The sequence below is a fragment of the Anser brachyrhynchus genome, assembly GCF_964034855.1.
Source record: "Anser brachyrhynchus genome assembly, chromosome: 1".
NCBI classification, from domain to species: Eukaryota; Metazoa; Chordata; class Aves; order Anseriformes; family Anatidae; genus Anser; species Anser brachyrhynchus.
The window spans coordinates 111,895,443-111,962,843 of NC_137694.1; the positions used below are offsets into that span (position 1 = coordinate 111,895,443).

Here is a 67,401-nt window from a genome sequence, read left to right on the forward strand (position 1 = left end):
CCAGGAATTTTGGTCTGAATCATGGGAGTTTTGTTTGTAAGTTTTTGCTATAGAGTATTAAGAAAACAAACAACCCTGCTTTATTAACAGTTTCTGTGATATTCCAGATGTCAGAAATTCATTCTTCAAAATCTGCTGAAACGTTAAAAGCTCTGTTTGATGAAATATTGGGGTCAGCGCTAACTTGTTCCTACAGCCTCGAACAACAAGTGAAAAAAGCTCTCAGAGCTGATCTGCAGCGTGACTCATCATGCCTTGACATTTCCCCAGCCGCTGGAAGCAAAAGCAGAGCGCAGGCTCATTCTTCAAGAGAGAAACTCAGCACATCGCTTTGGGAAGGCTGATGACCGGTTCTTTCTAGTGATTTTTTGTGCTGATACCGTGATCCGGGTTATTCTCGTCAGCCAGCAGCCAGGGTCGGGTGGGAGAGCGAGAGCAGAGCTGCTCCAGGTTACAGAGTAAACAGAGGGTAAGCAGAGGGCTGACCACTCTGCCTCGCCGCCGGAGCCAGGCTGATTGCTGAAAACATTAGAGCAGCAGCCCTGGCAGCAGGCGGCTCTTCAGCCTCCAGGCCACCATAAAACAGGAGCTCCTTTTTTCCACAAGAAGAAAAGACCAGTGTCTCTACAGCAAGCACTTTACCACATGGTTCTTCTGGTGGAGAGAAAAAAGCCTGACACTGTAACTCAGAAAGGCGGGGGGGGGGAGGAGAGAAAAAAAAAAAAAAAAGCTGCTCTTTTTCTGTGCTTGTGTACAGCTTCCTTATTTGTTAGGGAAACAAATACAGGCAATATAAACAATACAACACAAACACATCAGACATGATTTATTAGTATTATATACTTGCTTTTCTGAGTTCTTCGTCACTGCTTTTTCTGCACAGCTGTGACACCAAACTAACTTAAGGACTCTACTGCATGAAGGTGCTACCTTTTCCAGCCCCAGATCTCAATGCATTTCATACAGAAAAGGCAGACTGCAAGTAAGGCTGGGCTGTTTCTCCACCACATGATACATGGGTACACCCAGCCTTCACCAAAGCCTCGCAGCTTTTTCTAACACGTTCATTAACATGCTGCTAATGATAAGCATCAACTCCATTTTACCTAAAGGGAAAGTGAGTCAGGAAGAGCTGGGCTGGTCAGTCTAAAGATAGAGATGGACCCAGCAATCTCTCAAGGTCCATTTTGGAGTGTGTTACACCTCTTACTGTGGCAGGTCCATGTTCGCTGTAAGAGGACTTACTGAAACATGAAGATACTTTAAGATATCCAAACAGAGTGACCTATAATATATACTGCCATCATGCAGTGATTGCAACCTATATTTACACAGCTAACGGTTTACTCTTCTTTTTTTTTTTTTTTTTAATTTTATTTCTGCTGTAACTGATAAAAAAAAGGACACAGAGTCTGTGGTTATCATCAGATAGCTGTTTCAGAATAATTCAAAAGAACTGGAATCCTTTTCCTCTATTTTTAATTTTTTTTTATATTTTCAAAATTATTTACTCTTTAAAATCTTAAATTCTCCATCTACAACATACCTGATTCTAGCAGAAGTGTCTTAATGTTGCTATGGTTCTCAACCATATTTCCGCTGACATAACTGGAAATAGTGATATCGTAGTAGCAAACCACTTGAGCACTAAATGTCTGCCAGTGATTCCTACCTCCCCTTAATGTTGCAAACTCTGCAATGTTGTAAACTGATTTAAAAAAAAAAAAAAATTCTTTCTATCTAGAACATCTTCCTACATGCTCACAAACTGCCTTCAGCAGCTCTAAACATGCAAACTGAGATCTGTGCCTCTAAAAGCACACACCACTGCTTGAAGTAAATGTTTAGCTCCATTAGCTTCAAGAAGGAGAATATTTATACCTCAGTAAATGTTCACATCCCAAAAGGCAAGTGATCACAAAGTGAGCTAGACTATCTGGACTTGAGGTCTGCCTTAATATGTTGTGTTTTGATTTCTCATGATGTGACAGAGATTGTGTCAGGCAGAGTAGTTAGTTACAAAAGCCTTTTCTAGGTCCATCATGTGAGGAACTGATGAGAGCTTTTGGGAGCTTAGGCCCTGGCTGCCCTCAAATTACAATGGTTACCACCCTGAGTTACGCATGTCCCCATGGACGTATGTAACTTGGGTTAAAAAATGCTCCTGCCAGAAGTATAGCTATAGCTGGAGCATCTAGTGGGGATGCACACAACAGTTCAGCAGCTGATGAACCACCCTCTCCATCACTCATTCATGTTTTAAATTACTAACAGCATTTACCTCCTTTCTGGCAGTTTAATTCTCATATTCCAAGGTGCTTTCAAAAAGTCAGTATTCCTATCTATAATGAGTTTATGGGAAGCGTTTTCTTAAAGTTCACAAACAGGGTTTACAGCAGAACTAGGAACCTGCTTTAGGTCTTCCAAATAAATGATGAGTGCTTTAACTGCTATTATAAAATCTTACTGTATTTAACCAGCCCAGTAACACATGGTCTGGCTCTCCTCTGCAGACACAGCTTAAAATATACACCAAGGAAGCAATGGGGATTTGAATGGAGTTTGCAAAAGACTTATCAGGAAATATTTTGAAATTCAGATTTTCCTTCATACTCTTCAAAGAATTATGTTCACTAATCTTACAGTGAAGCCAGACAGAGATTCAAGCTGGAGCAGCCAAAGCAGACATTTGGATAACAATGTTTTCATCAGTGTTTTGTACAGGTTTTGATAGATATTATCTCTCCCATGCTGGTTGATTGCTTGCTCCAATCCCTCCTACACATCTCTCAATTTCTTCATTCCCCCATACCCAGCAAAACACTAAAATGAAATTGCTATCATTGTGCTCGTAGGTAATATTTCTTCTCTTTGCTTTCTGTCCCATCTATTTAAAATCATAATCTCTTCAAGACAGAGGCTGTCTGTTTTTTTTGTGTGTTTGTAAATTATGTGACATAGGATACCTAAACTGAAGACAGGCCTTCAGGCACTAACAGATGAACTTTGGCACTTCTTGATGAAGTGATTAAATGCACCTACCTCACATTTCTGCCAGAGGTCACTGTCATCCTGGAGCAAAGGGAGATACGTGCTTGCTCTTCAGCCATCTCACTTCACTGCTCAGGCTATTATATTATACACTTACAACTGTCTATACGAGTTTCAGTGCCAAGCTGTGAATTGCAACAATTGAGAAAAACAATTAAACTGTTCATCCATCCATATCTCATAAAAGATTTTCCTCAACTAAAGATCCATATATCTCAGAATAAAAATATTGTGACAGTGTGAGCATGTTTAGCACTTCAGAAGAAGAATTTACACAGAATAAGTTGTACAGCTCCTTAGTAAAGAAGTTTCCATCCTTCTGTAAGATCATTTTTAAAGGAGCTGCTGTAGAAACAGCAGAAATTTCTCTAAGGCTACAAGAGAGCTTGTATTGTATCCCTAATTCTACTGTCTCAACGACATAAATAATTGATTAAGTCACAAACATTTATAGATATTTCTTCAGTGGCCTAAAGCACATTTAGGCAAATTCAATTCCTGTGAGTTTGAGAGAGCTGGATTTCTAGCTGCGATATAAACACCTCTCATATAGCCTGTGATATCACACCTGTGATATATACACCTCTCACTCCAAAATACAACAAAAGAAATTTTTGACGTCAATTAAATAAGTAGGTAATATCACTTTTATTTATGTTCTCAGGGAGTTTAACAGTTAAATATTTCACAGTAGATCAGGAATAAGACTTGGGGCACCTTTTTTGGCTTCTCAGGAACAGCAGACAGCTATTTCTTCCCTGGCTGCCACAGGCACTGGCCTGGCCCTGGCATCTAACTGAGACTAGGGCTGCTGGGCTTGCCTCTCACCCATACATCCACACTGTCCTGTGAACTGGACAAGAGAAAAGCAGCCCTGCCTACCATTATCCTTCATCACAAGTAGTTTCCAAAGTTTCTATCCTTGTGTCTTCCTCCCTAAATTATCCAGTCCAAGAAGAGAAAGTGTTTTTGCCAAGGGGGCAAAAAGGCTACCCAGAGCACAAGCAGCAGAGAAGGATCATACATTTGCATCCAGCATTCTTCCCTGAGCAAGAGCTGTGGTGTCACTGCAGAAGAGGTCATGGAGAGAAACCCAGAGATGAGTTTGGTCCACCAAGAGCTCTTGCCTTCTCCTCTCAGAGGCCCATTGTAAAAAAGGAAATGGGATCACAGAGATCAGAGGTTTCAGATCCAAGCAGCCCATAAAGATAAGTAATGTTCTCAATTCTCCCTTCATTCATTCACAAAGGCATGATAACCAGACAGAGCTGCACCACTGACACATGAGGGAAAAGGAAATTAGTAGGGAAATCCTGTGGCAACAATTAGAAAAGGAGGTAAGGGAAAGCAAAACAAAATAAGACAAACTTTTATTTCTGCTCAACCCCTCTTCTTTCTACCACACAGTTTCTACCGAGTTATATCCTTCCTATTGAATTTACCAAGAATTATTCTCTGCTTCCTATCTGCCCCTCTTAGTAGGCAATGAATTCCCCAGCCTCAAATCAGCTGTGAAGGTGACTCAAACTCAAACCATATAGTTGTATCCTACTAGGCCACGTTTATCCCCCAGATGTATCCACTGCCCATTTTACCTCTCAGTACAAGTCTATACACAGCTCCAGGCCTGCACCTTGTGCAGTCCTTCTCTTCCTCTGAAGCCAAAAAGGGTTTATAAGTTTTGCTGAGTATCAGTTCATAGGTTCTGCCTGTGGGATACAAGTTGAACAGCCCTGGATTTTGCTACTGAAAAGGACCGATACAGAAAATCAGTCTGAAGATTTTCTCTTTTTTGTTGTTGTTGCTGTTTGTGTAGTTCAGGATATCCCTTTATAAATTGTTCCCTCTATAAATCTGTAAGGGCATAGACCATGCACATGTGTTTCCAATGTGATTTAAGAACACCTGTTTTATCACTGAAATAATATGGAAGGGTAAGCTTATCTATTCCATATTTTTAATTTGTTTTGGAAGCAAGGACTCATTTAATCACACTAGAACTTTCTGCTTGCTTAATCTCTCTCTCTTTTTCCCTCAACATTTCCCAATCCACATTCCTCTGAAAGTGGAAAGGGCCCTAAGCAATGATATGTTTGAAGTTTACCTGGCAAGAAAGAAACTCTTGGACTGAAATGTGTGTCCACAGATAAGGTGGGAAATGAACAGTGTTATGTGTTACGAAATTCACAATTTTTACTACAGGACAGCTAGACTGCGTTATTTCAAATATTGGCTGAACAGTATTTACTGATTGCTCTTAGATACAGCAAAAATATGTCACAGTTTGGAGTTGCTTTTTGTTTGCTTTACGTCAGTGAAATCTTCTTCCTCAACAAAAGAGTGTAGAAAAGTGTGCTCGTTATAATAAAAAGTAGAAAGACTTGAAAAGCAAGGTATGAAAAGCTCTGAAACAAAGGCAAACTCAATATTTTTGACTTTTTGTTAACAACTTAGTTTTGGTAACTTCCACCAAACCTGAAATCATATATGAAGTGGTCATTATATCAAAAAAAAAAAAAAAAGGATTTTTAATTCCAAAGATGGCAGATACGTTTTGATCTGCTGTAATACTAAAAAGTACATATAAGAAAAGGAGGTATGACACTTAATCATTTGCAACTGGTTTATACTTACTAAAACGTTTTAAAAGTGAATATATTATGAATGATTATAAAGTTGAGCAAATTTGAAGATTAATGAAATATTCCAAACGTTACATTTCTTTGTAAAAGACTACATCATAATATCTCTTCTGTCAGTGTCTAGGTTATCTTCCATTTATGGTTTCATCCTATCTAGGCAGTCCCTTCCTGTCCCGCTTTTTGGCTCAGGATACTCCACTCCCTTTTGTTTGACCAGTAGGAAATTCACAGTTCCAACAGGAAGGCCCCACCTTCACAAGAAATATCAGATGTTTTTTTTTATGATTCATTTTTTATGGATAACCTTGATTATATGACATGCATTTGATTTTTGTTTTAAAGAGATTTAGCTGAGTTTTGACGATTACTCTTTTCTTCTCTTAATTTGCATGTATACGTAGTACAGTTTCTCTTTCCTTCATTACATGAGTAACTTCAATTTCTCAGAGTTAGTAAAGAATGAAAAATTGTTTGATCTTTTTTCTCAGTCTTTTAATACAACAGTGTTTTCTGAGGGAAATTTCAGTTTTTCATGTACCTAATAGTTGATGCACATCTTGTTATCTGCTGGTTGAAAATCAGTGGGGATATGGAACTTCAGTCGGTTGCATACATGTAGACTTATAGACACAGAGCTTATGTTTCTAGCATAAGTCAAGAGTCTGCAGATAAAACACAGAAACTACAGAAGATTTTTCAGCCCTTATGAAGTAACATTTGAAAGCCAGGTGGAATACAGTACCATATTTCAAAAAGATACACAATGCCTATCATGAGGCAACTAAATTAGCCTGTATCCAGACTGACACACAAATGATGTAAACTGCAGCCTAGAATTGCTCAAATTTGGTGAGTCCACTTGCTCATTCCATCACCTCAGGCTATAAAAATGTGCTGTGTTTCCCCTTTGGTTTAAGAATTCACCCAGCAACAGTAATTAACATTATACAATTAAAAGTGTTTTAGTTATACCAAAAAAAAAAAAAAAGGAAACTTCACAGGAACCGCATGCAGTTTGGGATCCCAAATCCAGTCTTGATTGCATGTTGGTAAACATTCAAGAGAAAATGATACAGGCTTATCTTTCAATTTTAATTTATTAAAGCGAAAGTGGGAAAGCTCTTTATAGCTTTCACTGTGATACCTGAGATAAGAAAAGAACTTCAGAGATCAAATCCAGACCAAAACTGTGTGTGAGAAAGAAAAGAAAAAAAAAAAAGAAAAAAAAAAGAAGGAAAAAAAAGATAGATTTTCAAAGTAGAAGTTAATATATGCCAACTTCTGGAAGCCTTACCTTCATTTTAAGGTTTTAATGGTAAAAGGAGATCATGCCTAAGATCAACTCATGTCTGCTGCAGCATAAATGCTACTGTATTAAAAATTTAAATGGTTTTAGACTATATACATAGTACATCAAGTCAACCTTTGATTGGGGAAAGAGTCTAAGGTTCTAAGGGGGGCACTGATTATCTCCAGGATTCTTCCTTGGCAGGAGTAGGGCTCACTCCCTGTTCCTCCATGCACCAGGAAAAACTCGTGCCAGCTTTTTAGATGGCTCAGCCTTGCTTTTACTTGCCTTGGCTTGTTTTCTCAGAGGGACTGCTTGTCCTGCCAGGGAAATTCCAGCTTCAGCTCCTGAAGAAGATGGCTGTCTCCCAAAAAGGCATGAAGCTCCAGCTTCTTGGTCTCACTAGAAGCAGGGTTAAGATTTATGCCTGGGATTTCATAGGTTATGCAGCTTCCTTTCTGTGCAGAGGGCTTCTTTTTAATGGTTGTCTTGATGGTAAAGATGACACCTGTGGACACCTTGGGGAATGGCTCCAGAAGAAGGGCATGGCCTACTGCCCTGGGGCAGAGATAAAAAACACTTCTTCTGTTCTATCTGTGGAAGTCAAGATTATTTTGGAATTTCGTGCTACAATGGCCAGGGCAGTGGGTGAGACCTAGGGATTTTTTGGCAGGAATCACCTGGCTCTTTTTTTTTTTTTTCTTTCTCCTGCAGTCCTCACTGAGGCAATAGGGAACAGGCAGGGCAGAGATGCAGGAGGAGGAAGGAACCCCCTGCACATTCTTTGCCTGTCAGGGAGGGCAGAAACCTTTATTTGGCAGTCACATATCCTTAGGTCTGCACTTGTGAACAGTACAGGCTCTCCATATATCCTGACATACAGTGAGTAAGAGAAGAAGACACAGATGTCCTTGTGAAGCTTTTTGGCCAATATTTACTCTAGACTGGGGGGAAGAGGAGATGTGGAAAGACTCTATATGTGGCTTGTCAATTAGTCAATAATTATGAAAACTACTTAATTCACAAATTGGACTAAAGAACCTCTGGAGGTTTATTCCAACCTAAATTATTCTATGTAACTCTGAATCTATGATATTTATTTTCAGGTAGGTTTTCCAAAAAGCTATTCCAGTTACATTGCCTGAGTGATATCTGAAAGTTAGATTTTTCACATTCTCTCAAATATGGTTACAGTATACCAAGCTTGGCTTTACATCATTGCTTTATTACTCCTGGACCATCATCCTTGCCAGGAAATGATGAGACGAACTCTACTTTCAAGTTATGCAATGACATAAATTCATGGCATTTAGCTATATGTTTCTGTTGTTCATCCCCTGGTAATGAACCCCTTTTATAAATGTTCTTTGCATTTGCCTGTCCTGTACATAACACATTCACTGACATGCAATCTTAGTCATCCTGTTATCCTAAGACGATCACACTGGAGCTGGAAGGAGAAAATCTCCATGCAGAAAACTAATCCTGTGACATTTTCAATGTGACAAGAACCAGGACATGCTGTAATTCTAACCAGACAGTCTGTTATTGAAAGATACATGGTCCAATTTCTTGTCTAAATCTCCAGCATTTAATAGGGACCAGGACTTTTGGGTGCTAATCTAAGCCAAATTAAACTTTGCATACTTTGAGGCTTAACTATCATTACCATATTATGTACTTCTTCAATATTGTGTAACTCTTTCACTTCTTCCTGTTTGTCGTGTAATTTCTTCATTGCTGCTTTTTGATGAAAAACAATGCAAATGTTGTGTTTTTTTTTTTTTTTTTAAAAGTAGAAGCAATGAATATTAGGCATCAGTTACACTTTAATATTTTAAATTTATCTTTTTTTATTGTTATAAGACTACTTCAGAAGAAAAAAATATATATATATAAATCTTCTGCCTGAAATCTATGGAAGGAGAAAAAATCTCATGTAGGGAACTCAGGGGGAACAGGAGACCACTGAAGAAGAAGAATAGTGCTAATGTCCAAGAATAAAAACAACTGACTAGCAGGGTAAATTTGCACAGTCCTCTGGTAACTTTGGAGACATTTATGTTTTAAAAAAACACTATTAAATTTTGAAATTAGAAGTTACAGTCAATAGGAAAAAAATAATTTTTTTAAAGGCATGATTGACCTGTCTGTGTTCAGCACGTTGGAACAAGGTCACTTTAATATAACAATAACAATAACAATAACAATAACAATAACAATAACAATAACAATAACAATAACAACAATAACAATAATAATAAAAGAAATCTATTAATTTATGCCAGTCTGCCAGAAAAGTTGCCATTGATCTGTATATATTATACAGACCAAAGTCTCAGTAATACTGTTTCCTAACTATCTCCATCTGGATTACTGAGTTCTGAAATATATAGCAAAGCTTTTCCCATTTGGATCATGATTTTAACCAGAGCATAGATCATTATAAACCCCAGAATCTTTGAGCCAAGGGATTTTGCATATTGCAAGAGTCCCACGGGTTATATTACTGAAGGTGTAAATCACAGATTGCTGTTTACCAAGAAATGCCATGGGTTACACTGACTAATACCAAATATTTAGGAAATAAAATGCTTTTGTGCATCCTCAATTCACATTTATAACAGCATTATTAGTGGAGTAGAATTTCCTCCTGAGAACAACTGAAAGGGTCCTTTTAACATGACCTCAGTGCTTGTCACTCTTACATTCATTGAGCACAAACAGCTAAAAGCAAATCTTATTCATCTCTCCAAGTTTGTTTCATTAAGATGCCACAGCACTGACAGCACCCTGAATACCTCCAAACACCCAAGACTTGGCTTTCTGGGCTCAGGGTTGAACCTAGAGACAATGCAGATTGGGGCCTTGAAATGGAGACGCAGAAGCTGCTTCAGCATGGGACTGCCCCTTCTTCACACAGGGCTTCTGGAATTGACCTGCCCTTGCCCGTTAGGAATGAGGTCCTGGCTGGGCCCATGGCCTGCAGTAATGCCTTGTGATAGCTGACCATAGTCATCATCCCTATCCCACCCCACCCCATTCCACCTTGTGGGGGCTGAGGGATGGGTCTGGTCAGGGAGGGAGAGCATAGCTCTGTGGGCCCCTCTCCAGCCTTCAGTCCAAGGACTGCACAGTCCAAGACAAACACATTTAACTGAGCATTAAACAGATAAATTAAAAGTCATTGAATAAAGCAGTAATGATTTAATCTCTCCCTGAAGTGTGTCATCTCCTATCAAGCAGCACTTAACTCCAGCTCTAACCAGGACCCAAGGAAAACAGATTGCAAAACTGCATTCAGACGAGAAATCCCTGTCAGCCATGTTGAAGTTGCAAGCTGATAGTGACAATTAACGTTTTCCAGCCAAACACAAATACAATGGTGGAACATAAAAGAGGTTTATGAGAAGTACCAGGCTGGCCCTGCTGGAAGCTCCATTCTTCAATTTTTCCACAGGCTCGGTACAACATGGACAGCAGAAAGTAATTGGTGTTCTCGCTTCCCGCCCTATGTGTTTTAAGCAACTGCTACATGGGGTGGAAAGTTTAGCTCTGTCTCGGTGCCCATTCTATGTTTGGTGTTTTGGCTGAGGCTGCCGAGGAGCAGGTTGTGTGAGGTTACTTTATATAATATGTATTGGCATCCACTAGCAGCTGGCATCTGACCACCAAGTCCTATCACACGTGTGCCCACCAGCCCCCCAGACACACAGGTAGCAGGCAGTACTGACTTGCAGTCACTACCAGCTTGGTCCAGATTTGATTAAGTGGCTTGAACTCTATCCACTACAAATCCCTGAGTCACCCTGTTCTGCAATTAAAAAAAAATTCCAAGACGGAGATCCTTTTTGCTTGCCCGTCTGCTGAAGACTTGGACCTATGGATGAAAAATTAAACAAATAGAATGCTGTATGTGTCACAATATTCATTTAATACATGCACACTACATAATTCATTTCATGTTGCCTCCTCTCCAGGTTTCAAGGAATTCCAGACTGAATTTATCTGCTCATCTGACATACATCTGAGCATTCAGCTTTGCAGTTCAATCCCTCTTCATGCACATAAGAAACCTCTTAAAAGACCTAAACATCTTTTTGACATTAATTTTCATATTATGCACCTCAGTTTTAAATGTCGCTATATTTGTATTTATTCATCAGGCCACTGAATCTTATGTGTAATAATTTCCAAGAAGCACAGAAACACATTAGGCTTTTTTTTTTTTCCAAACTGAGAGACATAAGACAGATATAGTACTACCAGAAACAACAAAACTTCCTGTTTAAGAAAACTATAATACAGACACAAATAATCACAAAGCAAGGTTTTATATTTACATCATATGCTGTCATTTCTTGTAATCACTTTAAAGAGGCCACAACCTTTTTTCAGCCCTTAATCATTGTCTGTTAGACACCTAAGTCACAAGATCCACAGTCAACAGAAACTCATTTCCCCTCTCACTGGTTTCAGACAAGCTAGTACTTCAGGACAGTGCTACCTACTGTATATGCAATTCTTATAAAACCATCTCTTTTAATTTTCTTTCTGTTTGGGGATCTAAGACGTGTGTGCTCGGAACAACAGTGACATTAATAAAAAGGTCAAATAAAAGTGCTTATATTGGGCCAACAAAGCTGGGATCAGAGCCAGACTTTTATAGGCTAGCTTTGGCATTAAAGTAGACATTCCACTATCCTGAAAGCCAGATGTACTTAGTTGCTCTCCTCATCACTACAATCAGAATTCTTTGATGATTCTGAAGCTAGAAAATTACTATTTAACCAGTTGTTCAGTTCCTCCCTTATATCTATCCCAGGAATTGGAGAATGGTCTTCTTCTGTCCTTAGTTTTATTTCAGATCTGCATAAGCACTCATTTCTTCTAGCTCTGGAAGAGGAATAAAGTACTTTGCATACAAAGTCCTCCAACCTCTGAAAAAGAGCAGATGAGAAAATAACTTTGGCACCATGACTGATTTAGTAGTCTAAAAGAGGCTGTTGAGGCAAGTCAGGTCTAGGATAGGAGGAGTTCCAAATGCTGAGTAGTCAGTGGAATCAGCAGATTGACCACAATAGTAACAAAAATATTGCTGCATCAATTCCTTCTCTATGGTTTTGACATTTTCTTGAACAAAGCCTGGCATTAATCTTTCTACATATTTTTTTACTCCACTGCTGATCTATTGATTTTGGTGGAAGGGTACCTATAGAATAAGGTATTACTTTGACTAAGTAACAACATTGAATCTCTTTGTGAGAAGTTAAACCTGAACTGAGAATTAATGAGAAAGTGAAGTCAGTAACATGATGTCCAGAAAAAGACAAAGAATGAAACTTCAGCTCAAAGTGCCAAGATTCAGGGCCATACTAATGAAGCAGTTAGTTCCTTGCAGATAGTTTTGATAATAAAATCTAGATGAATATTTTCTGGTCTTCTTATAGTCCACATAAATTCATACTCATGTTGTCATTGGAATACCTTCTCCCTTCCTGAGAGATTTTCCAGGAGAAAGCAATGCGGTCCATAATTCAGGTTTTAAAGGACCAAACTACTGTATGCATAAAATAGCTGGAGCTTTGTCAATTTCATCCTCACAGCTTGCTCTCCAGAGCCGAGCTGGCAACAGAAGTGGAAGGAGGTGTCAGAACCATTTGCTGCCTTTGGGACAAAAATGGTGATTCTAAGCATGTGGGTTTCTTCTGTGTTTTCTGTCTTCTTGAGAGAAAAAAAAAAAAAAGTGTTATTATTTCACACTTGGATGCTACTAGTCACAAAAATTTAGGCATTATAGAGGTAATACCTAAGATAATTTGAAGAAAAGATATATACTTTACCTACACCTACCATAAGATATCAAAGTTATAGTGAAAAAAATACCCATTCATTGTAGTGCTTTTGTTTTCTTTTGTTTCCCCGTGAATTATACATTTCTCAATATTTATTTAAAAAAAAGAAAAAAAAAGAAAAAAAAAAGAAAGAAAAAAGCTCCAAATTTAAGTTTTCTTTATACAAGTTTAAAATTAAGCTGCTATATTGTTGTCAATGGAGCTGTATAGTATGACTCATTTAAGAAGTGGCCAATCTGCTTTAGAGATTATTTTAAATGAAGTTTCATTATTTTCGGATATTAAACTTAAATCTAACTGAAGGTGGAAAAGCTGTTTAATGTAAGTACTTTTTAAAAATTCTCTTTTTTTTCCAAAAATGAAATATTACCACTATCCTAGTAACACCACTCAGCCTTGCTGAATATTGCCAGCGTGAATATTTCCATCAACTTCAATATTGTTTCTTGCAGTCTTATGCAGTATTGAGCCATAGGGAACTTTCCTTTTATTTTTTTTACAAATGGGATGTATCTTGGAAAACACTTGGGGAACTTCTAGGATAAAGAACACTCTTTCTCTAGAATTTGGATTTTAACCACCCAGAGAGAAGACAGAATTTCATTATGAGCTTTGATGAACTCAGGGCTTTTAGACTTTTCACTGGAGCCTTAATATCAAGCTAATTAGAGTGTGATATCTTCCCAATACTCTCAAGTCTTGAAGCTCCCATCCTGAAGCTCCAAACCTCCTATCTCAGCTTGACTTCTGGGGCTTCTAGGTTCTTCTGTCTCTGTCATACAGACTGGTGAAGAGCTGGAAGCCACCAAGCTTTCTCCATTTTTTTTTTTTCCTCTGGATTTATTTGCTTGAAAAATTACTCCTTTTGTTCTAATACAGAGTGAATACTTTTTTTTTTTTTTTTTGGTGTGTCAGATTTCCCAAAGAGTATTTCCAGCAAGTAAAGTCCCATATCTGTTAATCCCTTTACTGTCAGCAACTAGCTCTTAATCTGATTAAGGAGAAAAAAATAATAATAATTAAAAAAAATTCCTCATAAACTAACTTCCAGGGGAAAGAAAGGATCCACAGCTTGATCCGTATTATACAGCTCCACTTTTGAAGAGTGCCATCCTGTATGCATTTAGGTCTGGACTAAAAGATTTCAGAGATGAAGCCCCTATTAAAATAAATAAATAAATAAACTTTTGATTTGCAAGTTCACATAACAGATCTCCATTGGAATTCTTTTTAAATATGAAGTCATATCTGGGTTATGACTCCTTAAAGCTGTCAGAACCAAAGACAATTTAATTCAATTACAATCATGTTATAAGAAGCCTAAAATCAGTCTCACTGTCAGTGATTCATAGAATCACAGAATGGTTTGTGTTGGATGAGACCTTAAGGACCATATAATACATGCTCCTCCCTCCCCCCCCTCCGCCCCCCCAGCTCCCCCAGCATGGGCAGGAATACCTCCCACTAGACCAGGTTGCTCAAAGCCCCATCCAACCTGGCCTTGAACACTTCCAAGGATGGGCATCCACAACTTCTCTGGTCAACCTGTTCCAGTGCCTCACCAGCCTCATAGTGAAGAACTTCTTCATAATGTCTAATCTAAATCTATGCTTTTTTAGTTTAAAACCATTCCCCCTACTCTCCCTGACAAAGAGTCCCTCTCCAACTTTCCTGTAGTCCCCTTTTAGGTATTGGAAAGTCTCCCCAGTCTCCCCAGAGCCTTCTCCAGGCTGAATAAACCCAACTCCTTTACCCTGTCTTTATAGGAGAGGTGCCCCATCTCTTTGACCATCTTTGTGGCCTTCCTCTAAACTCATTCTAATAGGTCCGTGTTCTTGTGCTGGGAGACCCAGATCTGAATGCAGAACTCCAGGGGGGTCTCACAAGAGTAAAAGAGGAGAATCACCTGCCTCAACCTGCTGGCCATGCTTCATTTGATGCAGCCCAAGATATGGTTGCCCTTCTGGGCTGCAAGCGCACATTGCTGGCTCATGTGCTTCTCATCCATCAACACCACCAATTCCTTCTCATCTGGATTGCTCTCAACCCAATCTCCGCCCAGCCTGTATTTGTGCTTGGAATTGCCCTGGCCCAGGTTCAGAACCTTACGTTTGGTCTTGTTGAACTTCATGAAGTTCTCACAGGTACACCTCTCAACACTGTCAAGGTCAATTCTTTATATTTATATTACATATATTCTTTATATTATATATGATTATATTATATATTATATATAATATATAATATATAATATATAATATATAATATATAATATATTATATATTATATATTATATATTATATATTATATATTATATATTATATATTATATATTATTGTATATTTAATTATTAAACTATTAATATTGTTCTTTATATATAACCTATAAAAACTGGAAAGATTAAGTTTGTGGTGGAAATGCTGATAGAATAGTATTTTAGTATAACTATTTATTTTTCTACAATTTGGCAGTTTCATAAAAATCGGTGTTATGTTTTTTTCTGAGCTCACACATACACTTTAAATGTCATCCTGTAATTTTCTGCTTTCCTTTTTGTGTGTGTGTGTGTGTGTGTGAAATACAGTCCTTTTTATGTTACAGTTCTCCAGAAACAAAATATATTTGTTACTGAATAAAATAGCATCACTTTAAAAATAACAACTATGTTTTAAACTTATGTAGTTTAGGCAGTCTGGATATAAACTAATGTAATCTTATTTACAGACACAGACTCTTTTCTACAAAACACAAAGCTACTAGTAAAATATGTGACTATGCATTTATTTCTATGAATTAGCAATGAATTATCAAAGTTGGTCCCCGCTTTTTACCTTATGGCAAAAGCCAATTTGAAAAATCTGCAAAATCTTTCTCAAAGCCACTGAAGATAAATAGTCAAGGAGAAGAAAGCTAACTGAGCTTAGTAAACTATAAGAAAGAATTGTTATGGGTCTTCTTTATATCCTGTAAAAGATGTCTTTATTTTGAATGAAGAGGTTGGCTGGGCATCATCAGAAGCAAGTAAGAGTCTAGTTAAACTAAAACACAGCTTCTCCATCTTTCAACCAGCTGGACATTTACACAAGATTTTTCTCAGGCTATTCCTTTTCTAAGGGATAGCCTTATGAATGAACCAATAAATACTAGACAAACAAGTATGTGAGGATGTTGACGTCTCCAGGTTTTGAAACGGGAGATACCTGAACACTGGGATACAATACCTTGTAACACTTAATGATTAAATTAACTTAAGGAGAACAAAACAGATCCACTCAGAGCATGAGTAAGTCCTTCGTATGCCAAAACATTTCAGTTAACACATACAACATTATCACAGAAATAAATAGAAACTAAAAATAAATATTTGTAAAGTTTGCTTTTGCAAAATACAATGTATTTGTTTTTCATTTTGACATCAAAGAATAAATCATAATTTAAAATAGTCACATTCACTTTTGAAGTCCTTATTAAAATCAGACATTGTCCCAACATGGATATCCTAGTTATGTAAGGATTTTATTTATTTATTTTTCTCTTGTAGCTATAAAAAGAATTCTTTCCACATTTTAGATAAAATTCCTTTTCTGAGGTTAACAGGTTGAAGGAGTTGAACATCAAAAGAAAATAAAAATGTTTTCTTTGTGACTTAGTCCAGTCAGTTTCTTTATTTGAATACTAAAGCTTTACTGGGCTTTCAGTACGACTATCGCTGGTCTGACAATAGTTAATCACAAAACTAAAAAAGTTAGAAGGAGGAGCAAATGCACTTAAAAGAGTATGCAGATGTTCCCAGAATCCTTTACATAGGTTGCTTTGGTGTCTCCTTTAAAAAAAACTGCTTTTCTTATGGAAAGGTGTCAGAGTGTTTTTGTGTTTGGCAGCTACCTGCTTTGTCAGGATTTCTATCCTTCCAGGAACCTTGGAAGAAATAAAGTATTGTGTGTTGGAGGCAATGGTTGCCTGAGTCCAGTGAGGTGAGTGGGAGATTTGGTTGTGATGCAGCAGCTCTAAAGTTCCTCTGAATTCCTGCTTCTACTAATCTCAAATAAATCATAAGTTTGGCAAAAGGACTGGAATGTGAATGAAATAATTTGAAGGCAGGAATTTCTTCCAGCAAATGTGAAATATTTCAGTATTCTCCAAGAAAGAGCTCTCTCACCGAAGGGAAGTCTGTACCAAGCAAGAGAACTCTGAGTGCTCCACGTGATATCTTGCTTGAAATAAGTCAAACAGAAAACAGTACTTGTTACAGAAATGTTATGTGCCATTTGATATTACAGCAGAAAGTTGCATCTTGTGATGCTCCTCCCATCAGGCAGGCCGAAAAGCAGAGGTAAAATCATTCTCTACTGACGTCAATGGGAGTCCTGCCACTGTCTGAGATCAGGGCCAAGAGTTCACTCCAGGATTTTTTTTCAGGTGATTTACCTTTTTTTTTTTTTTTTTAACTTCACAACTTCACAGTTGAGAACCAACTTTGTTTTTTTTATATGTTGTATCAGAATATATTTCTGCTGTTTATGAATGTTTGAACATATGTCACAGTAAGATTTAAAACATAAAGGTGGGTGTTGAAATCATACTACTGTGTGCTCTCTAGTATGTTATTTGCCCTTCTAATTGTGGTTACTTCTATTTGTATTAGAGGGTGTCCTGTGGATTTGCTGGAGATTTGGCTCTTCATTTTGTGGTTCCTGGTCATCACCGACCTTTGAGTAAGAAATCCTCCCGTTCACGCAGAGGTAATTTTTGGAGCCAAGGATAATGCTACTTCTGTTTGTTGAATCATAATGATATAGTTCAATTTCTATTTCTGAGAGCATAGGCTTTACTAGCCATAGTAAGGTACCAACAATAACAAGTTTAGCATGGACTTCTAGATGTCCTACCTAAATGTCAAGGAACAAAAATACTCTTTCTCTTTACTTAATATACAAATAACTCATTTATACATTCTTTGGAGAAAGAATCAAATTACTAATAAAAGTCTGAGATCATCTGACGTGAATGCATCCTTTTTTGTTTGTCACACCACGTTAATCTTATTAATTTGTAGACAGCTCATTGCATTATGGTATTTCATAAATATTTCAAAGTAAATGAATGAGTATTCCAGTAGAGTCTTCAGCTATCTAACAAACTGACTATAGTTTAGTGAAAGAATGTAATGTAGGAATAAACATGTTTCAGTGATGTGCTACAGTTCCTGGATTTCAGAAGTTCTCTTTTTTATTCAACTTTTGCTTTCAACTGAAATAGAAGAATTGTGCACATGAATTCAAGGAGTTGGACTGAAAGTCCTCCTAGAATACCTATATTCATTGTTTTCCCCTTGGAAGGGTAAAAATGCATCATTTGGGATGTCTTCAATACATCCCACATACATAATAGGCAAATTCAAATAACAAACAGGTTATTTTTAGAAAATATTATTTTGGATATTAAAGGAGTAGTATTCAACCTGATTGGTTAAAAAGGGAAATAAAGCAGACTGGGCATTACTTACTGTATAACCTTTCTTTCCATCCAGAAACTGAAGAGCTAGGAAATGCTAGCAGAATATGAAAAACATGTCTTGTTCTGTTGAGTTAACATTGGCTTCACACCAGTGTTCTGCATAAAACAAGGGCAGTTGTCATTACTTCTTGGCTTAAGGCAATTTTGTCAGCCCAGCTCAACTGGGTTGAAGAACAAAGCTCTTTCTGAACATCAATATCTTTATATATATATGTATATAGAAGAACTGATATCTATATTTTATACTCAGTTCAATATCCAAGAACTGGACAGGAAGCTTCATATATGAAAGGCAAATAGAACACAAAGACATTCCTCATACTTCTAGCAAAGGTCAGTTTACCAGTCTAATGAAAGATGTTTCATGCGATCCTGCACTGAGATAAATGTTAAATTTTCATTGTTTTAAATTATTTAGCAATGGTTAGGAGAGATTCTGCTAAAGAAACTACTTTTTTTTTTCTTTTTTTTTTCTTTTAATAATGTAAAAAAGCACTTATTTTATTATGCTAATGTTAAAAACGTTCCAGAGGTCTAAGAAAATCTTAATGAGAAACTTTAAAGTCAGTTAAATATCTTATGAAGTATCATGTTGCTATGTTCTTTCATTTCTGGATAAAAATGAGAAAGGGATACCAACAGTATTGCAAAACAGATTATTCTCATAATTTTAAAAAGCCTAAAGGTAGCACAAGTAACTTAAAAGAAAAAGCATTTAAAAAGATTCTAATCAGTTGCCAGTGCTTACATGCTTAATTGCAGCTAGCATATGCTAGCACTTCATCAACTATAATTCAACAACTTGATATAAAGTACAATTAGTCAATGAAACAAACATAGGGTTTATTTTAGTGGATAAAGCATGTGGAATTTTATAATACATTTCTACCTATATCTGGCTTCCCAGAGATATTTTTAAAGTGACATAAAAACATTCTGCTGTTCATGCAGGTAGAGAGTTACATTTAGGGAAGACAAGACAAAATATTCTCATAAATCCAAATTAATATTTTCATGAATACTGCAATAATCTAGCGGTTTCCAGTGTAAAGCCACCAAATAAAACTGTTTGACTTCAAAAAATGAATTAAGACTGTACATCAGGAAGACAATAACTTGCTGTTCTTCACACTGCCATTGTTGAGTCCTTTCCACAATAAGGTATTGAATTGCAAAAACAGCCATTAGGACAGATGTTAAGATACCTCAGAAAAGTGATATATGTGTTTTTGAGATGGTTGGAAACTAGCTAAGAGACACCGTATACAGCGAAAAGGATGGTAGGGTTCAATATGGGGGTGATATTATTTTCATTCCATAAACAGGTTTCTGAAAAGCATTGGTATTACTTTCAAACGAGGACAGGGAATATTTTGAGATTCTGCAATTGTTTCCATATGATAAATATGGCTTCCTTCCTTCTAGGGATGCTCATACATGGTATGTGGAAGTACTTTCCGAAGCGCACTTGATTTATAAGAATACAAAAACTATCGAAACACTTACAGGGATCTCAGAGATTGTGAAATCACCAGATTTGAGCACTCCCCACCCCAAATAAAATTAAACAAAAACAAATCAAAACAAAACAAAACAAAATAAATAAATAAAATAAAATAAAATAAAATAAAATAAAATAAAATAAAATAAAATACCAGAAAATACAAGAAAATACCAGAAAATACCAGAAAAATCAAGAAAATGCAAGAAACGGCATACAGGGGATGACAAATAATGCATATACAGTTTATAATTGCAGATAGAAATACTGCCTGAATTCACTGTTAGAGCTGTACATATCTATATTTCTATGGATAAAAAGACAAATGGATTAGATGAGTTAGTATCAGATTTCCAGATCTGAATCAATCAGTGGTCTTAGTAAATGAGTTCTGTTTTGGATTAGGCACAACAAAATGAAGACTATCTTATGATTCCAAAAACAAATACAGAAGTTCATCCCAATTCATGGTACAATGACCAAAACTTAAAATGAATCTAAACTCACAATAATACAGAAAAAAGACAGCAGTTCAAAAGAGCAATTATTAAATTCTTAACTGCAAGATACTCACATACTACAGAAACTTGATTCTCTCTTTTTTTTTCTTAGTTATCTGTATTTCTTTTTCCCATTGAAAACTAACATAGTCCACTTGTATTCTAAATAAATGATTTCCAAAAATAACTCCAAAGATTATTTAAAACTAAATGAAGGGTATTCTAAAACATCTTGTATAGCATACAGTACACAGTACACTCAGCAAAGAGATGTTTTACATATATTTTTTTTGTGAAATTTGGCTTTTTTGGTACAAATAAAATTGGAAAATGAGAGCTGGGCAGGGGAAACTGGAATTATGATTAAAATGGCACAAACTAATAACTGATATCAAAAATATTTTTCCAGAATTTAATTTAAGGTTAGTTATTATATTACTGATTTTTTTTTTCTTTCTTCTTCCGCTGGGGTGCTTTAAAAATGAAGCTTAATGCATTGACAAGTTGTATGTTATATATGCACTAAATAATTATGAAGTGAATTAAACTGTTAAGTTTCCATCTTTGACAAAATATTATACACTGCCATCTCCATACTGACTTGGATCTAGTCCTCAAAATGTCCTTGGCTTGAGAATGGCTTACAATAAAGTCTTGAGCCAAAACAGGCATTTTCTTGGCATCAGGTAGGACTGCCTCTGCCCATCCCAGCGAAAGTGTTGCAATAAACAGGGCTCAGTTCAACATTTATTTATAATTTTATACAATAAAAGCATTAGCTATTTACTCAATACTTTGTAAAAAGAAAAGAAAAGGTTAGTGTCTGATAGAAGAACTATCGAGGCCAGTGTGAAGGGGTGGTTTAAAAGACAGGTTGTGGGTGAAAGGAAGCAGTGATTGTGACTTCTGCTTAAAATACTAAGATTGTTCTGAGATAAAAATGTTGATAATTTTTGTCCTCTAATCAGACGCCAAGACAAAACAAAACAAAACAGTGAACTTGAATTCTGTCAAAATAAAGATACGTTATTTCTCTAGCTTAATTTATCCATTAAATAGCCATGCACTAAATAATGCCACAAATGTTTTCTGCCAGTTTCCAAGCAGACACAAAGTCTTGAGTTTTTTCAGTGTATTCATTTCTTGTTGAGATAGAAATAAGTGAATTGCCTTTTGTCTTATCAGGGAGCTACAGGCAATTATTTTTTATCTAGGTCTTCAGACAAAAATAAAATAATAGTAATAAAAATGTCTCTGTCAAAAAGCTTAATTACTTTAAAAATGTGGAGGAATCCTGGAGTTTCTACTGACACACAAAATGACTAAGGCACTGGATCAGTTTATAAACAGCAGTATTCTATATATGTTTCCTATTATAAAAAACTTTAAACAGTTCAGAACTCTTTACTGCAGGAAAAAATAAATGAAAGGCAAGAAACAAAGGCAAAAATGCATCACTTTGAAGTGAACTCAGCTTGGACTATTTCTGTAGTATTACATCACTGCTGGGAAACTACTGTTTCTAGTGGTCATTTACTGGAAAACTAAATGCATAGAATATGGAAGACATAAAAATTTAATAAACTGAATGTAAAAGCAGTGAGCTATGTTAAAGTTCTGAAGCATTTCAATTAAACTCAACTAATTTATATACAGAAACCAAAAGTGGTCTTGAGAAATATCTTTCTTGTCATGGTTACAGACGGGTTAAATACTTCCAAGAACTATCATTTACAGTTATTTGATTTACTCAATCTTTCATTTAATGTCATTAACATATGGTTAACCTCAAATATATTTAACACCAATTTTACAGCTTAAAATATATCTAGTGTTCCAACTCCGTTTATTTGTTTCAAAGCCCAAGCTGTGGGCCAAGAAATGGTTCCAGTGTGCTATTAAAATCAATGAGAATCTTCTGTTGATTGCAGACAATATTGACTCAAGCCACCCACCCAGAGCCCCAGGTCTCAGGCAACCCAACTTAATTCTTGTGCATTAGACAGTCAGCGACTGGGCTCCCTGATAGGGCCTCATTTCTGTCCCCTGTAGAAAAGCATAATGTCAGAACAGACGGTCTTTCCTGTCCTCAGTTTTGTAGGAAGACTGAGTGGGCACATATGGCTAAAAATTGCAATCATTAATGACAGCTGTGCAGTGAAATGCAACACAGAAGAAAAAAAAAAAAAGAAAGAAAAAAAAAAGAAAGAAAAAAAAAAGGCTTGTCATGAATAAACGCTGGTTTCAAGCCAGTAGTCTCCATACCACAAACTTCTTCTGATCTTGTTTATTCCAGAAATACAGAAATAGAGGAAAGGGATAAACGGTCTTCCATATTACAGGTACTATATATATATATGTATATATATATAAATACTAACAAAAATGTATGTTCATTAGTACACTTTAAAATTTTTGCTTGAAGTCTATGATCTCTCATAGAACTTTTGGCCTATCATTCTTCTGATTTAGAATTGGCAGAGTGCTTAATGTCGTGTCTTCTCTCAGCTTGTTGCAGTGATGTGTGCTTTTGTTTCAAAATTATTTAGTGAGTGCAGTCAAATAAGAAGTGTCAGCACCTGCTTAAACCTCCATTAGCTGCACAATTTCCTGAACAGTCATTTCAGCCTATTGAGGGGTGACATGAAACCAGCAGTATAATATAAATGGTGTGAGAAAAGGATGGTGCTCACTACTCCTAGCATCACGATGGAGTAGTTCTGACAAGTTCCAAAGGCAACTGCTACTGGGCATGATCTAAGAGATTCAAATGACAGAAAAATGCTTATTCCAAGTAGGTATCCTTGATTTCATCCGATATTACTGTGTTGTAGAAATGTATGTTCATTCATGGAAACAAAGGTTATTGCACTGTTGAGTCCTAACATCATTTAGAAATCAGATTTTTTTCAGGTAAATGAAAGTGTAGTCATATTCTGCATAAACATAATTAAAAAAATAATATATTTTCTTGTTTGTGCTTGCTTGTCTCACACACACACATATTTAAAACACATGTAGTGTTTGTATCCTTTTAAAATATATGTATATAAAATTTCCACATATAAATTTGTATCAGAAAGTTCAACACCTTATTCCAGCCAGTGGACTTTCTCACTGATGGGCATTTTCAGCAGTTTGCTGTATGTAGTTGTTGGAGAGAAGAAATATCTCTTCAGCAAATAATGCAGGCCTAGCCAGCAAGGCATACCTCTGCCACAGCTATTTTCTCCCTTCTTCTCATTCACTGCGTAGACTTCTCTCCACAAACCACTTTTGGTATGAACCATTCTTTCAGTCACTGGTGTTCGACTATAGGGATTATAGGGGGTGGTTAGAGGGGAATTATTGCTAAAAAAAAAAAAAAAAGGCAAAAAAAAAAAAAAGCATTTTTTATTATCTAGATGGACCCACTGTACAACTAATTTAAGCAAAATTAGACTCTTTCGTTGCAACTTTCCATCCTTATAGCTCCATTCACTGTGAACAAACTGTTTTTTTTTTTTTTTTTCTATTATAGTTGTTAACAATTTATAACCATTTCTGTATTATGATAGCTATTGGGTAGTTACTTAGGAGTTTCTCAGGAATAATAACCATCAGTGTCATGAGTGCAATTTTTATAGTTTTTTCTATCAGATCTTCTATTCCATACACACAACAAAGGCAGGGAATATCTTTGAAGGTTTAACAAGGAACACTAAGTGGGTATGTTATCAGCATAGAATTTTCCTGAACCTCTAAGTTTAGACTAACTACAGCAGGTTATTTTACTGCTTGTGTGATTAATTATTTGGGAGTTAGCTCTTCCCCTGTAGAACGTACTAATGAGGTAATATAATACATGTCCCAATATGGTACGCTTTCACACACGTCAACGAATGTCTATTCTTCTGTAAAATACAAACTCCCATACTTACAACTTTATTAACTTGGAACGAGGTACAAGGCTTCCCTTCCCTAGTCTATGCAACAGATCCCAATGCTAAAAAGCCCCAACTCAGCTAAGATTTAGAAATGAGGAACCAGAAGAAATTATCACTGGCAACAAGTCAAGCACCAGGAATAACTACCAACCATGCAACCCATCTGGAAGGTCACACGGTACATCTTTTCCAGCCACCAGCTGTCAGAAAATATCCAATAAACTTATGATTTGTAATGGAAAAGCAAAACCCAAAGCTACCCTGGGCTACAGAAAGACAGTAGGAAAGATTAAGGCCATTATCACCGATTGTTATGCTATGATTTACACTAGAAAATAACTATACATAGTACAAAGACATATTATTATGTACATTTTCAGCAAGAACATTTTTGTCTTTCTAGGGAACAGCCTCACTTATTTTGAAGGGAAATGACTCAAGAAAATGATATAAACTGTTCATAGCTACATCTTCCTGCCAAGTATACTGTTCTGCAGAGACCTGGATAGCTACTATATGCATTGTAGTTTAAAGCTGTTGTTAGTTTTCATACTTTTCCTGTGTATAAAGCAATTCTGACATTCCTTGTTCTGGACTAAATTCTTCATATTTTAAAATATTCTTTTAAAATCCTACAGATCTGGAGAAAAGCTGGAGATGTTCATCTGGAAGGCCTAGATATCAGAAAATCAAAACCTCAAGAAGTTTTAAGTATCATGGGAACGTTTTAGCCAATCTCATGATTTTGAAGGACTTGAGTAAATGCTATAATAGTATAAGATAAAAGGACAAAAAAAAAACTAAAATAATAATAAAAAAGAACAAAAACCAGGCCAAAACACCAGCACTTTCGAGTTTTAGTATAAATAAAAGATCGTGAAATACAATGTAAAAACATGCCTGATTTCTTACGTTGAATCTGCCTGTAAGGCATATAATATTTGCTTCTGAACTGTGTGTAGGTCTTCTCTGCACAATTAGGTCGGTCTAACCTCAGAACTTACTCCTAGGAGACTGCCAAATGTCACTGAAGGGTGCTCTCATTTTACTGGTCATTTATTAAAACTGAAACATTTTACAGAACAATTTAGCAATCTATCTCTGGAACTGCAGGTACAGAGTTAATAAACCCCCATGCTGGCTCTGAACAAAGAGTCTTTTTCAGCAGGGTCTCTTTCAACAGTACCTGGGAACAGGTGCTCAGGAAAATCATGTAAGGAAGGAAAGAGTTGGACCTGAGTAAGACCTCCCTTGTTCTGACAGTCTGCATCTCTGTTCACAGGAGACCCAAAGTAGCGTGCTTTTTTTGTGATCCACTCTTTACTTTAAGCATCCTCAACATTCATAAACTAATTACTTGCTGTGTAAAAATGTACTTCTTTTGCTTGTTTTAATACTTCTGTCTATCACTTGTTTTTATGTTATAAGCAATAGTGAATGCTTGTTCCTGACCCACCATCTCAATGTCTTTGATTCCTTATACCTTTACATATTCTTCTCAGTTATGTTTTCCCCGGGCAGGAGACCTTTAATCAATTACACCCTTGTCTGACAGAAACCATTGTACAAATTAATTTATTTAACCCTATCTAATATTTTAGACAGTTCTACTAATACACCTTGTAAAGATTTCACAATCTATTTTATCTGTGATTTTTCTGGAGAGGATTATTTTTTTAGTCATTTTTTCCATTTTCTACTCCTTTGTTTCTCAAAGAGAAATGCCAAGTTATACTCAAAAGCAGATTGGCATTTCTATTGTTGCTTGCTCTTAGTCTGCTTTTCTGAAAAAAAATACTTTGTTTCTGGTCACTCCTTCGTATGTGTATCATTTAGTAGTTTTTCAGTCCTGCTCAAATGACACTTCGATCTGAGACAATCCCTTCAGTTCATCCATACAGCATGTGAATCACCATAATTTACTCCATTCAGAAATATTTGTGACTATATTCATCCAGCTTATTTTCTACTCTCTTTTTTTCCTTGAATTCCTACTTATGCTTAGAACTAGAATAGTAAGCACAGGGTAAATCATGAGATCTGTGAAAGGCTTCTGCACACAATGAATTTCACAATTAAATAAGACGCCAGGTTTAAATCTGCAGAACCCAAGTTCAGTGCCTAACCTCCAAGATCACTCCTCCTTACCTATACTAAAGAATCTAAATAGTACACATGTATACTCCTTTGAGGTGAAATCTATTGCTAGCATTTCAATAGGTAAGATTCAAACATATGAATTCACTGTCACTATGGTGATTTTTTTCTTTACCCAGTAAAATGCAGAACAAACCTCTGTCCACCATTAGACCCTGAAGTCTTTGCATAGCATTCACTTTTGCTTAAACCTCACTGATGACTGGGGAGTTAGTCCAGAAATATGTATGACGTCTTGCAACTTAACATCTTGCAACTACGCATGTGAAAAAGTATAATGTAAGAAATCCTGAAGATAAGAAAATCTCATGAATCCGTTAGTGTTCATAATACACTTGACAAAAAGCAGCTCCAGCCCACATCAAACAATAAAATAGAATATTAGATTTTCAATGTGTTTATATAAAATTTTGTTTAAACCTGTACGGTCTTATTTACTATGACAATGTTTTAAAAATGAATATTTGGTATAAATGATGGAATTGGAAATCTGGTGTTAAACAGGTAAGGATTTATTATTATTATTATTATTATTATTATTATTATTATTATTATTTTAAAGTACCAAATTTTTTCCAAACACTAAATAGGTGTTTTTCCCATTTTGTGATTGAGCAGGCTTATCCCTTCCAGAAGATCAATGGTACATTTAACATTAGGTAGCAAGCAATGGTTTCCCACTAGCTATCAGATTTGTAAGCTACTCATACTCCATAATCCTTTTTGGTCTGTAAAAGCTGACAATTTTTGTGGATGTACCTATTATGTGGCAACATAAATTAATGTTTGATAATATATATTTTTTTCCTTAGCGTATTTTTAGCCATATTAGAGTTCACAGAAGTAATCTAAATGCATATCCCTAAGCATCTGAATGGCTTCTTTCAATTCATTCTGTCCCATGAGGGTATTCTAAGTACTACTTTTTTTTTTTTTCTACTGCAAATGTAAACATTTTTTACTTTGTTCAGCCACCTCTGAAGAAATAAAATTGACCCAAGGTGTCAAGTCTTCTCTCTTCCTTTTCCTGTTCTCTCTCCCTCTCCCATAAATTAAAGCAATGTTAAATAAATACTTTTCTGTGAATCATATTAGTATGGGTAGACCTCTGTCAACATTTCCTTATGCCTTCTTATACAAGGTTTAAACATATACAAGAAAAGTCTACAAAAAATATCTTTGTCACTGTTTCTATGAATTTATTGTTAGCTTCATTATTAGTTATGTTAATAGGTTATAACCAGAGTTCTAATCATATTTTTATTTTCCTAACCAGCCTCTCAATCTACTCAGTCAGTTAATCTATATGGTGTTCAGCCTTCTAAATCTGAATGTGAAAATCTATATTCATCCTTATTTACAATTCAGCCTTATAATAATATAACCTTATAATATAGCTGAATATAGCTTTATTATAATAAGGCTGAATATAGCCTTATTGACTTGAGAAGAACAACATTCCTTTTAATTGCAATATGATGAAATAACAACTCAACGTTCTTTCTGTTGGAGTATTTTCAGCTAATTCCCCAGTGATTTGATATTAATCACAAAGACAAGAAAATACTGAATATGCAAACAGTAGTGATTTTATTTGTGTATACATACATACTCTTCACAAGGGAAACCATCAAACCACTTGTGCAAAAGAAATGAAAAGGAAAGGCAATACAAAATGGCAATGCAAAATAAAAAGAACCAATAAATATGCCTGATTATTTTTCCTAATTTTAGGCTAAGACCATGTGAAAATCAGGCTTCTGGCTGTTCATTTTTCTGTTTGCTCACATTGTTTAAATTGATGAATCATGTTTTCCTCAGCTCTTTTCTGTCTCTTCACAGTAGCGTTCTCCAGATTGTTCTGGCACCCCTTTTTTTCAGAGTAGAGAACTTGCCAGAGAAATATTTTCCATTCTATCCTGAATTATGGAGGTCTCATACATGTTGCAGAAGGCATAGTGTTTTGTTGTTTGCTTGCTTGCTTGCTTGCTTTACTGTTTGCTTTTTATAGAAGATGTATTTCATCCACAAAATAGTTTATACATTCTTCATGGTATCATGTTGTTCAATATCTGGAAGTTCATTTATCTAATTGAATAACACTTTAGGAAGCGACTGCCTGATTCAAAGGTACTGCAGGTAGCATAAAGGACCTTCTGAGAGCAGCACCACTAGAATTTAATCATTCCTATAAAATAGGAAGACTGTGGTGAACCTCAATCCTGAAGCTGCTGGAGAAGTAGTTTATTAACTAAACGACTATTTTGTTACCATCATTAGCTGATTGTGGTGATAGGAGGGGAGGGGAGGGGAGGGGAGGGGAGGGGAGGGGAGGGGAGGGAAGGGAAGGGAAGGGAAGGGAAGGGAAGGGAAGGGAAGGGAAGGGAAGGGAAGGGAAGGGAAGGGAAGGGAAGGGAAGGGAAGGGAAGGGAAGGGAAGGGAAGGGAAGGGAAGGGAAGGGAAGGGAAGGGAAGGGAAGGGAAGGGAAGGGAAGGGAAGGGAAGGGAAGGGAAGGGAAGGGAAGGGAAGGGAAGGGAAGGGAAGGGAAGGGAAGGGAAGGGAAGGGAAGGGAAGGGAAGGGAAGGGAAGGGAAGGGAAGGGAAGGGAAGGGAAGGGAAGGGAAGGGAAGGGAAGGGAAGGGAAGGGAAGGGAAGGGACCCTGCTTGAGCAGGGGTGTTGGACTAGGTCTCTGGAGGTCCCTTCCAACCTCAACCATTCTGTGAAGATAGGCAAGAAAGACCTCTAGATGCCTAAAACAAAGCAGCTTGTAGACTAAAAGCCAGTGTTCTCTTATCATGATTGACTCCCACAGTAAGTAAAATGCCATGATTTATCCATGTTGGATCTCACCAAACTTTCCAGTGACTGTTCCTTTCGCCAATCAGTCCACCATGGCTCAAACAAGCACTGCTCATAGCTAGCTGACGTTGCAGACATTGCTCACTGCTCACATGGGCATATTGCACATTACAGTTCCTGGCTGGATCCTTTACAGATCTTGCAGAGAGAACTTTGTCCCTTGCACGGATGCCATGTTGCAGACAAATTTCAAACTTTTGCTCTTAGCACTGGACTGAAGTTTCCAAACACAGGTTAATAGAATTCTATTAACTTCAGAAAATATTTTATTTTCCATTGTGATTTTCACAGAAATAGTTGGGTGTTTTCACTGAATTTTTTCTCCAGAAAGCAGATGGATCATTTCAAATAGTCTGGCCAAACAGAAAGTAAATGCAAACAGTTTATTAGAAGAAAGTATTTGGAAACCTGGATGACAGCAAAGACTAACATTATCACCTACCTCATAATGGATGTAAAGGCAGCGTATATTGTTTCATTAAGAGTGTTCTAAGGTGTTTTTTTTTTCATGTTTTATTGCATATTTTTGATTATTGAAGAAAACTGACCAACATCTCTGAAAGGAGTAAGAAGTATTTTGTAATGTCATGTTTATCTGCAAGTGCAATTCATTTAATAACAAACGTGCATCTTCTGCTTGGTACCAGAAGAAATACTTTTTATGTAATGGTATAACTACATAGAAATTCTTTTAAAACCAGCTTGTTGAGCAAGACACTTCTGCTCTTTCAGAAGATATATACTTTTGTTGTAATCCTACATTGCATAAACCAAGGGGTACCTGCAAGAATAATGACAAGTTATCAAGATATAGCTGCAACTAGCAGAACATGCTTATTTATTTTTGGAGGTAAGCAAGGGATTCATTCTTAGGAATCAGAGTTAAAACCAGTCCTCAAAAACCTTCAGAATGTTCTGATTTAAAAAATAAAAAATAATAAAAAAAATGTTAAGAGAAGTAGTAAATTATCCTATGGGAAAATAAAGTTTGTGTAATGTATGGTTAATTAACTTGGAAATTATATTTCCTAATAAAAGACTCTGTACATTTGTTCAGTAAAGGGTTGGCTTTCCAACTCTGGAACTTTTTGAGAAAGCAAAGTGTCAATACCTTCAGCAATTAGAAGGAAAGGCCTGCAATATTTTGAGTAACAGTATAATTGAGACTCAACAATCAAGTTTGTAGTATTGTCAGCTTGGTGCATTCTGATTATCTGCTGGGGTTTACACGGTTCCAGGATTTCCCTTTCCAGAAGGGCCAATCGTGTTTTCCAAAAGAACAAGAATATCAAGGAGCAGAAACTTGCAACACCTTTTTTATTTGCACCTTCTCTGTCTATAGTATTTAATCAGCAAGTAAAACACCCTTTCTTTGTACAACCAGATACTTTCATTACAAAATGTAATTATGCTACTTCTCCTGTGGACACAGACAAATCTGTAGACATAATACATAACAGCAGATAAAGGCGTTTTAGCAATATATGGACAACGAGTAACTCTCAGAGAGTAGCTCTGCACAGCACCCCATTGCTTGCTCTGATATGCATCTCCTGCACCCATTGACAGGTCTGAAAAGCAATTTACCACTGAGAGAGAGCTGAGAATTTTCTTTACTGCTTCACGTTGCAAAACACAAGCTATTTCATTCCTGAAATAGTTAAGCTCTTCATTTCTGTACTACTGCATATTATGATTTCAGGCTTGTAGAACACCAGCAAAGTGAATTGTGTGAAATCCCCCCAAAGTTCAGGTGTTAGTTAGCAGTCAGATATTTTGCAGGGACTCCCAGTGGAGACCTATAAAACTGCCCAGAGTGCTCCCTCTTCATAATAACTTCTTTTCAGAGCAAAGTCATGAAGGCTTCCTCACTACTCATCAAAGGTGTGTTAGTGTTTACATTGGCACTGCTGTCTGGGACAAAGACCAGCTGACTGCTTCAACTCAGTGTGCAATGTGCTATGAAAACAGAGTTCAGAGTGTGAGGCCCAAATGTGCTGTATAGATGAGTATTTTAGCCACAATGAGTGGAAAGCTGGGATTGTCAGGTTGGGCCTGGGCTGTGGTGTCAGAGCTATATTAGCCACGATGAATCATTTTATACCAAGCAGAGCCTGCCATGGTCTCATGGAAGCTCACCTCTCATCTTAAAACATTATTTCACACCACACCAGGATGATGTAGTAGGAGGTGCAGTGAGGTACCCAGGAACAAGTGCCACAGCACAGTCTGTCTAGATTTGTCTTCAGAAAAGCTGAGACTGAAAAAATCCTTGGTGGAAAATCTGCAAAAATATGGTACTGTGACCTTGCATTCTTGGTATCTGCCAGTTCAATGGGTAGCCTAATCTCACTCATGCCACTTTATTTCAACACCAAGTTGTGGAAAGTTGTGGAGAAGATAAATCTGCTCATTGTCATTAGATTTATCACCTTTCCTAATGACAACCAAAACAAACACTGAAAAATCCTAATATTTTCAACTCCTGTAGTTCAAGTTAGTCTATTCTTTAAGACCATCTACCCTTAAATTTTGTGAAATAAATAAACAGTTCTATTATGCTTTGGCAACCTACAGTATATATTTTACTGTCTTTTGTTGAGCAGGTTTCTGTATGTGTCTCTGTCATACCGTAGGTCAATTACGAACTCTTTCTTATATTCTTAATTTAAAAATCCCCTTAGCATTGAAGTCCTGTTCCCCTGCTTTTGTCAGCCCACGAAGAGAAGATTTTGTAATTATGTGGCAATTGAAAACATTTTGAAAGTTCAAGTTAACTCCCCGGAAGCCTGAAGCTCACTGCAGCTTTTGCAAAGAAACAATTTTTTTTATTATTATTATTATTTCTTACTAGAATTACAAGGTTTGATGGCCTGTGTGTGTTTTTCCTTTCCTTTTTCATTCCATTCTTTTATTTAATAGTGACAACATGGAAAGAGGGGGAAAAAAAAGGAGAAAGAAATGGGAAAGAAGAAATAAGTGAGACCTAGAAGTAGTAGCTGTTTTTTAGTAGAAGTTAAAAATAAATAAATTTAAAATATATTCTGGCTTTAATCAGCTATATGAGTAGCTTAAACAACATAATACTTTGACTTAATTCTCTTCATTACACAAAACCGGAGAACATTTACTGTAGCTGTCTCATGGGGTGTTAGCACTGAGTATAGAATGGAGAAGAGACAAAGGGAAACAAGTAATGAGACACAGTATCTCTTATGTGCTATCCCAATGTAGTGACACATTCTAGAAACACTAGTTTTCTCAGTTTGTTTTTATAAAAAATTGTAAACTCTGTGTTTGAATGAGAATACTTGGTTGAATAAGACCCAAGACTCACAGTGAAGCATAATGAAGACTGCCAAAATTTTAAGTAGTTGTAAATCAAGCCCATTAAGTATTCCTGCTATCGCCACCTAAAACAATAGATTGGCCAGGTTTTCTTGAAATGTGACCAAACTGTCTCAAAATCTGGCCCAAGCTGAAAATCAGTAATAATCTAAAATTAAATAGACCTTTGTCTGGACTTACTGCAAAATTTTTACAGTTCTGATGAATGGAATTGACTGCACAACAGAAAAATAAGCAGTGAAGGTTTACTGCCCTCTAAGCATATGTTTCCCATTTTTTCATTTTCCATTCATAATTTATCTCTACATTATTATATGAAATATTTTACAGCTACACGTCTAGTGGAAGTTGGAAACTATATTTCTTTCAAAACCATCATGGGTCCTTACCTCCATTTACTCAGTCTGAAGCTTGCAGGCTGACTGAAATCAAGAAAGATGCTGATAATCCCTGCTAGTTCACTCTACTTTCTCAATAATGTATTCACTGAGATCTAATCAGATGATGGTGAGGGAGCTGTGCTGCTCAGATCTAGGAATCAGAAGATTTTTACTGAGTAGATAGAAGGCTTTTTTCCTAACACAGTTTCTGTGTGTCCCTCCTTCTCTAGAAATTCCACTCAACATGTCTGGTTTTTACTTTGCTGTTACTATTATTGTTTCTTTTTCTTTCTTTTTCTTTTTCTTTTTCTTTTTCTTTTTCTTTTTCTTTTTCTTTTTCTTTTTCTTTTTCTTTTTCTTTTTCTTTTTCTTTTTCTTTTTCTTTTTCTTTTTCTTTTTCTTTTTCTTTTTCTTTTTCTTTTTCTTTTTCTTTTTCTTTTTCTTTTTCTTTTTCTTTTTTTTTCCTTGTAAATAACTGCTTATTTCTTTTAAGTAAGGGACAAGTGCCTCCTAAATATGATTTAATGCATATACTCACAGCTTCAATTAGGAAGCAGATGTTTTACTCAGTTCTCAGCATAAGCTCTAGCTGTTGTCCAATCTCATCTACAGAAGGAAGAAATATTGAAGAGCTATGAATATTTCTATGAAGGATATTTTTGTGTGTTTCAAGTCACTAAATTAATTGAATAAAACCCATATAGTTCTTAAGCACTTAAGCTCTTAAAGAGTTTTACTCTTACAGTTCTTAAAGGTAAAGCCCTCTTGACATGCTATTCCATAGTATGTACCCATTTTGCTAGGGGGAAAAAAAAATACTGCCTTGGATTTATTTGCTTATGTTTTATGACAAGATGAATATACTGAGGACAATAAGTGAGAAACTAAATGAAGAATTTATTTTAATACTCACTGGCACATTACAAAGAGAAACAGAACAATGTGAACTTTCTTTACTATTGCTAAAAGTACTACCTGCAATACCAGCAATTCCCTGTCAGTAACTTTTAGCTGGAATTTCCAAAAGTACGGAGTGACTTATGGATGCAAATTTTAGGCTTGTAAGTAACTTGGTTGATTTGTAAAGCTCACCGCAAAGGCATAAAATATTGCACTTCTAGGACAGAGGTTGAAAACATCAAGCCAATTTGCCTCAATTAGCAGTAATTTATTTATCCACAAAAAAAAAAAAAAAGTGAGATACTTATGTGGCCTTATCTACATTCACATGACTACAATATACCTCTAAGAGATATTATTTCATAACATTTGCATAGCTATGAAGAACAAAGAATTACACACAAGCTCTTCTCTGTGTGCCCTACATTATGCTCATGATAAATTGATGAAATATTATTACATAGTACTATGCTGTCTCTAATGAATTAGTATGTAAATTAAAATAATAGAGAAAATTTTCTTACTTTCCTAATTTTACCCTGGAAACCTTTTGGATTCATACTGAAAACTCTGCATGATCCAAAGCCCAAACAGATCTTAAAATTTTTGGATTTATTGCTGTCTTTTGTAGAAAACATAAAATATTCAGGGCTTTTTTTCAGTACTTAAAGAGATGCAGTAGAACACGTAGACAATCTGAGCAGCAGATGTATTGTTCGAGTTTTTTTCAGACTATAGTACTAATTGTGTTTTAAACTCTGGTAACACAGTTCTAGTTTCTCATGGACTCTTCTTTTCCTTTTTATTTTTTCTTTTCCTTCTTTTTTTTTTTTTTCCTTACTACTCATTGTAGACACCAGGAAGAAAACTTGTGAATTGTTATTCATTCATCTTTTACACACCTGAAAAATGCAAAGAATGCAGAGTTTACCCTTGTAACTACAGGTCATCACAATATTTTACAGAGGATTTTGGAACCAAAAATAAGACATTGAGAAAATTCCATCTACTGATTATTAGTAAGGGAAACCACCAACCAGTATTTTCTTCCCTTGTAGGAGAAAAACAAACAAACAAACAAACAAACAAACAAACAAAAACAGAGTTTAAGGGAATACCTTGCCACAGTAGGGGAAAAAAAGAAATTTAAGTTTTTTACTTTGTCTATTTGTACAGGTGTTTATGAAGAACTAGTAATATTATAGAAAACTTGGATATATATTATCACTATTAAAACTTAATTTTATATCCCCTTTACAATTAAACAGAGAGTACGTTATGCATATTTTCTTTTAAAATATGAAAACGTTGTTAGTTGTTCTGCAGAAAGCTTATTGAAAATATCTTTACACATGGACTTTGACGTGATGACACCTGTGGCCACTCATGTTGCTTACATGAATGAATTCATTGCTTCATTCCATCTATTGAGAAAAACAAAAAAGAACAGAGAGTGAAATCAAAGTCTTACTGAAACCACAGTCAAAACTCTCCACCAGTTTGAAAAGGAGCAGTGTAAACTCTGTTCTTCCAACAGCTAGCTTGGTGTTTCTGTGGAATACAGTGTCAGTGACCACGAAGTTAGATCCAGAATGGGTTTTAGGCACTTGGAAAGGGACATGAATTTAAATCTAAAGTAGCTTGTTAACTGCCTTACTTAGAAAATGAAATCCCAAGGTGCCTCAGATGACATCTTTAAAATCCTCTAGCCACAGGAAAATCCTGATGATATTGCAGCATCTCAGTTGCAAAGCTGTTTCTGAACATCCCAGAGCATGGATCATATTTTAGCATGAACAGGTTCCAGAGATCAGGTGTTTCTTTTCCAAAGGCTTCAGCCTTGCAGATATTCTTAACATGTCTAAGTTATGACAATAGGATTCAGTGCAAAACTCAGTCATAGTTGCTTCTCTTTAAAAAAGGAGGTAGCCAAAGGAACTGGCATCACTGTGAAGTAAATGGTTGTGAATGAAGAAAATACTCCAGTTCAATCTAGAACATAGAGCTGTTAGAAAGTACAAGTTAGGGAATGATTCCCTCTCTTTCCAAAATACAGAAGAAGAAAGTATTCTTCTTTTAAACTTTAAACCTTTATTGAAGACTTAATTGCTTGAAAATACTAACATGCAGAATGAGTCATCTACTGTGTCATTTGCTAGTTGTATACCAACTGATATACCCACAGTGGAAAAACAAGTTTTTACTGTATATTTAAGTGGGAACTAGAACTATGGACTTTTGGGGAGGAGTTTTGCTGTGAAGGAAAGTCATGAGAAATTCAATAACATAGGTGATAATCTCTGACTGACTATGATGAGTGAGGAATAGGAGATTCCACATATTGTCATTAATGTGCTAATATGCACGATTTTTTTTTTTTTAGGAGTTCTGTGAGCCCAGGTATCATTGAATCATAGAATGGTTTGGGTTAGAAAGGCCCCCCAAGGATCATCCAGTTCCAATGCCCCTGTCATGGGCAGGGACACCTCCCACTAGAACAGGTTGTTCAAAATCCCATCCAACATGACCTTGAACACTTCCAGGGATGGGGTATCCACAACTTCTCTGGGCAACCTGTTCTAGTACCTCACTGCCCTCACAGTAAAGAATTTCTTCCTTATATCTAGTTTAAGTCTACCTTCTTTTAGTTTACAAACATTACTCCTTGTCCTATCACTGCACTCCCTGACAAAGAGTCCCTCTCCTGCTTTCTTGTAGGCTCTCATTATCCCCTTTAGGTAGTGGAAGGCTGCAAGGTCTCCCTGGAGCCTTCTCTTCTCCAGGCTGAAAACCCACAACTCTCAGCCTCTCCAATTATGTGATATCTTCTTTCTAAATGGCAATGTGGGGTTTTGGTTTGCACTGAAGATGCTGAATAAAGGTATATTTAGACAAAATGGAAATCTATGTATAAAAGTGTACCTGCCCATGGCAGGGGGCTTGGAACCAGATGATCCTTGGGGGGCCCTTCCAACACAAACCATGCTATGATTCTATGAGTCTAAGATAACTGGGCTCACAGAACTGTTAAAATACATAAATATATAAGGAATATATTCCCCTTTTTTTTTTTTTTTTTTTTTTTTTTTTTTTTGCTGAGAGAATTTAAGTCCTGGTTTCTCAAGGAATTATAACTGCACATATAATAACTTTCAAAATTTTAAGTATAAACTATGAATTGTCATTCTGGCAATGATTGTCTTAGAATCCCACAAAAACAGTTTTGTTCTTAATTTTTAATAAACTTTTATTACAGTTTAGAAAAAGAAATATTGTTATAGATAAAGAACTCAGAAGAAAAATAATTCAGCGAAGTTTCATTACTGAAAAGAAAGGATTTTTCCAAAACAGATCTATACTGCTGGGTAAATTAGACTTTTTGATACCTCAAAATGTGAGGTTTTAGATTTAGAATTTTAGTGCAAGACTTCAGCCATTTAGGTCTTGACATTTTCTTCTGTTTTTTTCCCATTTTGTGACTTGATTTTCCACTTTTCCTTTGCAGGATTTGTTTTTAAATAAATAAATAAATAAAATATTCCCTTACATTTAAAGACAGGGAATTTGACATATTGGTTTCAACTTTTTTTTTTATCTTTTACATCTTTTGTTCTATGTATCTAAGTAATACACATGATAAAACTCTTACAAACTCTTGTCCTAACAACAAATTTCTGAAAAGTATGGAATCATGGAACTGCTTAGGTTGGATAGGACCTCAAAAGATCATCTGGTCCAACCTTTCATGGAAAAGGGAACCTAGATGAGATAATCTAGCACTCTGAGCAGTCATATATTGAAAAACTCCAATGATGGGGACTCACCCACTTCCATGGGGAGGTCGTTCCTGTGTTTGATCGTTCTTACTGTAAAAAAAATATTTCTTATTTCAGGATGAAACCTCCCCTGGTACGACTTGTATCTATTGTCCCCTGTTTTCTCCGTGTATCTTTTTTTAGTTTGGCCTCCTCAGAAGAGGTTTTCAAAAAAAGCAAAACCATTCACAGAAACAAGAAAACAAAGGAAAAATTAAAGACACAAAATAGAGGCCAAACCATGCTGAACTAACTTTTCAACAGGTACAAATACAAAACTAAGATTCCTAAGTATAAATAAATCCAGTTTGAACTTGTGTATATGATCCCGGAGAGTACTGAATTCAGTCAATGGAAACTTCAAGTGAGAGCACCACACCCCTTACCTATTGAAAGCAATCCAGGAAAAAAAAAAATACAGCTTTTTGAGTTTTCCTAGTATAAAACATACCCTATTCTAAAAAAAAAAAAAAAAAGAATAAATGTACCTAGATATTTGTCACAAACCTGCTTTTCTTTTTTTGTTCTGCATAATCAATAATATAACTCATAACGGGTCTTCCATCCACAAGTTTGGTGTTCACCAAAAAAAGTAACTGTTCTGGAGAGAAAACAATCTGATACAATATTAACAGTTTGGGACATATCCCATATCTGACACCTCTGTTTCTAGAACAAATGGAGAGTGTAAGAACAACATAGTCTATGGAAGGAAAGAAGAAGTAGAAGGCTACTGTGAACAAAAAGCAGCTTGCTTCTTCAGTTTCTACCTTTTTAATTTGTGAGAGCCAAATAGAACATGGTATTGTATTTTGTATATATTATAAAACACATAGGTACGTAAAACTAAAATATAAATAAATAATAAATCATTTTCAATTTCAAACATTATGGGATAAAGAACTATTTTTTTTTTAATAAAGATTGATATTTTGAATTAATTTCTAGGACTTGTCTAAACACCTCAGTCCTTTCCACATACAAATTAAGATACATATAATAGGATAGTCAGAGAGGTTTTCCTTATATACATAGAATTCATTTATCTGTTGATAAAAACAACGTATTTCACTTGTCTGCAGAGTTAAATATTAGCATTCCCTTCTTTATTATTTTTTTCCAGGTGAAGTACAAAGTTTCAAAAAACAAACTTAAAGAAAACATCTCCTGGATGTTAGTATAGAAGAAGGTACCTAACGTTTGTTGACAAATGCAGTCTGATATGACTAACAGATATTAGGGTGGTGAGTCAGCACTTACTTTCAAGATGTTTGGATAGGAGCTGAGGGCAAAAGTAAGGCTTTGCAGACACTAGCAAAGAATGCCAAATCACTGGCCTCAGCTGTCCCGTTCTTAATCTTTAACCTTTCTTCCTTTCTTACTTTGGAAGGATATATTCTTCATTCCCACAGAAAACGGAGCCATTTTTTTTCCTAAATTTGGAACAGTGGGAAAAAACAATCAACTTATATATATATATATATATATATATATATATAACAAAACTTAAAAAAAAAAAAAGCCCACAAAAAACCATGCAACAACAAACAACAACAAAAAACACTAAAACAGTTTTACCTTTAAAATGAAGAAGGTATGCTTTCATTCCATTTCAATCCAGGTCATATTAAACTAAACTAAAAAAAAAAAAAAAAAGTTCAGCTTGTATTTATGCAGACCAATTAAGTATGAAAATATATGAGCAATAGCGTATTAAAAAATTACTACCCCTAATTTGCCTATATTCTTCCTTGAATGCTTATTCTGCATACAGGAGTAAGCTGAAGGTAACATGGAGATGGTGCTAGAGATAAGACATCTCCTCGCTGCAAATATCTCAAATATTTTGTTGCCCATATTTTCCTTCATGTCCATATCCCTTGTGCCCTCATGTTGGGGGAAATTGTGGTCTGTGCCTTATTCCTCTCTAACCTCCAAAAATGCTGTCTTGATGTCTCTCTGTTGTCTGTTGTGTGACACCAACCGAGAAAGCACTTCCCAAGCCAAGGAATGGGAGTGGAGGGAGAATGAGAAAGAGTTCAAGGCTCATCCAGCAGCAACATGTTGGAAATGGATTGGATAAAAAAATCGCTTTGACTCCGGGAGAATAAAAGGTTGGTTTAGCCATGAATATAGAGAGATTATGAATAAAAGAGTAAACATGGAAATAATGTTCTTCCTGCCATTGCTTTTTTTTTTTTGTCTATCTTTGTTCTCTATCAGTATATACTACCCAGATCTGCTAAAGAGATGCCTCCTTATGCTCCACAGGTTTCCTTGCTATTAGTTTGTGAGACAGTGTCAGGAATTAAAAAGAGATCGAAGAACAAAGTTAAGAGAGGCTGGTGAAATTTGCTAGTGGTACAGCTAAAATTTAGCTCATCCCTGACCACTACAGCTAGCCTTGGCATAAGAAATCATCATCTCCCTCAAATTCCAGGAAAACAGGAGGCTTTTTACATCATGTTTTTCACACAAGGGATCCCAGGGATAATGTGAGAAACCACAGAGATGAGCCACAGAATGACAAGAATATTCTGCATTATTTTAAATGTGTTAGTATCTTTTAATAAAATATGGAAAATCTTTAACTGCAATTATAAGTTACACTTTGAAAAAGTTCTATTATTCAATGCAGCTTTCACAAGAATAAAGTCATGCCAGAGCCAAGCCGGAAGGGTTTCCCTGGAAACATTTCTGTTTGAAGCTTTTATTGAAGCTTTTATTGGTTGCTGATGTAGCATATTTTACTCCGTCGTCCAGAGGAAAAAAAAAAAAGATGAAAATTAAAAACAATGTCAGAAAATATAATGTCTGTAATTCTGTGTATGTATTTCATCTTGTTATAGCAATCATGGGATTACAGGCCCTGGTCCCAGTAGGATTTGTGTCATGATATGACTAGAGTTTATAATTTAGCTAATGATTAGCTTCAAGTTCTGTTATCTACACATAGTAATAAAAAGCTGGCCTGAATTGTTGATCTCTGGTTCACCTGCTTGTAGGAAAAAGATTTTATCAAGCTAAAACAAATTGCTGGTGTAGAAAAAGAGCAATCCTTCATTCTTTCATTTTAAATTAGGAATATTTCAGACAAAATATAAAATAGGTTTTGGACTACTGCTTCTTTCTCAGAGGAAGGATATGAAACTTCCTGGCACAACCAGGGTATGGTTGTTTTTATTCCGCTCCCCTCCCCTCCCCTCCCCTCCCCTCCCCTCCCCTCCCCTCCCCTCCCCTCCCCTCCCCTCCCCTCCCCTCCCCTCTCCTCTCCTCTCCTCTCCTCTCCTCTCCTCTCCTCTCCTCTCCTCTCCTCTCCTCTCCTCTCCTCTCCTCTCCTCTCCTCTCCTCTCCTCTCCTCTCCTCTCCTCTCCTCTCCTCTCCTCTCCTCTCCTCTCCTCTCCTCTCCTCTCCTCTCCTCTCCTCTCCTCTCCTCTCCTCTCCTCTCTTTTGGAAGCTTATATAAAACATTAATTAAGAGTGTTGTTGTTTTTTGTTGTTGTTGTTGTTTTTTGCTTGCTTTTTATTATTATTATTATTATTTTGCAGTCACCTTGGCAACTGAATTCCATATTCATATTTTTTAGTGAGGGACATTTTTTACTATTGTGCATATGTATTTTTGCTCACCATTTCACCTGAACATAAACCTGGCAAGAGTCATCCACTCACGAATTCTGTTATTATAAGCCAGAGACCCTTATTCTACTCTGTAAAGATGGTCTAGCCCAGACTGCTTATTCCTCTCTACTTTTCAACATCAGATAACACACTTAAGACCAGAAGATCAACAGCCACCAGAGTCACATGTCACAGGGAAGATCAAGAGCATCATCAGTATTGTAGGCCCTTGTGGTAGAAGAGGATTTAGTAGATAAATTCCTAGATAATTCAATTACACATTCACCATCTCAAAGCTTCTGTTGCTTGGTAGAGAAAATTGTTATTTAGCAGCTAAACCCAGGGAATGAGGTCTATATGTTCTGGTTTTTATTACTTTTGTTCCAGTTTGCTGTGTCTTCTTGCATACCATTGCATCCACTGTTTCCCACATCTGTGAAATAAGTGAAGCTGCACAGGCTTCAGCTCAAACTTGTAGGAAAACTATAATCAGCCTTGCTTTGCTGCATATGTGCTAGCCAACAGCTGTGATTTCCTCAGATTTCCTATGTCTGTAAATTTTCTGAAACTGGAACTATTTTGATGTATCTAGTTATACATTCATTTTATCAGGCCACTGTATATAGTAACAAAGACAGATTAGGGGCTAGAGACTCTATGGTGTTTCTCCTATATTAACAATCAGACATATTCAAGAGGAATATCAATAGATAACGCTTTGAGATGCATTTAATTTACAATCCAGGTAGATGATTGCAGCTTCCATGGGCATGTTTAAACTAGCTCTGATCTCCCTGACCCAAACATGTGCAACTGTATAGATGCAGCAACTATACCATTAAATTCACTGAATATCTTTCCTAACTTGGACATATGCAATCAAAATTAAGGCCTGTGCTATCATAATCATTATGCCCTAAGTATAATGCAAAGGCAGTTAAAGCTAACACTGGCATGACCTGTAGTTACATCTCTGGAAAAGGTTCTAGACTTGTCAGAGGGAGATGAAGAGAGAGAGAAAAAGAGAGCTTCACTTATCCTGAAGTTTCTGATCCCCTGTGAATAATCAAATCCAAAAAGAAAAGGGGAAAAAAAAATGCCTGCACAACTGGACAACTACTTAGCCTCCCAGTCTATCATACTCTTTGAACTCTATACTACCTGCTTTAAAACTTTTGGATATTGGAAGCCATGATGTTGTTATTGTATACTTTGGCTCATACCCCTAAGTACATTCTGGTTTTGGATGAGGACAATTGTTTTTTGAGACAAAAGCTTTCTTGTGTATCAGAACTAATTTGCATGAATTCCTAGCAGAAGAATATACAGTCTTGTAATGCTTTATTTATTGTCATTATTTTCTGTAATTGCACATGTAAGTATAGGCCAATTTTAAAGAGAAAATTTATTTCTACGGAATCAATGTTCTGCTTTTATATTTAAACTGACAAATAATTCATTCACAGGGTTATACAATGAATAGTTTATACTTCATATAGCCTTAATTTTGAGAAACAATCTTCATTTCAGCCTCAGTTTTACTCACCCACCATCTATATCTCTATGTCGTCCTCTCATTTTTATTTTGGGGAACCATTTACACAAAGAATAATGAGTAACTGAACAACAGCTTGAGAAAGAGCTGGTAATCTCAAATAAGTGTCACAGAACCTTAAATGTCTGTCATGAATCCTCTCACTTTGGGCCTTTAAGGCCAGATTTTTCAAGGCTTTTAAGCACCTATATGAATATCCACTAGGATTAATTACCATTCACAGATAGATTCTGACTCCAGAAAAAAATGGTTGAAGGGATTACATTTGTAAACATAAAGAGCACAGCTTGTTCTTAAAAACAAAACAAAACCAAATCAGTACAGTTTTGCACAAATGTCTATTCCCAGCTGAATGTGTTGAAAAGGCTATCTTCTCAAGATCACAGTTTAACAGAAAAAGAAAAAAGAAACAGAAACAGAAACAGAAAAAGAAAAAGAAAAAGAAAAAAAGGAAAAAAAGAAAAAGAAAAAGAAAAAAGAAAAAAAAGAAAAAGAAAAAAAGAAAAAGAAAAAAGAAAAAGGAAAAAGAAAAAGAGGAAAAAGAAAAAGAAAAGGAAAAGGAAAAGGAAAAGGAAACGGAAACGGAAACGGAAAAGGAAACGGAAAAGGAAACGGAAAAGGAAAAGGAAAAGGAAAAGAAACACACTACTGCATTATTATTTTTTATTAATAATACCAAGAATGCTGGAGCCACTGATCTTGAACACGTTCTCACTTTCCTCACTTGTGTGATTAAAGAGGCTGATCACAGATACCGTCCTTCCCACTCTCCTCTAGCACTTGTGCAATTTGCTCTGCACAGAGGTGTTCTAGGACTGGATTCTGGTGGGAACCAATAGCTCGCAGCTTGCAGACCTAAATGCCATCTCTTGCCTTTCAAATAGAAATACATGCTTGAACAGTGATGTGTAGGCATCCTCTCTGCAAATATTTTAACAAAAGAATGCACGTTTAAACGATAGCCTGTGAAATAATTAAATGGTCTGATCTTTCAAGATGCTACTGCTATTTGAAAGTATTTATATGCATGACATTCCTGTCTAACAGCCGCTTCCTAAAAGTTGTTTTTCTTCATCATCACAAGCAATAAATATTTGTGCAGAGATAGATAGTGAATGCATTGAGTTCCAAGCTGCTGATAATACTGTTGATACACGTAGTGTATTATCTTTGTACATTATGATGTTCCCATTTCTTCAGGCTTCTTTCTCAGGGGTACAGAACATGAAGATGTTCTTAAAATATCTTATTGTTCCAAAGCTTTGGAACATTGTCACATAAAATATGTCACATTTCAGTTATTTATCATGCATTTTCATATTTTCTGTCAATGTCTGGCAAACCTTACAAGCAAGAGCTGTAGAAAAATCATGGGGCTTCACTTCTTGAGAGTTATGGAAGACTGCAGTTACCTTTCATGTGACTAGGTTTTGATGAAAAGCGAATAGCACAGGAAAGACAGTTGTTCCAGTTTCACAAAACAGACAGGAAAGACACATCTGCCCTTCATTCTTCAAATGTTTCTCCAAAAATAGTCCTGTACTAAGCGGGATTTTTAATTATATGCAACATTTGAAAAATACATATAGGGCTCAGGAAAAAAAGATATTTCTTAAGGGTCCTATTCTTTAATAGAAAATATGGAAATAATTTATTTTAAGACAGGCCAACAGTCAGTATTATTTACAGTCTATATTCATAAAATTGAAGACATACTTTAACTTCTTTCAATGCAAAGAGGTTTAAACTTCACTTCAGACTGACTCTGAAAAGAGATGCCTCTGTGCATGTGAAAGAGTAGAGCCCTGCTATCAGTCCATAATTTGTAATTCAAGTTCTTTCCTAAAGATTAGATTCTTATACTGTAACAGGTGTCCAAAAGCAGTCTTGACATTGGAAAACAGAATATGACTTATACTGCAGACTTTTTACAATATCTTATATATAAGTTTTAAAAACAACAGCTTTTAGAAATTATATTATTACATTGATTTGTCCAGTCTATATATTTCTTCTTGAGATAAATAAGTACAAACAGGGGAAGTTTTAATCTTCTGTATTGTCTCAACAGTAAAACAAACAAACAAAACAAAACAAACAACAACAAAACCTAAGATAAATATACTAATTCTGAAATTTTAAAAGCTTGTTGTTTTAAAAGTAGGTCATGTAAGGCACAGAAAATGCCCTTCAGCAACTTAGACTGAACAATGCTAGAGCTTTTCTTCTTTTAATATAAATAGCTTGAAATAGTTCTGCTTAATCATAGAATTTTTGAATTCTATCTTTTATTTCAAATCTTAAAAGACTGCTGTCTGCTTCCATCTGCATTTGGCAATAGTTTCATACAATCAGACAGTATTTTCAATGTGATCATTCATCATGCTCAGAAGTGTGAAGTTAAAAGACAAAGAGGAAGTGAAAACATATGTCGCAAGAATAATAACTTGATAAAAACACTTTATTTTAGTTAAAAAGACAACTTCTAACAAGAATAATAATCACAGCATCTTTGTTTTACTGTTGATTTTGCTCGATTTTGTCTACCTCATATTAAAATATTGCTTCTCAGAATTCGGTACAAAAAATAAAAGCAAGTATATGGAACCTGAAAGGAAAAGACAGCACCTTACGTTGGAAAAGTTGAAAGAATGGCAAAAACTTATTCCATACATCTTCAGATTCATAAGAATAGTTCAAGCTAATAATATTGGTCACTTGAAATTGCTGTTTTTCGTTAAATCTCTATAATCTTTATGTCATAGTAATAACAGTTGGAGCTTTGGCATTGACTTCAGTGGAGCCAGGATTTTAGCCCATATCTCACAACTGGCTAGGATGGAACGGGAAAATGATATTGAGTATTACATCTGTTGTGAGGTTTACACACAACTACCTATTATTACTATTTATTTTTTAAACCTATTGACTAATTCTATATTTAACAGAAGAACTTTTGGGGATTCATACAATAATATCCCAACCATTGGGATTCTTACAACAAAAGGTTTCAACTGAAAAAAATTTACCTTAACTCTCTTCACATCTGATGTAGACATTTTCACTTCACTGTGAACTATCTGAAAAATAAAATTACCCTTCAACTTTTTTCTTGTACATATCCAATCCCTTGATTTTACCTTAACAAATAAATACTGCAGTTGGAAAGGAAAGCATATCTACTATCATTTTTAGACAGAATAGTAAGACATGATCATGAAAACCTGAAGAAGAGTAGAGATTTGAAAACTGATGCAGTTTTCTGCAGCACCCTGCTGTTGAATATAGCAACAATTTTTGTGACAAACCTATCTAAACAAGTTAAATGTATCATCATTGTATCATCTATGCTGAATACAGTTCCTGATAAAATTTTAAATAAATCTGTGAGAAATTATGCATATAATGATAACATATTGGGAATTCCTGAAAAGGAGTTAATTCCTGCAATTTCATGAAATATCTGTTTGATATTCTGACTTGGATATGGAAAACGAAAGCTATATGTGTGTAGTCACAGTAAGTTCCTCTCCATTTCTTTGTCTCCCATTTTCGCTCTCCCACTTTAATGCTGCTATGGTCAGGTACCTCTGTATTCTAACCCAGCAAATGCCCTTTTCCTCTATCCACTCCTTTCTTATAATTTTCTTCTTAAAAGTAGTCTCCTCTTTCTTCATTTAGCCATTGATAACTACCAAAACACATTATGCATTTTTGTACGTGAACATTTCTGTTTCTAACTTTTTACTGCTAGGGCCCTGCTCACCACATAGGCACACATGTCTGGCTTTCAGTATCTGCGCTTGCCAAGCACAAAGTGAATACAGAACCACAGAATCACCAAAAGGCTGAGGTTGGAAGGGACCTCTGAAGATCATCTATTCCAACACCCCTACCAAGCAGGATCACCTAGAGCACATTGTGCAGGATGGCATCCAGGTGGGTTTTGAATATCTCCAGAGAAGGAGATTCACAACCTCTCCAGGCAATCTGTCCCAATGCTCTGTCACCCTCACAGTAGGGAAATGCACTCTCATATTCAGCCAGAATCTCCTGTGCTTAAGTTTGTGCCCATTGCTACTCATCCTGTTGCTGGGCACAACTGAAAAGACCAGCTCCATCCTCTTGACACCCTCCCCTCAGATATTTATACACATTGATGAGGTCCCCCCTCAGTCTTCTCTTTTCCAGGCTAAACAGGCCCAGATCTCTCAGCCTGTCCTTGTACGACAGGTACTCCTGTTCTCTAATCATCTTTGTAGCCCTCCTCTGAACTCACTTCAGTAGTTATATGTCCCTCTTGTACTGGGGAGCCCAGAACTGGACACAATACTCCAGGTGTGGCTTCACCAGGGCTCAGTAGACGGGGAGGATCACCTCCCTTGACCTGGTGGCAACACTCTTCCAAATACACCCCAGGATACCGTCGGCCACAAGGACACATTGCTACATACATGTCAGTGGAGTTAACAATGAGCATAGATTTTTACAGCATCAGAACTCATGATTTCTAAAATGCAAATACATAACAAATAAAAATAAAAATAAAAATAAAAATAAAAATAAAAATAAAAATAAAAATAATAAAAATAAAAGCAAAAATAAATAAAAATTAAAAATAATAATAAAAATAAATAAAAATAAAAATAATAAAAATAAAAATAAAAATAAAAATAAAAATAAAAATCTGTTTTACATAACTGTGCTTACTCTTTGCTTCAAAATGAACACTTTCTAGAATAATCATTGGTGTTAGATACGTATTTAGATACACATGGAACTAGCAGTCAAATTTCAGTCAGGCTAGGTTAAAGATTTCTGCTTAAGTTGTTGAAGTGCAATATTCTCCAGTGTCAACAATGTATTTTTAACTGTCGTAATCCTGTAAAATTTTTCTTAAAGGCTAACGCAGGTTAGATAATTTTAGTCTCCTTTACAAATGGTGCTTCATTAATTCATTTTTCTTCTGACAACTAGGTAATACTGTCCAGGTTTTCAGCAGAAAATCCAACTGGTTCCAAGTTTCAGAACCAATTATTATAAAGTCTTCTGTCTTTTAAATTTATGGACATATGAGGCTAAGTCTAGAATAAATGTAAAGTTCCAAACATCCTGTATACAGTGGAATGACTTTCTCCTGAGACTTGCTTAGTGAAACATTCTGAATATCTTCAGTTATCTCTGAAATATAACAGATGATTTTTGTGATTTGACATGGCACAGTGGGATGGGGGAGAGAATCAGAAAAAAAATAGTAAAATTGAAAACTCACAGGTCGAGATAGACAGTTTAATGGGACAGAAAAATAAGGCAAAATAATAATGATAATGATGATGGTAAAATAATATACAAAGCAAGTGATGCACAGTGCAATTGCTCACCACCCCTGTTTGATTGCCTGCAGCAATCCCAAGCAGCAACCACCACCTGAGTGGCCAACTCCCCCAGTTTTTATTGTTGAGCATGGTGTCATATGGCATGGGATATCCATATCCCTTTGGCCAGTTTGGGTCAGCTGTCCCGATTCTGTCCCCTCCCAGCTCCTTGTGGACCTCCAGCCTTCTCTCTGGCAGGGCAGCATGAGAAGCTGAAAAGCCCCAAAATTACTATAAACACTGCTCTGCAACAACTAAAATATTGGTGTGTACTGGGTCTGGGATAGAGTTAACTTTCCCTGCAGCAGCTCCCAGTGCTGTGCTCTGAACTTGTAGCTAGAACAGCATTGGTATCATACCAGTGTTGTGTCTACTTCTGAGTAATACTGGCACAGCATCAGGACTCCGTCTAACCCCCCCCAGAGTCAGCAGGTTGGGGATAGGCAAGAGGTGAGGAAGGAACATCACCAGGGCAGCTGACCTAAACCAACCAAAGGGTTATTCCATACCATGTGATGTCACACTCAGCAATAAAAGATGGAAAAAGGAAGAAAAGGGGAGGGGTGGGCTCTTCTTGTGAAAACGTCTGTCCTCCCAAACAACAATTACGTGCATTGAGGCCCTGCTTCAAGGACGTGGTCAAGCATCGCTCATTGGTGGGAAGTAGAGAGCAATTTCTTTCCTCTGCACTTCCACACGTCTTTGCATGTTTTTTTTTGTTTGTTTGTTTTGTTTGTTTGATTGATTTTTTCCCCTCTTCCCCTTTTCCTTTTCCCTTTAGTTTTATTATTTAATTAATAACAAATTTATCTTAATAATTATTTTTCCTTTAGTTAAATTATCCTTATCTCCACCCATGAGTTTCTTTCCTTTTCTTCTTCCCCTCCTCTTCTGAGGAGGGGGAATGAGAGAGCGGTTGTGGTGGGGTTCAGCTGCCTAGCAAGGTAAAACCACCACAGTGTGTTATCAACATTATGCTCATCCTAAATCCAAAACACAGCAACCTACCAGCTACTAGGAAATATAAAAAAATAAATAAATAACTCTATCCCAGCTGAAAACAGGAAAATGACTTGGCCATCTTGTATCACTATTATCAAAAATGTTGTCACATGAAACTATGAAATGCGACCTAATTCATCATTATAGCTGTAGAAAATATTCTAAATACACATATTTAAGGTTTCTAATTGAATTTCAATTACAGATATTATAAACTTCAGACTTTGGGTTGAACTTGTTCATATTGCCCTTACAGATTCTGGTTAACAACATTTAAATCAAAACCTCTGTATTTTTTTTTTTATTATTATATCTATATTGAAACTTTATCTTATTTTAATGCCTAACAGCTAAAGCAAAATAATATTTTTAATAATTCATTACAAATTTCATGAACATTTGGGTAAATTTGAATTTAGGAAACTGAATCATCTCTTGTTTCTAATTCATGAAGTATTTGAGTTCATCTCCAGGAAGCACTGAAATCCCCTTAGTCAGTGAACAAATAGTTTGTTTAAGTGTGGATTTTCAATCTAGCATAAGAATTTCAAGTTGTTTACACATGGACAATTTCAGTTGCAACCTGAGAGTGACTTTGAAGAAAACTCATTTTCATGCCAAAGACAATTCAAAAGCATTCTGGGTAAGTACCTCTAACAGGGTGGATGAGTTAATGTAGCTTAAACTTCTTTTTAACTTCCTGAAAGAACATTATGGAAAGTAGGAAAACAACTTTAGTGCAAGAACAATCCAGAAAATATGTGCGATACTCTTATCATGTGTGTTAAAAAGTGCATTTTGACTGACCCAGGTAAACAACCTTCTGTTGTTTTTAGCTGTTTTCTCTAATGCCTTTTATTTTTGCATTTAATGATATTTACCTTAACTGTTTGTTAAATAAAATTTCAAGGTATTATGGCATCATCTATATAGTAGATTAGTGTCTGGGTTTGCTACCAAGTTATCTACTTTAGACATCATTAGCAAGAAGTTTACGTACTCATCATCATCCTTCAACCAACAAATTTATAACTTTTGAAAATGCTAGATTACAGCTGTACATCCTGCAAACATCCTTGTTTAAACAAACTGACTTCACTGACTTCCACTGACTTCACTACTGGACTACATCTACACTGAAAGTTATTACAGATCCAGAAAAAACAGAGAGAAAACTTAATGCAAGTGGAACTCACATTATACAGTATTTTGTGAGGAACTTGCAAACACAGATCACTTGTGATTATCATTAGCTGAAAACTTTGCTTAGGAATAAAATTATTTTATATGGAATTAAATAGTCATAAGGAAAAAAATGGATTGGATATCCAAACAGCTTTAAAAAAAAAAAAAAAGTGTCTCCTTTTAACATGAGCCATGCTTTTGAGATAATATTCCCTTTGTTCCCTTATTGTCATAAAATCCACATGGCCACAGCCCTGAAATTCTCTCTGTTGACTACACCAGTAGTGTATGTCATTCTTCCTGGCAATTTAGCGCACCAGCTAGCTGAGCAGCCACTGGAATGGTGGTAATAGCAGTATTTCTTTCACCAAGCTGCTTCTTCAGAAAGTGGGAGGCCTGGGCTGTTAGCTGCCTGCAGACGAGGGGTACTACAGGCAGTAGCCTCAAACTCAAGTAATTAATACAAGCAGTTTGCCAGCCAGTCAAAAAAAGGAAAAACAGCAGAAAGAAGAATGGTGCCAGATTAATTGCTAGAAGATTAAGTTGGGAGTGAGTAGGCCTAAGAGTGAGAGGGATAGAGATGTGGAAAGCAACTAGGTACTTTATGAACAAATTTAGATAGTCTGTTATGGAATAACGATAAATACACATGAAAGAATGCAAAGGAAGTCAGTTTGTTCAGACTCCGTATTACATATCCAGAGTCAGAAACTGACTTCAAACTATAAATCTAAAAGATATGGAGAAGAGGGAACAGAGGGAAAACAGATGACAGAAATCCATGACCACTTTATGCTATCTGGTCAAATGACCCTAGTAGCCTCAAGAATGAGTATCCCTCCTAGGGAAACAAACAAAAACAAAAATAAAATAAAACAAACAAAAGTTTCTAGATTTAAATCAGTGTTTTAAGTGTTATGTGCATAAATACTATTATTGTTAAGGGACACATAAATAATCCTTTAAAATATTTGTAGGGTCTTCAGTAACAGATTTTTTTTTCTCATTAATCTTTCCTACAATAGAAAAAAAAAAGAAAAGAAAAAATGCCTCAATTTTGGAGCTAGTATTTTCTGTCAAATGATGTAGCATCTGCAACCTTTGCTAACAAGAGATTAACAGATCATTCTTACTGATGTAGACTTCAAATAGAGATACAGTTTTACCCACGTTTTACTATTTAAAACAATCTGCAAATGTCTGTAACATGGGGAGAAATTGTTTAGTAAGTGAGACCCAGAAGTTGAAAGCAAATGTCATGTCAGTTTCTGATTTCTCTTCCCCTGTATGTTTAATTTGCCCCGTCAGAAATATGTGTAGTTTTATTAAACTCTCTATCCAATACAGATACAATGTGTAGTCTGAGGTCAATGGCATCTCCCTATGTTTTGGTTTCAATTCTTTTTTGGCTACTTTGTCTTGTCTAGAACATGCATCAATAACTTATAAAACAGATTTTTTTTTACTCTTTCTGCCCCAGATTCTGAAAAATTTCTACTTAACTTTATGCAAGCTTAGTAACTTCTTCACCAGAGATATGTATAGTATTTCTCAGTTCTCTGTTTTGAATTTAATATGTTTAAACAAAGTATTTGAGTATATATATATATTAGTGTGTCTGTGTGTGTGTGTCTGTGTGTGTGTGTGTTTAACATCTATTAATATAACCTCATTTAGCATTTTTAACCTGAATGAAAAATTCAGCCAGGTTTCAAAATTCAGAACTGATGGGAATCCAGAAACTGCCTTGGAGAAGATGTGTGTCTAGAACTCCAGTCAGAATACCAGAAAAGTGTTTTTTTTTTGTTGTTTGTTTTTTTTGCTTTGTTTTGTTTTTGTTTCCTGCAAAAGAAGACTTTAAAAATTAGTAGTTTTAGAGTCTGAATTAAATTGCAGAAAAGGCATTGTAACCCACATCACTCTTCTGAAGTCTCAACACCTGTATCCTAAAGAAAATCACAAATTGGTTCCTTTCACCTGAAGCTCTCCTAAATGGCACACATAACTAGGTGCAGGAGTCATTTATGAAGAAGAGGTTGCTATCTTGGCCATCTTATCTTCTTTCTCAGAAAGAAGGTCCTTTTCCCTTTCTACACTGTGTAGATATTCTCTCTTTTCAGAAGGAAAACATTATGCCTCACTGAAGTCTGTGTGAAAGACGTGATTTCACTCTTATCTCAAAGTACTTCACACACTCACAGGGTACTACATGGAGACCCAAATGTCCTCTGACACAAAACCACTCATAGGAGGGCCGTAGAAAGTTGTCTGTGACTTAAAACAAATGTCCTTACCTGATGCCTGTGATCTCCCTGTTTCCCAAAAGTGCTCATAACTGAGATGTTAATTCTTCTGTCTCCTGAACAAGCTAGGAGAAAATAACATAATAATAATAATAACAACAACAACAATAAAAAAGTATGAGCCAATACTTCCTTAGATTAAGATTTAAGATCTGGGATGTGAAGTTTTCAAAACAGAGTACTATTAAATAAATCTGACAAACAAGGACAGAGTGAAGTCCTCCAAACCTATCAGATGGATAAATTGATAGGGAGAGTATTAATCTAAAACACACCTTTCTCTCTGTGAAAGATCTCATCATCTGTGGATCACCAGCACAGGTTACTCAAGAGTCCTGAAAAAAAAAGAAAAAAAAAAAAAAAAAGACTTCAAAAAGACAGCTTAAAGCACTCAGGTCAGGGCCACAAGGTGTTAAAGATCTGATCTGAGTTAAGTACAGGAATGGAGAGGCCTGAGTTTAACAAGCAAAGGATGTAAATGAAAACACAATCTGAGCACTTGAATATGATTGTGAGGAGGGCAGTGACATGATGAAAGGCAGAGAAGAGCTGGGAAAAAAAAACAATTCTCAAGATGTGGAAATCTAAAGATAATAAAATCTGGTGCTTTAAAATAAGATATACAAAATATATAACAAAATAACCTGACAGAAAGCAAATTAGGAAATATCCAGGCATAGCTATAACAACTAAATCCAAGGAGTTAGTAAAACTATGTAAAGTTCACTTACAGAAAATCACAAAGGACAACTCAGTTTCACAGCATGGAAATGATTCCTTTGGAATGTAGAGAAATATTTCCAATCCAAAACACATAATATAAAACAGGGCTACAATTTAATACTTCAGATAGAAATACAATGATAACACTAATCATTCCAGTTTAATTTTGTTGTTTAATTTTGTTACATTAGGGAATATTTTTGCATTACAGTATACAAAAGAACAATCATTGTGTTCCCAAGAGCTTTAAACCTTTTGTTTGTTTTGGTTTAGTTTTATAGCTATAACAGTCCTTTACAGATCTTTTTTTTTTTTTTTTTTTTTAAATAAAGATAAGTAAAGAAAAGTTAAAAATTGTAACTGGTGTTCTGGTGTTACAACAGGAAATATTACACAACATGATATATCAGTGTATATTCATATAATATGAATTAGTGTTTTGGTTTTTTTTTTGTTTGTTTGTTTTGTTTTATATCCCCTGCCAAGATACAAGGCACCTTTGGAAATGTGTGTTGATAAAGTAGATTACCTTGGCCCTTACCCTGCCTCAACCACATATCCCTCAGCCCTGCCATGAACCTTATTTTTAATTATGATTAATATATATAAAACATGCAGAGCAAAATTATGCCCTGCAAAGCAAGTGTAGGCCTCTCATAGAGTTCAATGGAAGCTGCGTGCATGTGTCAGAGGATAGAAATTGGCTCAATATGTTTAATAAAAATCATCTCTTCTGCCCTCTGCCTCCAGGCAGATTCCCATTTGTAATCCTAGTATCATCCACGATTAATAAGACACGTATTAAAAATGACAACTCTCTTTCTCCCTATCGTCTCTGAACTGATTGCTAATAAATATGTTAATATGTTAATAATTAAAATCGTCTCTCCCTGCAATCTCCTTGCCAGTAGCAGATTCCCAACACCTTAGAGCTCCCACCCTTAGAGCCATAAAAAAAAATATCTAAAGTTAAAACCATCCTCTTCAGTTGTAGAAGTCTTTTGCCATCCATTTTTTGTCTTCAGTTCCTAGAAATATTTTGGCAGCAGATATGACCCCTCCCCAGTGCATCTCTCAATCTAACTGCCACTTCTTTGAGCTAATTTTAACAGGCTGCTTCAAAGCAGGAACAAACCAAAGTGCTCAAGAGGTCAAGAGTTCCTTTGCTACATGAAGCTTGAACCCTCAGATAAGCACAGTGTGCAAGTACAAGGTAGCCAGGATAAAAGCTAAAGTGGAAAAAAAAAAAAAGGCATGCCCACCACTTTCTTGCCAACCTATGTATTTACCACGTGGAAAATTTATCTCATGAGCTCATTAATGTGGTTTTTTTTCAGCTGAGCAATAGGTTTTCTGTGATAGGTTCTTCTCTTCCAGCCCATTACTAGCAGGTAAAATTTTGTCAATTCTATTCTTTTCTACAGTCACCATTGACAGCACAAATACTGCTTAGCTAGCATCCTTGAACACCTGACTATTCTAAGTTATATATTGAAAAAGAGACAAAGATGGCTATCATTATAAAAATACAGAAAATGCAACTATTTAGTATGTCAGGTGGCTGGATTACCCAAAAGCAAATAGCAGTTATAATTTGTCTTTCATTCTGGAGAGAATAATAAAAAAACAGGAATCAACAGCTTTCTCAGGTGCATAAAGTTAAAAGAACAACTTCACAAGTGTGAGGGTCTCAATGGATGTGACAAGAGGGAATGCTGAACAATTAACAAACATTAAATTTACCACAGCCAATGAAAAGAAGACTATAGCAATAACTCAATAGTTCAATTTGATATCACTCCAGAAATGCTCAACGTTTTTATTTTATTTTTTTAATAAAAGGGTGGATAAGTGGGGAGGTGGGTAGAGATTCCTCCACAACATTAGAAAGCTCTAATGTAACACCATTGCAGTAGGGTTCAAGGAGTGTATCCTGCAGCCTTTCCAATAAAACTTGTGTTGGTATTCAGATAGTGCAGATACTCAGCAGTGTTAATTTTAATTGCAATAAAGGCTACTAAGACTTCATGTTTATCTTTACTGTCAGTACTCTGACTGTAGATTACACAGTTACTTAGTGTTAAACCTGAGACAGCAAATGGAGTAATGACAGTATTGGTTTACTATGCTTTGGAAGGAGGAAAAGAAAGGAGTTTGGGGGAATCTCTGAAACAAGATATCCAACTGTGCTTGAAAGACAATGAACAGGTCCATGCACTTCAGGAATTATGAATCCTGCTTCCATGCAGACAAGTGTTTTCTGCTACGCTCTGTATTTGCATATCAAAATGCAAAAAATGACCTATTAGAAGTCTGTCAAGAGGAAAAGAGAATTATGCCAGAGAAGTGGAGTAGAGAAAATAATAAAGAGTGTGTGACAGCAACAGAAAGAGACATGTTTTGCTGTGGAAGAACAGGTTATCTCCATAGGACTACTCAGATCCGGGAAGTAATGTCCTTGGCGAATGCCTGCAACTGCCTTTTAAAGGTAGTTTCCTTTAAACATTTTTTTTTTTCTAATGAGTTTTATTTCATTGCAAAAGACATTTTGATTACTGACTACCCATCTTCCACTTTGTAGGGAAGAGAGTTGTAGGATGTGAATATGTTGTGGAGGACTGGAGGTTAAGATGGGACTGAAAGTTAAGATCAGTCTTAAAAATGAGAGTATTGGATGAGTCAGATAATCATTTCTGGTTTGGTATTCAATAATGAATATATTCCCTGACAACAGGAAAAGTCATATGTGCATTCTGCCCATGGAAGAAAAACAAATGTGTATATCTCCTTGTAGACAAAATACATATAGAAGTTATGAGGGACTGAAAATTTTCTAGAGTATTCCAAGTCTCGTTTTAAATTCTATAGCAAAGATGCATAATTCTGTATCAGCTTTATTTTGTAAGAGGATTTAAAAACTAAATAGATTTTCTTAACCCTACTTCTTGCTTGGGATTCTGCAAAACCATCTGTCCCCCATGCTTCTGAATACACCAGGGTGGACTGCAAAATGAGAAGTTAAGAACCTAGTCCAGAAGAACAACATTCATGGGCATTGTGGATGTCTCAAAGGAATCTATTGGAGCTGAGAATTTGGCCCAGTATACTGAGTGCAGACTCTTTGGAAGAGTTCCTGCTGGCTGTCACATACCATGTAGCTGTTCAGAGCTGAAAGCTGCAACTATTAAAATACATTTTTAATAGTTGAACTTGTAAAATTTAATAATATTAATAATAATGATCTTGTAAAGTAATGAAGAAAAAGTATATGATTTTCTAAAAATGGAAATATATTAAATAATCAATTGTTATTTATTTATTTTTCCTAAGGAGAAAGTTACTTTTATCTGCTTTTCAGTAATGATATTAAATAGTCCTGTAATGTTTAGTACAGACAGCTATTTCAAACTAAAAACGACAATTTGCATTTACTGTGCAATCTATACACTCTCCAAGGAAAGATTCTCTCATTAAATGTAACATTTGGTTCAAGTTCCTGTAAGATTAAATTTTATTATTGCATTTTTTTTTAAAACAACATGAGCCTTGTAACAATTAGAACTGATTATAATCAAGTTCAAGATGGGAAACATTTCCCATGACCTCCCCTGAAGTCTTTGAATGTCCTTTGTCTTACGTTGATTCTCTTACATATGCTTGCCCTGGACTTTGCTTTAGGATGACATTTAGGGTCAAACCAGTTTCATGATCATAGTTTTTGCAAGTTTTTATTATTATTATTGTTATTTTTTTTTCTAAATGGGATTTTTTTCTTACTCTACCAGCCTAGTCAATGTCCCTTATTTAAGGTGTTGTGGAAAAAAATGTACTCATCATATATGTTAGGCTATCAAATAAATACTTTACAAAATGGCGTTAGTTGTAATAACTGTCTTCCTCAAAGTCAGTCTGTTGATTAGGCCATATGACTAATAGTTAGCAGTATTAGTTTGTCAGTGTAATGGAAATAGAGTTCCCAACAAGCAACCTCTAGCTTTAAATAAAATTATAAGTGCACACTTAAAGGATATTGCAAGCTTCAGGAATGTTCATTTATTTAAAAGACCTGAGGGAGTATTTATATACTCACTATTTCCACTCTGTCTTTTAAGAGTCCCTCACCACTACCAGAAAGGGACACCCGCTGGAAATAAAAATCAAGGACAAAAATAACCACTGGTGGTTTCTGCTAAATTGTAGCTTGCCGCTGCTGGAATCTAATGTATGTGTTCATTTAATTCCTACAGTCATGCTCTTATATTCAGCATTGATATCTGCAAGGTTATTCATGGTATTCTACAGCAAAGTGCTCTGATTTGTATTCTTTATATTGGGAAACTTTTCAGTGCATTAGGTAAAGGGCTCTTGTTTAAAGTCCCAATAAAAGGCACACGTCCTAACCACCATTATTCATCTATTTTCTATAAGACTGGCACCTAAAATGTTGCTTTTCCATTTTATGTTTATGTTTGCAATAATATTAGTTAGATTTCTAGATAAAAGAAGAAAGCGTTGTGTCAAGAAAATTATTCCTTACTTAGTGGAAAATAAAAAAATAAAAATAATAATAAAAAAAAAACACTGGAGGGAGATGTGCAGGAAAAAGAACAGCTTCAATGTGCATGTTGTTGATCCAGAGGACAATTTCCAACATTTAGTCCCTTGCTCTTAAAAAATAAACAGAACAAACAAACAAACAAAAAGTAAAATTCTAATTATAAGAACAATCAGATATCATCAAACGTGTAACAACCAAACTACAGTGTTTTGTTGATCTTTAAAACTATTTTGTAAACAGTTCACACATCCAGATTCTTACTGCATGGAGCACATGTTTTGGTGCATTTTGGGGAAATTAAATTATATAACACTTGTCACTCCAGCTTCAATTTGGTAATTAGGTACTTTACACAGAGATTGGGAATATCCATACATTTAACCCTGAGCTCAAGTGTAAGCACAGTTATGAGTTAGCCTTTATTAGAAAAGAGACAGATGAAGAAAGAGAAATACATTATTACACCAGGAAGTTAAAAAGTGTTTGAAGATTTTATTTTTTTTTTTACATACTTCATATAAAGTAGACACAGATATGAGAGCTCTTGATTTGCTTGCTTCTTCAGCAATCCTTTCATGATCAAGAATAGAAGTCATCATCAAATCATGAGCAAGATTAGAGGTGAATATTACAAAAGTGGAAGTTAGTGATAAGATGATATTCTACTAAAGGTAATGACTTTTCTCAGCTTATTGAAGTTCAGTACATTGTGTCTTGAGTGAACAGATTTCCTTGAGGTAACTAGAAAGAAAATCAGGATATATATATATATATATTTATTATTTTCCCCAGTGTGTACTAAGTGTTTCATAAAGTAAAAATATCTAAAATATAATGAAATACTTAACATATATCTTGAATAGAACTGACTTGATGTTGTCCAAAATTCAGATTCTGATAATGTGGTCCACTGCCCCTCACAGAGCTAGACCTGTTGAGCTGAGATCCTCAAGACCTAATTGATGTATCAGTGGAGCATCTACCTGGACCCCTCTGGGGCCCTTCTCCAGCCAAACTGATCACCAGGATGTGTGCCTTTGAAGCACTCTTACCATGCACATCTTCCACCTGAGCTGGTCTACCTGGGCAGCCATCACCTTCTCTTAATCACAGCAAAAAAATGTAGTAGTACTCAGAAGTTCTGTCTTCTCTATACAGCAAGGAAAGTCTCACCCCCAAAGTAACAGGAGACCCCACTTCCCCCTCTACAGCAAGTATTTCAACCTTTGCCACCAGCTCTCCAAGACAACATCCCAGCAGGAGCCTCTGAGAAGAAAAGACTGCGTGCTGGCCACTCCTGGGCAGCTCATATATTTGGTATGAATCAGATGTGGATGATTTACAGCAGCTTATTTTGGTGTGTGTGTATTCATATATGCATATGAATACATATACATATGTACATATGTAGAATAGAAAATTCTGAGAAGTGCTCTTTTGGGGAGGGATTAGAAAAACACCTGAGTTAGCAGGATTAAAAAGACATTTGAAATAAATAAGAAGGATTAAGGATTTCTCTCACTGCTTTAAAGAGTACTTGCACACTAGCTCTAAGTACATGGTTCCTGTTAGTCCCAGCAAAACACAAGATACAAACAAAGAAAAATTATAGCATAAAACATTGAAGTGATTTAAAACAGTGACACCAAGCATGTACTGAGTCAGTACAATCCTATCACTAATGAACATGTTGCAAGTGGCTTCTGTTAGCTACAGGAACATTCCAATTTTCATCCTGCTGATGGCTTCTCTGTGAAAGCAAAGGCTTTTCAAGTGTGAATGCACTTTAAAGTACTTTTACCTTGCCACAGTTACATTAAAACCTCTAAGGGTACCTAAAAAGTCGTATTCCAAGCCCTCTTTTTTCTCAGTTAATATAAAGTTTATTTAGCAAGTTTTAATTTAAAACCTGAAAGAGAGTAGTTTCTCTACACAGAGCAGATTCACATTTATTCTTATCCAGGGAGTATACACCTGGAACATATCACTCACTCCTGCCTTTTCTGTTGCTGTTCTATACTGCAGGACTGGGCAGCTAGCTGACAGTTTGATAACACAAGCCACAGTGGGAGAATCAGCTGAGATATAGACACAAGTGCACCTTTAAATTCAGCTTTGGAAAAAAAAAATCAAAACTGTAAGATAATTTAAAAAAAAAATGTTAGAACACCACATATCCTTTTTTTTTTTTCAACAATGATTCAGTAGAGAAAGTCCTCTGAGAATTTTTCTTAATATTTTCAAATGATATATAGCACAGTGGTAGTATACAATGGAAGAGAAATTACAGTTATCATTTCAGATGAGGTATGTTGAAAGAACTAGGGCTGATGCAAGCTGGCAGCCTTGGAGGTTGCTTTCTTATTACTACCATCTGTGTCAACTTCAGTATCCATTACAAGGATGAAGAAGGAGAAGTGCTTTCTTGAGTACGTGACCCTGTTTACGTGCAGACCTTAAATATCTGCAGCAGAGACTGGAAGTGTGCTCATTCCCCACTAAACATAGTGAGAAATTCCAATGGCCAGATAACCATTCAGTTTATCAGCTTGTAAACAAAATTCAGTGATAATATTGTGCTTTTCTTCTTTTCCAGAAGACTTTCCTCTGGATTTTTTTTTTTCCTAACAACTGTCAAGATGGTGATGAAAAACAATCTCTTTGCCTTCTTGAACCTAATGTCTCTTGCAACAGCAATCTTTTATATAACCTAGTAGAGTAGTAGAGTAGTGCTTTAAGTTTTCTTTTCTTGTTTTTTTTTTTTTTTTTTTTTTGGTTTGGTTTGGTTTTAACAACAAAACATTCATGCCAGATGAAAGTAAGTGAAGGAAAAACATTGCACCTAATATGTGAAACAGTTGGCTTATAAATTAGTTTGGAAGCAGCCTGAATTATTTCAGGGAATTTAAGTGGACTGTAACCAACTGCAAGCTTAATGTCCAAAAGAATACTGCTGATACTGGATTTTTAGAGTCCCTTACTGAGTTTGTAAGAAGATGACATCATCTGAAGACTAGATGGGATGACTGGTAGTTTATATACTTGAATGATAGTTTAACCTTTCAAACCAGAATGAAGCATAGAAAAACGTATTTAAGTGTGTATAGAAGGAAAAAAAAAAAAAAATCTGTCTTGCTTGCCAATATTGGAAATGAGGTTTTTATCTCACAGCCTTCAAAAAGTTGCATTCACCTCCTAAAAATTCCATCTTTATGTCATGTGAAATACACCTTGACAGCATAGATAATGTCCAAGCAAAGACTAGGTAAATGAGGAGCTGTGAGGTCTACTTGTCATATTTTTACATATATTTTGTTGTTGCTACACTGTTACTTGTCCTTTCTGTCTTTCTCAACATAATCTGTTGTAAAAAATCTCTAAAAGGGGTGATTGGATGCTTCTTTAACATAAGAAATACTGGTATCCCTAGAGAGCTACACAAAGAGCACTGAAATAAGGGGGTAAAAGAAGTTATTTTTATTTGAATTCCATTCCTGGGTAGCAGAGCAAATTTAATCCCTGTGAGTTCACAGATGGTTTACTCCCAGTAGAGAGTAATCTCCACAAATCACAGCCCCTAATGGGGAATAATTTTTGCCTATCATATCCAAATGATGTTTCCAACAGCAAGCCTTAATGGATGCTTCAGAGAAAGAAACAAGAAGTGGCAATCATAGAAGTGTCCCAGAGCATTACTACAGAAACCTGGGGGTTATTATTACACATTAGACACAAGCCCAAAATTTCGCTTTTAAAGACAGATTCTGAACTATTTTCCTGTCTTTGAAAATGGTCCCTACAGGTGAATACTGAAGTGGGTAACAAGCAATGTAAGTATATTTTCATTTCCATCCACATGGCTGAAATACCTTTCCATATGTAACATTCTTTTTTTTTATATCAGGGTATAGTTTTCATTTACACTGATACCCTTAATTGGGGCATGTCAGCCCATTCTTCTAGAGACATTCCCAGGGAGAGAGCATGTGATCAGACAGCAATAAGAATGTGACCACTGTAAATCACATTTCAAGGAAATACAGGTATTTTTAAAACAGTCAAGAATCTGCTTCTGAGTACAGTCAAGATAATAGGTAGGAATTATCTAAGAAAATTCTGGTATTAAAGATATTAGTAAAGAGATTGTTATTGGATTGTCCAAATCATCTGTACATATTTTATCTTAAAGTTACTGTTGACTTTTGTGAATACTTGATGAAAAAGTGCCTGTCTATATAACAATATCTACACAGAAATCCAGATGAGCCACAGTTCTACTGAAACTGCAGTGGTTTAGATATAGTTGATGACAGGTGGCAACAACAAGTCATTGCCACATGCACTTCCTAAACAAGGTTCTGGACCTACTTTAGTAGTCCTTGTAGAATAAGTGTTTTCCCTTTGACTTCTAAAATCATCAGTACATAGTAGAAAAAGGAAGATTAGGGAACTGTGTGCCTGCTGCTGAATGGGGTGGTTGCCCTGGTGATGAAGCATACAGAGAAGGCAGAGTTACTGGATGCCTTCTTTGCTTCTGTCTAAACTGATAAGACATCTCAGACCCTAGAGATGAGAGGAAGTCTGGAGAAAGGAGGACTTTCCCTTGGTTGAGGAGGATTGGGTTAGAGATCATTTAGGCAAACTTGGCACCTACTAATCCATTGGCCCCAGTGAGATGCACCCATGACTGCTGAGGGAGCTGGTGAATGTTATTGCTAGGACACTCTGCATCAGCTCTGAAAGGTCATGGAGAACAGGAGAGGTGCCTGAAGGCTGGAAGAAAGCCGACATTACTCCAGTCTTCAAAAAGGGCAAGAAGAAGGACCCAGGAAACTACAGGCCAGTCAGTCTCATCTCCATTCCTCCTGGGTAAATGAGGGGAGAGCAGTGGAAATTGTCTACCTTGTCTTCAGTAAGGCTTTTGACACTGTCTCCCATAACATCCTCATAGACAAGCTCGGGAAGCACAGGATAGATGAGTGGACAGTGAGGTGGATTGAGAATTGGCTGGATGGCAAAGCTCAGAGGGCTGTGCTCAGTGGCACAGTCTAGTTGGAGGCCTGTGGCTAGTGGTATCCCCCAGTGGTCCAGTCTTGTTCAATGTATTCATTAATTACATGTATGATGGAGCAGAGTGCACTCCAGCAAGTTTGCTGACTACACAAAGCTCAGAGGAGTGGCTGATACACCAGAGGGCTGTGCTACCATTCAGAGGGACCTCGACAGGCTGGAGGGTTGGGCTGAGAGGAACCTCATGAAGTTCAGCGAAGTCAAGTGAGGGTCCTTCACCTTGGGACTAAAAACCCCAAACACCAGTACAGGTTGGGGGTTGACCTGCTGAAAAGCAACTCTGTGGAGAAAGACCTGGGAGTCCTGGTGGACAGTGGGTTAACCATGAGCCAGCAGTGTGTCATCAAGATCATCAGCCCTTGTCATCAAGAAGGCCAATGGTATCCTGTTGTACATTCAGAAAAGCATTGCCAGCAGGTTGATGGAGGTGATCCTCCCCCCTCTACACAGCCTTGGTGAGGCCACCTGGAGTGTTGTGTTCAATCCTGGGCTCCCTAGTGCAAGAGAGTTCTGGAGCAATTGGATTGAGTCCAACGGAGGGCTACTGAGATGTTTATGGGACTGGAATATCTGTCATACAAGGAGAGGCTGAGATCTGGGCCTGTTTATCTTGGAGAAGACTGAGAGTGGGTCTTCTCAATGTGAATGCATATCTGAAGAGAAGGTGTCAAGAGGATGGGGACAGACTCTTTTCCATGGTGCCCAGTGACAGGACGACAACGGGCACTAATTGAAACACAGGAAGTTCCAGATGAATATGAGAAAATACTTCTTTATTGTGAGGGTGACAGAGCACTGGAACAGGCTGCCCGGAGATGTTGTGAATCACCTTCTCTGGAGATATTCAAAACCCACCTGGATGCCATCCTGCTCAATGCATTCTGGGTGAATCTGCTTGTCAGGGGGGTTTGGACCAGATGATCTCCAGAGGTCCCTTCCAACCTCAGCCATTCCGTGATTCTGTGAAAATCTGTGGTATTCCAACAGGGACATTAATGAACTGTAATGATCACTGAAGATCACCTATTTTTTTCTTTTTCTTTCTTTTTTTTTTTTTTTTTTACAAATGTTGCATTAGTATTAACTATTAGTACCTGAGGAAATATGAAAGAAATTAATATAAAGTACACATAAAATATCTGTTTAAGAAAGGAGAAATATGAACTTTGAACCACACATAGTTTCATCACTCAAAAATACATGCTTTGGAAAAATTTTAATATTTTTATTAAAAGTTTGTTTTCTTAGATGTCAGAAGAAGTTTAACAGAATGTGAAAAACAGATGAAATAATTTTGAAGAATGCAATTCTGAATTTGACAGTGAACTTTGTACTTTTCTAGTGTTTTACGGGTAGATTTCTTTGGCCAAATTGAGCCTATATAAGGTAGGAAAAATGAGACCCAATGAAATTACATAAACACATTCATGGGGAAAAAAAAAAAAGGAAAAAAAATAAGTTAAACCAGGAAATGTAAGCAAAAGAATTCTTCCAGAGGTCACCGGTGACCACAGCCAAGAAGAATAAGGACCTGTGTGTTTACTGTATTCTAACATACATTGCAAAAATGTTCATAACTTCATATATACACTTCAGACTATGCCTTTTGCTAGAAATTTGGCAAATTGCAACAAAACTGCAACTGAAAATAAGTATAGCTCCCACATATGCAGTCTTTTTTACATCCCCAGGCAGCGTGAAATTGTTAAAATAATTGCAGTGGCTGATTAGATAAGCATAAGAAGAGAATGCCAATTTACACATCTATATTATACTTTTTATTGGAGAAGCAATTCTATTCAACAGCGTTCCTTTATCTGATTCCTGGAACCAGCCTCTTGTAAAAGGGAATATTGGCTGCCAGTGAGTGTTTCTTTCTTTCAGAGTATCACTTTTCATTAAGTCTAAAACATCTATCTTAAGTGTCTTTGAATCTTCAAAAATCAAATGCAATGAATGACATTACAAATAAAATTATATTGCTTCAACTCTATTGTCCAATATCCTATGATAATACTTTTTTTGTTGTTGTTTTATTTTCGTTTAATTTCTGATTTTTTTTTTCTATAAAAACATCTAAACAGCATTCCCCAGGATCACATAACATTTTTATCAGCATTTTGCCATCATAAATACTTTGAAGCTTTGCATGACTGAAACACTCTTAGAACAGGTGCTAGAATCTGTCTAATAAGGAAATAAGTCCTACTAAGGAAATAGAGTTCTCTTGTGATTTCAATGTCTTATTTAAAAAAAAAAAAAATGCTTCTCATAACTTGTGTCTTATTATTATGCGTCAGGCATATTATAAATCTCAGCCTTTTCCTGACTTAAGTAAAAAGAAAAAGATAATATCTTCTTTTTGGAACAACAAGTGTTCAGAATGTGCTTGAAATTTAACAGAGCAACCATGCGTTCACACTGCTTCATTAACCTTAAACAATGGAAAAAATGCCCAGAAATGAACATTTCATTAATAGGTGTGGTGATCTCTGGGAGGAAAAATGAAAAAACAGAATCATTTCCAGTTCTGTAAATCAGACTGACAGAAGCAGATGGAACCATGTCCTACCTCTGATAAAACTATTATCTCCATTGTCAGAGCATTTCAGGACACCTAAACAGTTTTATTTATTTATTTATTTATTTTCCCCAGGAACATCTGATGAGGTGTTTAAAAGAAAAATTAGAAGCACCTTGCATGCTGTGCTTGCCCCAAGCACTTATACAGATCTAGTAACATACATTTGGCAAGAGCTTGTGCATGAGGGTTATCTATGTCTAGATATTCCTCACAGAAGGTCTTATAAATAGTTCTTTTTTTAAAAGTGTTCAAGTCTCATATCAGCACAAGTGTAAATTTCATCAACTTAGAGGCGTAAATTCCTTTTGAGAGACCATCCATTTCTCATACTTTCTGTTGGGGTTTTCACATCGTTTTTGTAAAAGCAAAGATTTTCAGACTTCTTTTGATGGGGGAAGGAGTGGTCACGGACAGGGAGTAGTAAAAAATGTCCATACAGAGAAGTAGCAAACAAACAAGGGGAAAAATTTTCGTAATTGTGCACTACATTAGTTTCATTATCCAAATTTTACAAGAATTTTGACAAAATCCATTTTTGTCACTCACAGATTCCTATTAACTCATGCGATAATTACAGGGCATTTGTTTATGCTGATAACAATTCTATCATATAAGTTTTTCCCATCATAAAATAGGCTATTTTAGCTGCAGAAAATTAGTTATTCCCAGACAGGTAGTTAAGTTACATGTTTCCCCAGCCAAAGTATACAGCAATCTAATTTGGTATTCATGCTAGTATGGGGATTCTACTTCTCTGAGGGAGGAATCTTAGTATACCACACAAATAAAAGTACCTGGGCTGGTACTCAAACATGCAGCTATGCAGACATGTCTTGTGATACAGTCATAACCTAGCTTTGAAATAAATGCCTATTCTCCCCTTAAAACATTATAAGGAATAATTCATTTTTTTCATCATACATTGCGTAGGTAACGTCTAGAAATTTGAAACTGGAAAACCAAACGCTTACTTATCTTGGTCATAAAATAAAAACAAAAAATATGGTTACAGTTGGGAAAGGTTCAAGCTGATAGACTGCTGCTCAGAGTTCCTATTATTTTAACCTAGAGAGAATATGAAAAAATACTTTGAATGGATTGTTCAAATGCTTTAATCACCTGCTGAATAAAGTCTACAAGGCAGTTCGGTGTTGTCAAGGATCAATTAGCACTCTAGCTGATGAAATGAGAAACAGGTAACTGGGCTGGGTACATCAATACAATAGTTGAAAATTGTAAATCAGGCCAAGAAGTGGAAAGTCTGAAGTGAAACTAATCCATTCCAGTCCCCCTGTCCCTATCGCCACCAGCATCGCTTTGCACTGCAGGACTAAAACCAGCTTCAATGGGTGCCAGCTGGACTAAGATTTGACTAAAACCACAGCTTCAGTTCACAAAGATCATCAAGCAGTCATAAAACAGAACAGAATCCACTTTTAAAGGCTTTTAAGAGTTTTCTTTGTTCTTATTTTATTTTATTTTTCCTCTCCCCACAGATTCATAATCTGTATAACAAAGGAGAAATAATTTTGAAGCATATAGATTTTCTGTTTAGTAAAACAGAATCTCCTTAGACTTTATGTTATTAAGTGTATTGTAAGGTCTCCAACAGTTTCCATACAGAGTCATCAGTAGTATCCATACCGAATTAAGACAGGTAAAGTCGTGGTTTTTAACTAGAAAAGG

The 67,401-nt window shown here is 36.0% G+C and overlaps 1 long non-coding RNA gene across 3 annotated transcripts; it reads right to left on the reverse strand.

Moving 5' to 3' along the window:
* Positions 1–38,934: 38,934 nt before the first annotated feature.
* On the reverse strand, positions 38,935–53,116 carry LOC308181711. Of its 3 annotated transcripts, none has more exons than XR_013941556.1 (4): positions 53,056–53,105; positions 52,772–52,845; positions 39,318–39,376; positions 38,935–39,172 (listed from the first exon to the last, which is right to left on the reverse strand). It is a non-coding gene; the product is annotated as an uncharacterized lncRNA (long non-coding RNA). The 3 variants fall into 3 exon arrangements; XR_013941558.1 differs by lacking the exons at positions 38,935–39,172; positions 39,318–39,376 and adding exons at positions 45,438–45,523; positions 45,945–45,995 and having other exon boundaries at positions 53,056–53,116; XR_013941557.1 differs by having other exon boundaries at positions 52,772–53,105.
* Positions 53,117–67,401: the final 14,285 nt, after the last annotated feature.